The 72089-nt window shown below is 44.8% G+C and overlaps 1 protein-coding gene and 1 pseudogene across 2 annotated transcripts; one reads left to right on the forward strand and one right to left on the reverse strand.

Annotated features, from left to right (window-relative positions):
• The first annotated feature begins 4392 nt into the window (after window positions 1-4392).
• LOC147880404 (putative protein phosphatase 2C 4) lies at window positions 4393-56333 on the forward strand. Of its 2 annotated transcripts, XM_087370774.1 has the most exons (4): window positions 4393-6901; window positions 14884-14997; window positions 29946-30210; window positions 55845-56333. In XM_087370774.1, exons 1-4 carry the CDS (start codon window positions 4742-4744, stop codon window positions 55961-55963), a joined length of 2658 nt encoding a protein of 885 aa, XP_087226900.1. In that variant the 5' UTR covers window positions 4393-4741; the 3' UTR covers window positions 55964-56333. The 2 variants fall into 2 exon arrangements, with proteins under 2 accessions (XP_087226900.1, XP_087226901.1); XM_087370775.1 differs by lacking the exon at window positions 29946-30210.
• Window positions 48660-49374, reverse strand: LOC147880405 (secreted RxLR effector protein 161 pseudogene; annotated as a pseudogene).
• Window positions 56334-72089: the final 15756 nt, after the last annotated feature.

Here is a 72089-nt window from a genome sequence, read left to right on the forward strand (position 1 = left end):
GGGAAGGAAAATGGGGGGAAGTGGTCTATTTTCAGAAGTCTTTGGGATACAAGTGTAATTGAAGATGTAAAACTCAAATGGTTACTGAGAGAGGAAGTGTTGCTCTAGTGAGCAATGAAGTGAGTCAGCAAAGAGCCATAATGACTTAAATGTACTATGTGCAACCGTCTAGAGTTGCAGGGGAAACATGATTGTGAACCCCGTTTCATAGTGAAATGAAAATAATTTTGGTAATAGAAACAAAAGAGAAAACTGCTATGAGACATTACAAAAACTGAGAGGACCACAATTTGCAAAAGACTTATAGAATGCATGACTGTACATACAAGTTCTACTTTGAAAAGTCATCATAAGCATCACTTTTATTGAAGAGGGGAGTCTCCATACCTACCACCATCCAACAAGAAAAATTATAAGAACTATATTTTAACTTAGTTGGGAAAAAAGGTGTCATAAACACCCCTCCCTTGTTATCAGGATCACAATAAAAATAGTTGCTCATGCTATAGACTTATAAAGCTAATATTTGATATTATGCTTTAAGTGTAAAAATAATTGGGGTGAGTTTAAGGAAAAGTAAATAAATCATTGTGTAAGGCGAAAAAACTTAGTGTATTTAGGTATGTGAACATAAAGGAGCAAGAGGAGGGGAGAAATTAAGGATAAGAGCAATAAATGTAATTTTAGGATTCAGAGGATAAGGGAAGGAGAATTTATAAGAAAGAGAAGCTTAAAGGAATTTCAAACGTACTTAAAGAAAATTTTTAAAGAATTTTAAAAAAGAAAGAAATTTAAAGAAATAATTTTAAAGGACTTTCAAAGAATGGATATTTAGAAAAATTAGAAGAATCAGGAAAATAGAAAGGATACGAAGGAACTAGGAGAAATACGAAGTAATAGGCAGAAATAGAGAACAATTAGGGGAAAATAGAAAAAAGGGGGTAAATTGGGAGAATAGCAAAAAAAAAAGGAAAAATCTAGAAGAAATTAAAGAAAAAAGGGGGAAAATAAGAAGAAATAGGGAGAAATAGGGAACAATTAGGGGAAAATAGAAAATTAGAACTAAGGGGAAGTTGAGAGAGAGAGAGAGAGAGAGAGAGAGAGAGAGAGAGAAAGAGAGAGAGAGGAAACATAGAGAATTTTTATAAACGAAATTAGAAAAAATAGGGAGAAAAAATAATTGAGAAAATGTATTTAAAAATAGGGAAATTGTAAGAAGATTTTAGAATAAACTAGAAAAATATGAGGAGAAATAATTTTTTCTTTTAAAAACAGGTTTTAGATTAGGAAAAAAATGAGGGGGGCGGGGAGGTTGAGGAAGGGTGTGATGGAAACTAGAAGAAAGAGAGGGGAAGGGTAGAGTGTGTGGGAGGAAGTTTCATTTGAAGAGAGAGAGAGAGGGGAGAGGTAGTTGAAAAAGTTTTACCAAAGGGGTAACAAGGGAAAGAATGTAAGTTGTATGGAAAAAAGGAAGAAAAGGATAGTGTGTGTGTGTGTGTGTGTATGACTCAAATAGAATGAGAGCCCACACTCCACATTTAGTGGGATGACATGGCATTGGATGTTTATGAGGGATGTACATCTTAGGACATGAAGAAACTCTCAATCCCAACAACAACCATGCCAATTCCATGAGTCTCCTTGGCATCATGACCCATTGTAGTAAATGGGGGAAGAAGAAGATGGGGAAGGTGGGAGTATTGCACAAAGGACATAGCATGGTGGTAGAGGGAAGTGATAGATTATGAGAAACAGTTGAAGAGCTAGGGGGCATTTATTAACATGGAATCAATATAAGAGAGGCTCATGGGAGAGGAAGTGTCCCTTCGCTTCTCACATGGTTTCCCTTCATAGCCAATGTCAACATCAATAAAGAGGCCTCCCACATGCACAAGGTGGAGGAGGGCATCTTGGGTGAGAGCATAACGGCTAAGTACCATCAATTAGGTGAGACAATTTTTAGCCTCCATTTTCATGTAAATCAAAGCCAATATCGTATGCCAGGATTAGATGATTCATATACATAGAACCTTCCCCAAATAGAAAAATCCTTAAGTGACACTTATGAGGACAAGTTAAAGGCTGGTATAAAGATCCTTTCCATCTCAACCTACTTTCTTGATTCTATAATATTATCCCTTGGACTATGCACAACCACCCTATTCAATGCACACATGAGGCCATCCACATGGAGGGGTTGGCTCGAGAGAAACTTGCCACCTCAACCATGGGCCCTATGCCCTCTTATTCTATATTATTCATAACACATCATATACCGCACTTTTAATGTGATCACAATAACGTTGGTCATATTATGCACATTGCACATGCATAGTAACAATAACAGTGATCATTTTTTACTGACCACATTGCACATGCAAGTGTGCATGTAATTGTTTCATTGTTGCAAGCATGCATGCGTGTGTATGTGGCTAGATATGTGTGTGCATGCATGTTGCTATGTGCACATGTGTCTGCATGCACACATATGTGTACACATTCATGCATGCACATATATACACACACGTGGGCATGCATGCCTACATGTTGTGAATGCATGTGCATATGAGTCCATGCAAATGTGTGCATGTGCATGCATGCATGTGTGCATTCGTGCATGTGTGTGTGTGTGTGTGTGTGTGTGTGTGTGTGAGTGACAAAGGTTACACTACTCGAAAGGGAGGAGGAAGAAGAAGGATGTGCAACAAAAATATAGAAGAGAGGGGGAACAAGGAAGTGAAGGAGGTGGAGGTAGGGGGGGGAGAAAGGGGGACGAAAGACAATAGGAAGTAGGAAGAAGGAGGGAGTAGGAGCCTCAAGGAGAAGAAAGTAGGAAAGGAATAGACTGAAGAAGGACGGGGAAGAGAAGGGGAATGAGGGAGATCATGCGTTTTTTTGTTTTTGGGAGGCAACTTGCCTTTCACCCCTCTTATGTCTTGTGCCACTAATTGCCCCACAACTAGTTGAATGCCAAATTTTCCTTAAGTAGGCGGACATATTCGTATGGCAAATCAGAATGTCTAACAAACACATATTAGACTTGCTAATACCCCTTTAAGGAACTAACCTTTTGACTCTCAAGGAGAATTTAAAAATGGGTTGAACACCATGAGGATGCCCCTAACTTGATGCCCACAACTCAACGTCTCTATGTTGACATTTAATGGAAGGGAGGAAGAAGGCCACCACTTTTTGAATTGGTGATACGTAGCCTTTAAAATGGTTGTTCATTTCAATTCATAGTACTACTTCTACAAAAAGCCTTTAGAACTTGCAAAAATGTTGTGCTAATGGCACATGTGGTAGCTTGGTACCAATCAAAACTACGTCTAGAGAGGGTGCAATTAGAATCTTGTCACTATTGTTGCTTCTTGGCTATTGAGTACCATGCATTTGGTTGAAGATGTTGTGTAAGGGCACTAGGTTTAGCAACTCATTCTTTGAGTTGCTAACCCTAATGCCCTTACACAACATAATAACAAATGTGTGTGGGCCGAGGGCAGGATGCCCACTATTGTGGCCAATTTTTGTATGGGTTTTTAAAGGGACTAACCCCCCCTTTTTTCTTGGTATTGGCTTGTTTTTTTAAAAATAAAATAAAGGGCACTAGGGTTTGCTTGTTTTTTTATAAATAAAATAAAGGGCACTAGGTTTTGATTGTGGGAAGTTGTTTCTCTTAAAAACAAACTCAAAACTGAAGATTATATGAGAGCAATTCCAAAACATGTTGAAACATTTAAGCCAATGATTTTGATTGAACAATGCCCTAGCTTGGGAAGCCTTTTAAAAAATAGGATCTATCTAGTCATCAGTGTTGTGTGTGCACTTGCGTTGCCTGTCTTTATAGTCGCCACATACGGCCTATAAAAAGATCACATCTTGTTGCCATGTCTATTTACTGTGTGCGTACCACACCACAAAGGGTCAAAAACTTACATCTGTAGTGTGTTGGAGGGTCGAGTCGCATAGACGACAAATTCGAATGCTTCTACGTGGCTATTCTGTGAATTGGGAAGAAAAAATGTGTGAAGTTCGTTTTACCCGACAAGTGCATTTGCTCGTCGTTTGTCCTATGTCCTAATGTTGCCACCTTTGTTGTGGAGAAAGTTTGGGGGGAAGACACGTGGCAGTAGAGAATGACGTGGTGCGGATAGAAGGGACAGCCAACAAACGACGACTGGAGGGCCACGTCGGACGAATACAGGAACGTCTGCTGACGGGGAAGACCGAAAATGCGAGGCGGTTGCAACACGTGGCAGGGAAGTAGGTGGACGCCCCTGTAAAGGTTGTCCAGGTGGCATCGTCTTTTAAAGCTCGCAAGCTCCGGCAGAGCGTCCGCCATAGCCAAAAGCTCGCAAGCTCAGGCAGAGCGTCCGCCATAGCCAAATTTGATACGATTCCGTTTCGATTTCTGCGATTGTTATTCTTCTCGGGAATCCCTGCGATCATCCTCAAAATCATCGCTCGGAACTCCTCGAATCTGCTTCATTCAGTGCTCTCCAGAATCAGAGCAAACAGCAGAAAGAGTGCTCCGAATCCTTTCAGCCGCGCAGAATTCTTCATCGCTCATCGGCCGACACAATATTTGACGTCGGTCTTCGCCGCCTCGCATCGATGCTCGTTATCTCCGCCATGTCGTTTTGTTTTCATGGAACATGAACAGTTTCCGGCCCGGCTCTATAAGCTGCAAGCGCCACCGAACGGTAGTTTGCGAGAAGGCGAGGAAATCCAGTAACATGCAATGGGAAACAGCGCATCCCGCTCAGGAAGTTGCTTCGTTCCGGCCACCTTCGCCTTCGCAGAGCCTCAATTGGATGAAGGCTTGGGCCATTCCTTCTACTACTGTCGACCTGCCTTGGATTCACCATCTCCATCCGACCGGTATCTTGCGACGCACCTTCCTCTTGATTCAGAGGCTTCCAATGGTTTCCTCCGATTGAACCATCAGATTGCCGAGGACTCTCAAAAACGAAGCGATCTTTTGGAAATTTCTTTCAAATCCATCTCCGGTGCATCCGTCAGTGCCAACGCATCTACTTGCCGCAAATTCGCCTCTCGTCAGCCGTGCAACTTCTTTGCAAATGTTGGGAACTATCGTTCGACTGCGTTTGAGAGTACACCTGCCTTCATATGGATTCCACTGCAACCGGTTCCGATGGAGCATTCTCTGTCCGGACTCATGGATGGATCACAATGTGAGAAGGCGTCTCGTACTTTAGACAGGCGGTTTCTGTCAGAGAGAGGACTCACGACAGAGCACCCTGTCCTTACCGAGAAGCGGATACGGAGAAGAGGTTTTTTGTCCAGACCCTTGAGAAGGAACCTGGAGCCTACAGACCGGAGTCTAGTCTCTGCCCCGCTAGCACGTTCATACGCTGCTTATCTGAGGGGAAGAAAAAAGTCTTTGGCTCAACCGACCAGACCTTTTCGCAACGCAGAGAAGAAAGTTTTATCGAGAAGTCTGTCTAGAACATCTTCTACGGTTGTGAGATCTCTCTCTGCTCCTGTTCAACTTTTGTGGGGGCATGCTAAAGAAACCATCGGTCACTGCGACCGCCCTTTTGATTCTGGCCGTACATCATCAGACTTGGACTCACGGGTGAGTCATAATTTGCAATGGGCACAAGGTAAAGCGGGGGAGGATCGGGTGCATGTGGTTTTGTCCGAGGAACATGGCTGGCTTTTTGTTGGGATATATGATGGGTTCTATGGTACTGATGCACCAGATTTTCTGGTGAGCAACCTTTACCGAGAAATACTCAAAGAATTGGGGGGTCTTCTTTGGAATAGAAAAGAGAGGCTGACCGGATTCGAGCAAGGAGTTCAAAGCCAAGGAGATGACGTCCTCCGAGGAGAGGCTCATCGAGAAGCAGCTGTCTTGAGCCTTGGCAGTCACGAAGAGGCAGGTTTTCAAGGTCAGCGGATTGCTTCAAACTTAGACAAGGATTGCAGTAATTTTGAGGAAACTACTGCATGTACACTGGCCGAGGAATGTATTAGACCTAACAATAGGAGCGAGAATGCTGATCACGATCCAGGTTCTTGTCCAATGGGGACTGTTAAAGATTGGGCAACACAGACTGGCGCTCAAGGTTTCATCTGTGAGATGATGCCTCGAGGGTTACCAATTTGTGACTTGAAGACAGGTTGTCAACCAGAGAAGCAGAGTGCGATGAGTAGTTATAAAAGAGACATGACACTTAGATCTACGAAGACAGTAGGGACTGCAGGGCTCAATGTACATTGTGAAGGGAACAATTTGCAACAGAATGCCAAGAATTCCCTGCTAGAAAAGCACAGGAAATTTGAGTCTGGCAGTTCATTACTTGCATCAAAGCTGAAAAGAGCACTTAAAGGGAAGGAACATCACAGGAGACTGCTTTCATGGAGTTCAGAGAGTGAGCAAGCTCAAGAAGGACCAAAATTATCTGAGGATAAGAGCAGGCAAGGTGCAAACGAACTGTACAAAAATGGCATTGCTGATCACACTGCTGTCCTCAAAGCTCTAGCATGTGCACTGGCATCTACAGAAAGAGCATATTTGCAGACGACAGAAAACTTAAAAGATACACCTGAGGTGATGATGAGGGGTTCTTGTGTCTTGGTTATGCTCATGAAAGGTGAAGATGTATATGTGATGAATGTAGGTGACAGCAGAGCCATATTAGCTAAAGTGAAGAGTGACTCTCAGTCTATTTCAGCTATTCCTAAAGGCCCTGCACTGCCTCAAGCGGATGGCTTGGAGGGAATTGGAGCACGAGATTCTCAGCCGCAGCAGCAAGATCTTGAGGGCATAATGGAGGAAAACTTTCACACGTGTTCTAGTGCTGGACCACCTGCAGCAAGTCTTTTACTAAGTGCATTGCAACTCTCATTTGATCACACCACGAGTGTTGAAGAGGTGAGAAATTTAGTTGCTTCTTTACCCTATCATAGATCAGATTGGCCTCTAAAGGCAGGCACGTTGTCATCTGTTCCTTTAGAAATCTGCCACTCCTGTTGATATCATCGAGCGATTCTTGTCTCTCGTTTTTAACTCGACAATCCAGATGCAAAATATCCAGTTAGTGCTCTGGAGATAAGAAAAGCTTGCCATTCCAGCAATTAAATAGAGTGGTAAAGACATTTGGAAACTTGAGTCTCAGAAATGGGGCATTGGAAGTAAAGAGCCATCAATGTTGAAGTCTCAAGTTGCTTGAGTGCTGCTTTCTTCTCCTATATGGGAGTGTAACTTTTACATCTCTGTTGCAGCTTGCTTTTTCCAGAATGTCAGTTGGAAACCTCTGCTTTAGAACATAGTTACAAGGGAACAAGAAAAACGGAACAGGAATGTTCCAGGAATGTAACTATAGTCATAATTACAAGGGAGCAGGAATGTCCAGGAACGTCCGATGCCACATCAAGAACATTTCGGGTTGGGGGAAAGTGGATTCACAACGGAATGCAATGTCATGTGACATGTCATCAAATTGCATGGAAATATACCAGACGCTTTTTATAGCTCCTAGGGAAAATTTATTGAGGGGAACTGAGAGGAGGGGCTCTATGTTGTATGTAGCATAGGTCACTAGCTGCCTCATTCTTGCCGCTTATTGGTGTTTATAAAATTACAAAAAAAGCTCCTAGTCCCATCGTGCACACAGGCGTGCATTTGGGCCAGAAGGCATCACTGTTTGGCCCAAATGTGCGCCCATGCGCATATATGGGCCAAGAGGCTCTTTTCTTTTTGGTTCGCTCTTATGCCGTTACTTCTTCCCTTTAATTGGTGTTTGCTAAACTCTTATGCCATGACTTCTTGCCCCTAACTAGTCACTCTTAAATGATTCATAGTGATATGTTTTTTTTCTTTAATGAACACCAATACACCCCACTAGATACACATATATAGCAAAAAAGAACAAGTACTATATAAACAAAGAAAGCAACCACTTCAACTGGTGTTGTATTTTTAAATATATCTTTGTTCTCCAATTCCTCTCCGATAAAATGTCTACCCACTGGATGACCACCAACCAAGATAAGCGAGTTCTGGAGACGAGGCCTCTAGAAAGCTCCTCTCTCCCTCGGGGAAGAAGGCTGTTCAAAGTTCAAAGTTGATATCATCTACCATATGCTAATCTAATGAATGGGAAGCAAATGCAGGTCGTAGATCCAAAGGACAAAAGCTAGTGAGGTCCCAGAACAAACCACATGGAATGAAAGCAGTAATGCTGACAGAAAAACTGCCTCAAGGGTTGAAGCCTCGAGTCAAACACAAAACTACAATTTAAGACACTAAGACCCTGAGATAAGTTCTTGATCTTAAATTTTCAGGGCTTGAAAGAGTCAATGTGTTTCACATGCCACCCTAGCTCTAGTATCCTTAAGATTGTCCCTGCCATAGAACATGAAATTCTGCAACTTTTTGAAGATTTGTCTGACATTGGATGGCACAGTACATCATGGCAAGAAGAACTTCGCCAAGAGCCAGAGCTCTACATGCAAGGGAAAGCAGAGGTGTACTTCAAAGCACTAGCTTCTCCTTGACATTCTTAGGAATTGGGGGAAATATTGTGTGGAGGAAATAACTAGGACAACCTCAAGTACATGTGAGTATAGCCTCGGGGGACCCAAGGAAGACCAAGGTCTGCTCCCCAATCTGGAGTGTCCTCCTCTTGACTGGTAGAGAAATGTGTACGCTCTTGCTACCAATGAGACCTACCAGAAGCTGCACAATAAAGATCAATTGTAAGCTGGACCTTTTTGACGGAGCAAAAATTCCCACTTGTATGTAATCATTTACATAGTTCTTGGGTTAAGGAGTTCCTCAGCCTGCATGATGGGATAAGGAAATAATTAGAAGTGCTGGCTTCTAACGTGCAAAAAATAACCCAGAGTCTCTTTTTTGAAAGGGTGTGGGAAGCTAAAGGGCAACTTTGTCTAGCTGATGTGGAAATCTTGAATTGGAAATTCTGAACGATTTACTCATGTGTGCACCAACTGAAACCCTACCAGTCGAGCTAGAATACAAGTGATGCTTGGAGTAGAGGATAGTATAAGGTGAGGGTAATCTCATGGTTGGAGTTGGCAGCTGAAGAGGGTTTTTGGGAAGAAGAGGGTCCCTAAGGGAGTTGGGGGAGAAGGGAAAAAATGCCTGGGGATCCAAGGTGGGAGGTCCTGGAGGGGTTGTTTGGGAGGGGTATGAGCATGCCAAAGACACACAATAACTCTTAGCAGTTTGGACTGCCAGCCAAGTCCTAATGGGACCTATTTGAAGCAGCGTGATGGCCCCTCTCATGGCCATGAGAGATGTTTGGGTACTGCCCTCATTGCCTGTAATCCTTTTGTACACTCTATCAAAAACTTAGTTGCTTCAGTCGCTAAGATGGAGTCTTTTTGCAACCAGTGTTCAAGATCCCGTAGCTTTATGTTCGGGCGTCCAATTTAGAATGGATGTCAGTTAAGGTGAGGTATCTGCGGTCCTCAAGGTTATGATTCACTAAAATCTTAGGACCGTACATGAGGGTTCCCTCTAGGACATAGACCCTCGTTTTTATGATTTGCTACAAAATCTTCATTTTCTGTCTTTTAAAGTTGTGTGATTCTTTGACCATTCTTGTCCATCTTTTCTAGAAGAAGGTATGTCCATCTTTGACAGGACACTGCTCATGAGGGACAATTTTATGAGAACTTTTGCTCCTACGTGCAGGTAATGACCCCCACCTTTTAGCCTTACCCTGGTACAAACTTCACAGTAGTGCATGTAATACTGTATGGAATTGATGGAGAGAAGGTTTAAGAATATGTACTACCCAACGCCTACCTTGATAACCATAATGGCCTCTCCATCTATCGCACATCATGAGCTGATGCATTGGCATGACAAACTTGTGCCTCTTTGTGTGCTTGGGCTGTCCCAAGATAATGGGACAACTATTCAATGAATGGGCACACCCCCTTGTGAAAGGACACACGCCTTCATCCAAGGGACACATCTCACCGTGAAGGCATGCACCCCTTCGCAGACACACCTCTTGTGAAAGGACACATGCCTTCATCCAAGGGACACATCTCACAGTGAAGGCATGCACCCCTTCGCAGAAGAAACATGCCTCTTTGTGAAGAGATACAAGAGTGCCACACAATGTGCAACCTTCACTGAAACACACCCTTGCCCAAAAGGACACATGCTGTCACAACGGGATGTATCTCTTTGCCAACGGGCACACCTTTCCATGACATGCTCAAAAGAGGTGCCAAATGGACACATCTTTTCTATGTAAACTCTTTACATTTTATATTGAGAAATGCAATCCCTAGATGGATGAAGTAAGTTTGGCTCCCACTCCTTCAAATCTCATACCTATGGAAATGTCTTTGGACAGCTTGGGAAGACCAGAAAGGAGGCATCAAATGGTAGGGCTTTCGACAGGGCAACTGTATGGTAATTGCTTAGTGCTCTATTTGGCTTTTGGCCGTGTTGCTGTCTTCCCGATGCATGCATGGAAGATTTCTAGGAAAGGGTTTGCATGCTGGAGCACTTCTTGGAACGGAAAGGAACAGAGATGGAAAAACTTTAACACTCTTTAGGCTTGATAGATTTCATAAGGAGATCCTGCAACAATGGATGGAGTTGTGCGACAAGGATGCTATGGCGCAGTGTAGTAGGAGGGCAGAATTTCATCAATGGAGTATGGATTGGCACCTTTGGCTTGCTTCCGATTCCTCGTGTGACTAGAGGGTCTAGCAAGCTTATTGCCATGCTTAATGCTCACTGGAAATCTTATGATTGATAATGCTAAATGGAAGGAGAGATTTTTCTGGATATCCGGGGTAAGTTAATTGTGCTGCTGTGGCTCATTCTACACAAAGCGGTATGGGTTGAAGCTATAGAAAAAGAATTGGGAATTTCATATGGGGTTTGTATGAGATGTAAACATACAAATGAAGATCTCCTCCAGCCGTATATTAATTGTCCCAATTGTAGAGGGGTCTGGAGGGTATAACTGGGCTATGCTGGCTGCCTTCTATGCTCAATAGGAATGCTAAGATATTACTAGCTTCACTAACTAGCATCTTGGAAACTATTCCAGATTTATGAGAAACTAAGTGTGGACTATGATTCAAAGAGAAACTGCAGTAGGTTTGGGAGAATGACGGTTGGCTGAGGCCAATCAGATGTTCATGTTGGTTTATAATGAGCTTAGAGGATCTGCAAGTGTGAGTGGTGAGGCTCAAGAGAAAGTAGAGCGGCTAAAGGCAACCATAGATGAGATAGCCATTGATAACCCGGCCAAGGGCTGTTAAGAAAGTATATGTTCTAAGGATTGGTGGTAGTATCCCCTACTATTATGCTTTTTGAGAAGCAACGGCTGCACAGTTTTGTAACATTTTAAACTTTGTAAATAAAGCAAGTTTTTTAAAAAAAGAGATGCTAGATGCATCCTTTTGGATACATTACAAATTATGCTGTTGCCTTTTCCCAAGGGACACCCACCCTTTGAGGTCCCTAGCAAGTACCCATCCTGCTCCCCTGCCAAAAGTACCTCCCCTTCTTGGGTGTCCTGCATTAGAGCCACTGTTTCTATAGTTTGCCGCCATTCCCTATATTGTAGCCTCCTTGTACACGAGATCCAGCCTTCTTCAACATACTTTCAAAGAGACATAAACAGTTGGAATTACAACATAGCTGAAACAACACGTGTTCAAGGCAGAAAATGGTCCATACAACATGTTACACAATATGGGCATAATAGCATTCTAAAGATCCCCCCCCCCCAACACACACACATCACCAAAAAAAAACAAAAAAAAACGTGAACTTCTATTAAGCATGGCCAAAATACATGGAAAAAGGAATTAAAAACTCTCTGAAGTCAAATAGAAAAGTGAGCCTATCATAACCAATCGGAAGTGCCATGAGGGATCCTTTGGCAGTGTAAGAGAAAAATAAACCATTTTCCCAATCTCTCATTAAGGCTGCTCTCCTGGCCTCAGCTGCAGGTGATGAGCCTTCAACTTTGCTCCAACTGGCCATTAGGGTGTGGATAATATCCTTCTAGATCACTGATAGTGATTGAGAAGTAAAAGTATGGATCCCATTAAGGTCCTTCGTGCATCTATCTCTAAATCTCCTAAGTGGTGAGACTGGCAATAATCTCCCAAGCCGATTCTATGGAGGAGACATGGTGTCTGTGTAAGGAAAACTGCACTGCAGCTAGGGTGATAATCTGAGGGACTCAAGTGCCTCTCCTCCTCCTGCCAAGCAAGAATGCAATGGCCTGCCAGAGTCTCCAGATCCTTTGGGTCTTTCTACATCCCCAAATACAACACTGAACGGACCCGAAGGCTGTAAGGCTTCTCAGGCATGTGGGGTTTGCTCTGAAGGTCTATCTTCAGGAATTGACTAGAGTCTGCCATGCTGCCAGAAAAACATAAAAATCTGTCTCTTTCGGTTTAGAGTCCACTCCAAAAGAAGGTTTGCATAGGCAAATTGATGCCAAAGGACTTCCAATGTGCTCTCCAGGTGCGAATATTGGGGGTTCAAAGGAATCTGTTGGAGTGGCCATCCACCATAGAGCTAGATGCACCAAGGATGAACCATGAGAATCAATGGGTGCGGGTCTATCCATCATCGGCCATCACTAAAACCAACCACGATGATCATATGAGGGAAACTTGAGGGTATCTTCAATGAATCCGGAGTGCAATATTTGCATCTGCTTCCTCATTACGCATCTTGGTCGGGACTATATAAGGTGGGTGAGTGATCCCCAACTGTATAAATTGGGCAAGTGATCCCCAACTTGTGAAGTGATCACCTCTACTAATCCGTTCAAGCAAAAAAGCAATGCCATGCCAGATCCTCTAGGCCTTTTTGCAACTCCAAGGGCAGTGCTGCTCGTGGACACCAGATTTCCTCTCCAAAGGCGCCTCTCTAGAGGTTCAGAGCGATACCTTTATGCTGGAAGAGCCAGATAAATTGGAACCTATCTCTTCCTATGGGACGTCTCCAAAAATAATTTTGAAGTGGAGGGATGACGTCAACTCATTACTATCCATTAAAGCGTTGTGTCAGCCCATCTCCACTCACCTGCGTCCCATGTAAGTGTCGAAGGGCACAGCCACCATACAATCAGGATTACCATCATATACTTTCAATCAGAGAAAGATGAGGATCAATAAAGAAGCTGCTATCAATATATCCAGAAACTCTGATAGTGTAGAATGGCTTGGGTGGGTTCTTGAACTGGTAATCTAACAAGGTCTCTAACCTCCTGAACTGCATAAACAACTGTGTCACCCCCAATCCCAAAGTATGCAAATTTCCTGTAGAGGAACACCCATGGGTGAGAGACACAATTGAGTCTACCTCCCTGACCCTATCTGTGCGGTGCTGTGCAAATAATCCCAAGGGATAGCTATTTCAATCTGCACAGCGCCCCTGCAAGCACCTCTAAGATCCTGTGTAATAATGTACCTCTCCAGAGAAGGAAGCTGTATGAATGCTCTCTAGGCACCGACTGTCGATGCTGGTCCTCTCTTCCATGTTAAAGAACGTGTACCCTTACACCTTGGTACCTAGCCAAACCTCCCGCTCAGTCGAAGAATGGAGAACCAATGGAAGAATCTTAAACCGATTTGAAGACAGACTTACATTCAACTTCAAAGAATATGTGTGCACAAGAATCAACTCACAAACACTCACATCTTGCGTAGTAGATAGTAGTAGAACAACCAAAATAACTCTCGCTATATATATAATTATAAATAAATAAATATTATATATATATATATATATATATATATATATGTTTTTCAAGAAGAATAACTCCCACTATATTGCGTAGAACCTGCACCAAACAAACACTCACATGTGTCATAGTAGATAGTAATATAACAAGAATTTTGAAGTGGAGGGTTGACGTCAAACCAGTACTATCCTCCAACTTGCGGCATCAGTCCATATCCACAAACATACTCAACAAACTATCTGGATCTTGACAGATGCCTCTTGCCTGGCCACCTCATTCTGCAAGCAAGTGCCTGTTACATATTCGCCTTTGGCACAATGAGCTGACAACCCCTAGCATGTATAATATATCATCCTACATGCCAGACGCATGGCCTACCAGCACTGTAGGTGGACGGGTCTCTATGCCACACCCATTAATTAACATTACAAGGTACCATTTGACCCATAGGGGCCTCAACCCATCAACCACAAGGGATAAAGGTTATCACTCTCCTCCAACACTCCCGATGGTTTAGAGAAAATTGTTGTAGAGTGCCAATCAACCACCAGAGGGAACCTGGGCCACCACATGTCTCCATCATGGGCACGTTTCTCTAAATAGATGAAGCTGCTTAGAGTCCTTTGTCATCATCCATGCAAACAGCTCCTTAGAGTCCTCTGTCATCATCCATGCAAACAGCTGCTGCAGGTTATAACTTCCGCCTCCGCCAGGGAAACTTTTTGTCTACACTGAGCATGCACAGTTGGATCTGTGCCTGCTATGTGTTTTCATCGCAGGTGCCGATTTGCTTTGAAAGCATTGATTGTTAAAGGCCTCCATCACAACTGAATCCTTTATTATGTCATATTGCAATATACCTGATCCTATAGGGTCCCTAAGACATTGACAAGGAGAAGTGGAGGTCAAGCTTTAGAAAATACATTTTCTGTGTGTTTTTTTTAAATGAATTGGCCCTTGACTCTTGTTGTATATTATACTGGATATGCATAATGACCATCAAAATACTATAAGATTTCTTGAGTTTTCAAAGTTCTTTTTTCCTCGAGAAAAAAACAGAGTATTTGTCTTTTGTAATTATTTCTTCTCCTTTGCTCTTTGCAAGCATTGGCATTGTCAGCAGATATACTGACACAAAGGTCCCACTCAGGAGGTTCGTAGGATCAGAGCAGAGCACCCTGATGACAAAAAGCTTATCGTTAATGGACGTGTCAAAGGCAAATTGAAAGTCACACGAGCATTTGGTGCTGGGTTTCTGAAAAAGGTGAAGCTTCAATTTTAGTTGTGATCAGATCACATTATTCACACGGTGCAGTGCATAAAAACATTTGTTGAAGGAATATCATTTGTTTCTGATTTATTGCTTTTGCATAGAAGATATAATCAAGGCTCCAACTTTAAAAGCCTGGAAACTTTATGATGACATGGCACTGCACTGTGTGGTTAGATACTTTAATCACACACAGTGCAGTGCATAATAACATTTGTTTGAAGAAGGTATATAATTTGTTTGTGATTCATTGCTTTTTCTTAGAAAACATAATCAAGGATCCAAATTTAAAGGCATGGAAAATTTTCTAGCTTCTAGCTATAAATTTTATGACCAATCAGGTTCAAGTGAGCCACCTGTCTTGCTCTGTATTGACACATTTACTTTGAGTCTTATTCTTTAAGGAATCCACTATCCCATTGGCTTCAAAACTGTCATATTACAGAGACTTTCTCTTTCGAAATCACCTCTCTCTCTCTCTCTCTCTCTCTCTCACACACACACACACACACACATTTTTGTGAAGACTCTCTCTCTCTCTCTCTCTCTCTCTCTCTCTCACGCGCGCACACACACACACACACACACACACACACACACACACACACATGAACATCCACACACAACTAAGAAAAAAAGAAGAGGGGATATATGTGTATGCATGCACAAACACACATACATGAGTACGAACTTACACACATCTCTATTTATGTTTTCGAATGAGAAGAATATTCCATCTCATCCTATAGAAGTACAAACTTGGCAGAACAATTTCAATGTTTTCTTAGACAACAGGCTAGAACACAAAGGGGCAGCTCACTTACACATGTATGTGTTGTTATCAGTCAAAATTAACTGATAATATTGTAATTATCATGAATGTGGGCAATATGATATGGTTTGTATGATTTAGAATAAGAGGCATATAGGCCATGGTTGAGATGGCAAGTGTTAAGCCAGGCAATCTCCAATTCTAGAGGACAGGATAATCAAAGGTCAAACTGGCGCAAAGGTCCGATCACTTACAGGTAAAAACACCACAGGTGACTCTCCGTCAGGACCCAAATCAACAATCAAAACCCGGACAAAATTCCACAACCAAAGCCCTGCCAAAGAGCCCCGGATTGGAGGCCACAAAAGGCCCCTTTCTGGCCGACCAAATCTGGCCGACCAGATTGACCTGGTCGGTCAATATCTGACCAGGTCGGTCAGATCTGGGCCAACCAGCTGGCCGACCAGCTGGTTGACTGACTGGCCCCTCCCTATTTAAAAGGGGGGGGGCCTAGGTACTCCTCACTTCTTCAAGCTCCAGAGGTCCCTGCACACCCTGAGCCTCTTCTGCCCCCTGGCTGCCTCCTCTGCTGCCTCCACTTCTGCCTCCTGGCTGCCTCCTCTGCTGCCTCCACTTCTGCCTCCTGACTGCCTCCTCCGCTGACTCCAAATCTGTCTCCTTTTCTGCTCCAGATCTGCCCCAATTTCTACTTCAGATCTGCCCTAACTTCTGCTCCAGATCTGCCCCAATTTCTGCTTCAGATCTTCCCTAACTTCTGCTCCAGATCTGTCCCCAACTTCTGCTCCAGATTTGCCTCCAACTTCTGCTCAAGATAATGTTCTTTCTATTCCAAATCTGCAGCAACTCTTGCATCAGCTTGCTGTCTCAGATTTGGTTCAGTTCCAACTTGTGGAGCTAGTGCAGAAGTCCACTACAGTTGTCTTCGCTGGAGGACTGATGTTTGCTTCTTCCAGAGCTTCTCACTCATATCTTCTCCTATACTGAGTTCCGTTTGTGATATATCTATTTCTTCTTCAGCTATCATTAGTCTTCAGTATTGTTTTATTTGTCTCCAAGTACTTTCTTTATATGGTATCAGAGCCAGGTGTGCCAATCGACACTTGAGCCTTGATCTGGAAAGCTTGGAAGATAAATCATCACCTGAAGATGTCTTCTCCCTCTTCCCCGAAGCGATCTCAGCCTGAATCGACCTCTATTCAACCACCACCTTCGTCATATGTCGAGAGAGAGTCTGCAAGGATTGAAGGTGATGAATACCTCTCCAAACTCTTTAAAGAATTTGCTGAATTCCAGAAATGGAAGGAACTTGAAGCAGGTACCCGCACACCTCGTGCCTCTACCTCTCCACGGTTCTCTCTGATACGTCAACAAGGACCTCTATTTAACTCAGAAGAAGCTGAGCAACATCTCAAGTTCGGTGCCGACGAAGAACAAGTATACCCTGACGAAAGAGGACAGGCCGGCATGAGAACATTGGGTTATTCGACAGTGCCTATCCCACAAGAATCAGTGCAAGGTATGTTGCCCTATTCCCTTGGTGCAACTCCATCTATTATGCAAGGCATAGGAACGAGTAATCACGAGGACACAGATCCATACATGCATGTGAACACGCGCAGACGAGAAAGGAGAAATGCGTCTGACAATGAGTTTGCTTTCGGTTCACATTCTTCCTTCCCTCCCATCCCTCTCATATCTTCCGCTGCCATCTTTCCTCCAGTGGCTTCTCATCCTCCTCCTTCTCCCATGCCACTGGACTCCTATAGTTTATTTCCCTCTATCTCTCCCGCTGCCTCTTTTTCCTCTCTCATGTCATATCCCGCCTCTCATGTTCATCCCTCCCCCTCAGGACCTTCTCCAAATTCTTTTATTCCTCCGGTGGTGCCGCCTCTCCCTTCTTCTCACTCCGCTCTTGTTCTAAATTCTCTTATGCCTCCACCGGTTGCTTCTCCCTATCATTCTCTTTCTTCCTCTCATCCTGTCTCTGCAACAGCCAAACATGCTTTCACTGATATGACTCGCTTTAACGGGTCTAATTATACCACATGGTCAAATCTCATGCGCCATGTGCTTGATTCTCAAGACCTATGGGAACTCGTTCAAGGTACTGAATCGCCATCTGATCCTCATGTTTATCCTCATCAGGTAGTTCGCTCGTGGCGACATCGTAATGCCACTGCCATTGTCGAAATCATGCAAGGTCTTTTACCTGAATTTCACTCTCAATTACAGCATTTTGATCTTGCCTTTGAGCGATGGGCTCATCTCACTGACCGCTATGCAGCTCGAGATCGTACTCGTCGCATCAATCTTGATCATGATCTCCAACAATTCCAGATCCTTGCTGACGATGATCTCAAGGTTAAACTAGTTGATTACCGGCGGTTAGTTGCTGAATTTGCCACAACTGGTCCTCCCAAATCCGAGGATGACCAAGTTACTTTCTTCTTAAACAAACTTCCGCCCAAGTATTTCAGTTTTATGCAACAAATCATTTCTCAACCATCTCTTCCTACTTTTTATGAGTTCGAATGTCAACTTTTGCGTTATGCTCGCCTTTACTCTCAAGTCCACAAAAAACATAACGTTCCTGCTTCAGAGGGGGCTCTTCTCTCCGGGATTCAAAAAGCTCAACCCAGCTCCGGGAAGCCCTCTCCTACTCCTAACTCCAATAACTCCTCTAGTAGTAAACCCGCCTGTGACACCCTTCCCAAAAAGAATAGGTTTTGTCAGCATTGCCAGAGAGTTGGGCATATTGATGATGAATGTCGCTCCAAAGCCAAAGGCATTCTTCCTCAGTACCACAACTCCTCAGCCACCCCGTTGGACTCCACAGCCCCCTACCACGACTCCTCAGCCACCTCGTTGGTGCCCTAGGAGTGGTCCTCCTCCTCCGAACACTGGTCTTTGGAGACCACAGGGCCATGTCACTAATCATTTCACCCCATCTCCTCCTTTTCTTACTCCTGAAGGTTTATCTGACTGGTCCACTGGAGATTCTCTAGACTTCACTTCTCAAGCCTTGATCCATATCACTGAGATTGACTCCTCCCCTTCCTTATCTGGGTCAGCTTTTCATACTCTTCCATATGGCTCTAAATCATCTTGGATTGTGGATAGTGGAGCCACTCATCATATGACTCCTCATCATGATCTCTTTATTTCCCGACAACCGGCAACAGGGGGAGTCCGTTGTGGCAATAACTCTGTTGCTACTATTCATGGTGTTGGTTCAATCACATTTGATACTGACAAAGGCCCCAACCTTGCTCAATTGGATCAAGTGTTTTATGTCCCCCAATTAGGGGTCAATCTTCTTTCCGTCCACCAACTTTGCCTTCTTAGTCGCACAGTGCTATTTACAAAGATGCATGTCGACATCATAGATGAGACCTCATGACTCCTTTTAGCTAGAGGTGACGCCCAACCTCATGGTTTGTACTTCATAACTCAATTTCTTGAGACTTCCTCCCCTACCGGCTCCGAGTTTCATCGGCTTAATGGTATTGCTACCCTGAAAGATCCAACTGACACAGAACGATTATGGCATTATCGTCTCGGACATTTGTCCTATGACTCTTTATATGAAATGTCTCGGGATCATCTAGTTGATGGCCTACCTAAATTATCGCGAGCCAAAGATATTTGTCATCCATGCCAATTAGGCGAACAAAGTCGAACTCCTTTTGCTTCTCATTCCACTTCTCGAGCTAGTGAGATATTGCGTCTAATCCACCTCGATATTAGTGGCAAATCTCCTGTTCCTTCACTGAATGGCTCACAATATTTCTTCTTAATTGTGGATGATTACTCTCGATATCAATGGGTGTTCTTCATGAAAGAGAAATCTGACACTTTTTCTTTCTTTGCTACTTGGGCTCGCTTGGTTATGAACCAAATGGGAAAGTCTATTGGGATTGCTCGTAGTGATAATGGTGGTGAATTTATTTCCCATGAATTCACTCAATTCCTTCACGAGCATGGTATCCAACGCCATCTTACATCTCCAAATTCGCCTTCCCAAAATGCTCGTGTCGAACGGAGACAACGCACAGTCATGAACATGGCCCGTTCCATGCTTTTTGCAGCCGAGTTGCCTGAATGTCTCTGGCCAGAAGCTGTGAATACTTCTATCTGCATCCTTAATCGTTGCCCTACTCAGCCCATCCCGAACATGACACCTTTTCAGGCCTTCTATGGCTTACCGACCTTCTATTTCTCATATTCGCATCTTTGGATGCCGCGCGTACACTCATACTCCCAATGATACTCGCGGTAAACTAGAACCTCATGCTGAACTTCTACTTCTAGTTGGCTACTCAGCAGAAGCCAAAGCTTATCGCTTATTTGATCCTCGCACAAACAAAGTTTTGGTTCGCCGAGATGTGGTCTTCGATGTTCTAAAAAATTCCTCTATTCTCTCTGCTGATGACGTATCTACTCCTGTTCCCTCCGACAATTCTCCACCTGAAATTTCTTCCTCTCCTCTCGAAACTTCTCTCTCGCCACCCATTGCTTCTCCTCACGACCTGCTACCACGCTGGTATCGCCAAACTATGAAGGATTCCGGGATTATTCCCTTAGAACTTCCTCCTTCCGGTCCTCGACACTCTACTCGAACAACTTCTTCCACTACCACCGCCTCCATTTTTACCACGGCCTATATCATACATTCTGAACCTGCCACTTGGCAGGAAGCAGTTCAAAATCCTGCGTGGCATCGTGCCATGGAACAGGAGCTTGAGAGCATTGATTGCAATCAGACCTGGATTTTGGTCAATCGACCCACTCACAAAAAGGTCATCGGAACCAAGTGGATCTTCCGAACAAAACTCAAAGCCGATGGAACACTGGACAAGTACAAAGCTCGCTTAGTAGTGCAAGGATTTCGCCAAAAACATGGTATCGATTATGAGGAAACCTTTGTCCCTACTGATCGATTAACTTCCTTTCGCCTTCTTCTCGCCCTAGCTGCTCATCACCGCTGGTCTATCTATCAGATGGATGTCAAGAGTGCCTTTCTCAATGGCTACCTTGATGGGGAAGTCTATGTGACTCCCCCACCTGGTTTTTCTCCTCCTGGCCATGAAAATAAGGTATTCCGTCTCCGCAAAGCTCTTTATGGGCTTAAACAAGCACCTCGATCGTGGTTCCATAGGATAGACACCTTCCTCAAAACTAATGGCTTTCATTCCACTCCTTTTGATCCAAATTTATATATCCATCAATCGTCAGAGGGGGTCTGCTTTATATTACTCTACGAGATGATCTTTTGCTTTTAGGCTCTACTCCCACTACACTTCAATTCATTAAAACTCAACTCAGCACCACTTTTGAAATGACCGATCTCGGTCTTCTCTCCTATTTCTTAGGCATGGAAGTTGTTCAACATTCTGATGGCATTTTTGTTTCTCAACAGAAATATGCTCTTCAACTCCTCCTTGATCAGATCATTCCCCATGAGCCTAAGCTCGCTGCCACTCCCTTCGATCCCACAGTCAAGCTCTCAAAAGACTTGGAGTCTCCTCCCTTTGATGAACATCTCTATCGTCAAGTTGTTGGCAAACTCCTCTGGCTCCTTCACACTCGTCCGGATCTTGCTTACTCAGTTTCCATTCTCAGTCAGTACTTTAATGAACCCAAGCTCACTCATTGGCATGCATGTATTCGTATCTTGCGGTTCATACGTGGTACTTACTCTTATGGTTTTACATTTCAGACCAGGACTAACACTACAGGGATACACTGATTCCGACTGGGCTGGCGACCCGGACAATTGTCGTTCTCATGGCGGCTATATTTTCTCGTTTGGCTCGGCACCCGTTTCTTGGTCTAGCCGTAAACAAGAAACTGTTGCTGGCTCTTCTACTGAGGCTGAATACCGGGCCTTGTATGATTGTACCACAGAGGCCATATATCTCCGACAGTTTCTGGCAGAGCTACACTTTCCTTGTACTGAACCAACGATCCTCTACGTCGACAACAAAAGTGCCATCACTCTCGCCGGCAATCCCATTTTTTCCAACCGCACCAAACATGTTGGTGTCCACTTTCATTTTACTCGCGAGCAAGTGGAATTAGGCACTATTCGATTGATCTATGTTCCAGCTGCCGATAATCATGCTAATATTCTTACCAAGCCGGTTAATCGCCCTACTCTTGAGCATCTCAGCCCACGGTTGGAGATTGGTATACCGTCTCCTTCTTCTTAGTAGTTTTTTGTATACTTAAGGAAGTGAACAAATCCCTTGCGAGGGCACTCCTTCAAGTACTTCTTTTTTGTACCATCATCTGGGCATTTAGTGAAGATGAAAACCTACTTTGTAGGCATCTTCATCTAAATGAAAACCCCTTTATTAAAAAAAAAAAAGGGCTGATGAAGAAGATAGATCACTCATGGAACACCTCTTTGCTTCTCCCGTCTACATTGGACATTGAGAGGGGGTGTTAAGCCAGGCAATCTCCAATTCTAGAGGACAGGATAATCAAAGGTCAAACTGGCGCAAAGGTCCGATCACTTACAGGTAAAAACACCACAGGTGACTCTCCGTCAGGACCCAAATCAACAATCAAAACCCAGACAAAATTCCACAACCAAAGCCCTACCAAAGAGCCCTGGATCGGAGGCCACAAAAGGCCCCTTTTTGGCCGACCAAATCTGGCCGACCAGATTGACCTGGTCGGTCAATATCGGACCAGGTTAGTCAGATCTGGGCCAACCAGCTGGCCGACCAGTTGGTTGACCAACTGGCCCCTCCCTATTTAAAAGGGGGGGGCCTAGGTACTCCTCACTTCTTCAAGCTCCAAAGGTCCCTGCACACCCTGAGCCTCTTCTGCCCCTTGGCTGCCTCCTCTGCTGCCTCCACTTCTGCCTCCTGGCTGCCTCCTCTGCTGCCTCCACTTCTGCCTCCTGGCTGCCTCCTCTACTGCCTCCACTTCTACCTCCTGACTGCCTCCTTCGCTGAGTTCCACTTTCAATCTGAGTGTAGGCTCAGCAACTCTTGCATCAGTTTGATGTCTCAGATTTGGTTCAGTTCCAACTTGTGGAGCTAGTGCAGAAGTCCACTACAGTTGTCTTCCCTGGAGGATTGATGTTTGCTTCTTCCAGAGCTTCTCACTCATATCTTCTCGTGTACTGAGTTCCGTTTGTGATATATCTATTTCTTCTTCAGCTATCATTAGTCTTCAGTATTGTTTTATTTGTCTCCAAGTACTTTCTTTATAGCAAGCTGTCTCTAGGGGCCACCCTTCCATGTGTAAGGATTAAGTAGGTGGTTGTACATAGTTTAAGCATATAGGATTTTATAAGAGGAAAGTAGGATGAGGTAGCAAGCATCTTTGTGTCAATCCTTTATTTGTCCTCCTAGGTGGCATTTGCACATCATAATATAAGGGAAGGGTCCATTAATGTGAGTCACTCAATCCTGACATGGGAGATTGGGTCTTGATTCTTGTGAAAATGGAGGCCAAGGGTGTCACACCCAATTGAGAGTATTTTGGCTCTTATGTTTACATGGAAGCTACCCCATCCACGTGGTATGGCAATTTATTGATAGAGAATTGGCTACAAAATGGGGGCCTTCCCTTGATGGCTGGGACTCTCCCTCACCTATACCAAGGTTATGTACATTTTGCTTCTCATTTGCTATAATGCTTGGTCCGTCCTTCTCATGTGCTGGTTTCTTTGTTCCCTATCTTGCCTATCTCTCAAGCTTTGTCCTCTCCCTCTATGCTTATGAATATGATCTTGAAAGATCCTCTCTAGCCTTGACATATACATGCTTCCCTTCCCTCCTTTTTCTTTCTTAGCTTTCCATGTATTCTTTCCCCTCTTAACCCCCCCCTCTACTCCCCCCCCCCCTTTCTCATGTACATACTTCGACTCTCAAGACCCTTATGAGAGTCTTTCCCCGCTAGCAGTTGTCGCACAACGAGCCACCACGAAGGATACCGACAGTTCTATTTGCAAGGTATGATGTGGCATGAGAATTTTGGTGCAGCTGTTGGGATTGAAGCTCCATGGAACGGTATCACACACATTTCTTGGGATGAAAAGTTGCTATTGAATTTCTCGTTTATTTATCTCTGCTTTTCCTGATTGGAATTTTAGAGTTAATGAAGAAAAAGGAAAATGAAAAAAGCCTTGGATTCTTGTGTATTTGTTTTGAAGGAGACTAAATCTCCCAGTCTTTGATTCAATCAACCTTTTTTAAATTAATTTATCAAATCTCCTCTCCCTAGGCTCTCTTCTTATTTTCTTCTTTCTTTTCATTTTGGCATTTCTTTTGACTCTTAGGATTTTCTTCCCTTCCACTCTTCCTTTGGCGCTGGCTCACACACTCCCTTTGCTCTTACAATGACTCCCACTGCTTTCCCGTGACTCATTTGGATGCCTTTGCCTCTCAAACTATGCAGTCTTCCTTTCCTTACCGTCACAGATTTCCTACCTTCCAAAGCCTTGATGATATCCATAAGATGGCACATTTCATCGTACTTTTACTTGTAGTGGCAGTACCGAGGTTTGTACTTGTGCATTTGAAAGGATACCAAAAGTTTGGCTTTAAATCTTCATGTGACTTCTCCATGTTGGTGTGTTTGCTTTGTGCAACCGTGAGCTTCACGAAATGTATCTCACGGAGCTGGGAGATCTCATGCACATGTATGCTATCCCTGGCTACAATATGATCTTTTAATTCAGCCAAGTGTTGTTCAGCCTTGGCATGCTCTGGCAACACAGAGGTGTGTTGTTCCTGCATCAGTGTCAGTGCTTGCTACAGCCTAGCCTCTTGTTCCTCATGACGGCACTGCATTCTCTCCTTTCCATGACCTAGGCCTTCTTTTGAGTGTCCATTTCCTGCTGCATTTCAGCCTGCACAGCTTTCTTCAGGTTACATTCTTTAGGTCATCCCTGGTACCCTACATCTTCTGGCCACACTATACAAGAGGTCTTCAAGTCATGCTTGTAAAAGGTGAATGATCTTCCAGATCCCTTATACCTCCAACAAGCATGTGCTCCTTGAGACAGCTTTCAGGTTTCAGGTTCTTATGCTATAGATATAGGGCTCTTTGAGCTGTTGTATATATATAAAACTTTACTTTTAATTTAAGTTGGCTGTAAAAAATTCCAACGCAATTGTAAAGCCAAGTACCATTTCATTTTTGTTATTGTAGAAGCGAGAGGCACCCACAGTCATACTTATGACTCACCTGGCACACAGAAACTCCAACAGCCCTCCTATTCATTGGGACTGAGGGAGATGCTATAGGGGAGTAGAAGGGCATTCATCGCACGGCAGCAGTCTCCATTCCTTTGTAGCATGAAGTAAGAAGTGCGTCTCCTTGACCTAGGCCTCCATAATACTTCTGAAAGAGAATGAGCCCCCACTTCAAATACAAGCAAGCCAAGGAGATTTAGAAAATTTAGTAGTTGCTCACTGCAACTCTTGTGGAGCATTTTGGCCAAAAGGAATACCCCGCATGTGTGACTGCAGGTGGCCTAGTTAAGGTAGGAGGTAGGAAAGATGGCACATCGAGATTTGGATCGAACAGCCGTTCTCCTGGAGATGCTTAAGGGACTCGGGCTTGACAATGAGTTTTTGCCAATGGAATGTTACGTATGGCAACATGATCAACTAAGTTGAAGGAAAAGGCACCGACCATCATGGAGCAGGTGAAGGTTATTGCTACGAAGGTTGACAGAATATATGAAGATCAAGCATTCAATTACTCCTTGGTAGGCACAGTGTGTACACTGCATGTGCACACAGTTGATACCTCACACAATGCTGGATCTGCCATGGCACCACCTCTTTTCCTCCAATCTATTCTATTTCACATTTTGTTTCTCTTCTCCTTGCAATTGACACTTCAATTCTGGATCTTGCAAAGGCAATCAATGAGCTGCGACTTGAGTTGATAGACCTAAAGACCAAGGCTACAAGAACACCACATAATAAGTCAAGGAAGCTCGTCACAGTTGCAACCAGAAAGGGTACTACCACTCAAAGTGTCCTAACACCCTACTGATGCATCTCTTAAAGACTTCTATCCTAGAGATAGAAGAGTCTTATGATAAGATGGTGTATGTTAGAGGCCATCATCTTGGTAGGATAGAAGAAGCGAGGAGAAGTTAATATATTTTTCCATGCCAAGCTTGGGTAATGTTGTAAACGCTCTCATTCCTTTAGGTTCCCTTTTTTCTTCTTTGAAAGGTATTGATGGAAAAGTGCCTGATGACTGCATGAACTATTTGATAGAGTAAGTGCTAGCAATCTTGAGATGTAGATAGTTGGCGTCTATCCAAGTGGTAACCTTGAGACTAATAGAGATGCCTATCATTCTCTAGTTAATGCCTTTGAGTCTCATGGATCCAAAAGAAACGGTTTGTGAAGGTGTAGGTCACTTGGCTAAAGTATTGGAGTTTTTATTGAAGAAGCCAATATAGGACATTGACGATGAAGGGTACAAGGTATAGTGAGAACTCCAGATGATAAGGTCTCTAACATCGATCCAGATGATATAGTATTCATGGAGCTTGATGTGGAAGCCATTGGAGAAACTTTTCTTTTTTCTCAATTTCAAAGATGATGGCATATGCATAGAGCTTGAGACTAAGGAGCTGAATGAGGCATAAACTAGTACAGAGATCTTTCTCTCAGCTCTTTCACCTCTTCATTTCATTTATGGTGTCATTGTGCTTTATGGGTAGGATGATCTAGAGTAGTGGTTGCAACTTGCAAGGATAGATCAGGATAATGTTTTGAACAGCCCAATTGATCCTCTTCCACATATGTTGGACGAGGTATTGAATTACATTCCCTTTGAAACAAGAGGGAGTGACCAACTATGGATATTAGTGATGTTGCATTCTTTTCGAGTCATGAATATGAAATGTTGAAATCAACATTTGGCAGTTAATCCAAAATATATGGGTACGGAATTAGCAACTTTTATTGTGTTTGACCAAGGCAAGGCTTTCCAATCTAGGAGGAGGCTAGATAGCTGCATTGTTGGTAGTCCTTTTCAATAATAGATATCGACATCAAATTCTTTCATAAGCTCCGACTACTGGACTTTCCTATCCCTCAAATCAAAGTTACGAAAATATTTCAAAGAAGAATTATCCCCGTAGACCCCAAAAGTATATACATATAGATAATTTATGCACTTTTCAAATGTCACTAATAGCTTGTAGCTCTTTTAGATGTTTGGCCACTTATATTGTAGGCCGACTGGCTTTTTACTCTCAAAAGCTACCACTCTACCGTTCTCAAACCAGCACGTGCCAACAGCGCAGTCACTGGCATTTGATTCAACCACAAATGGGTTACTAGGATCCACAATTTGCAGCATGGGAGCTGATGTCACTCATGTTTTGATTTCTTGAAATATTGCACACAATGGGCCTGTACTTATTGTACTTCCCTTTCACCACCCCTTTAGACAAAGTCCGCGGTGAGGGTAATGCTATCTTAGCACAATAAAGGTCTGGAAGAAGTTCACAAATCCAAGAAAGGATTTGACCTCGTAATCATTCTCACAATGGGCGACTCACATATCTTTTTGACTTTCTCATAGTCAATACAGACACCATTCACCGAGACGATGTGTCCAAGATATGTGAGTTCTTGTTTCAATTCTCAAAGAGTTGCTCTTTCAGAGCCAATATTCATAGATGACGTCCATGCTATGAAAGAGTCTTGCTATAAAAGACCACGCTCTGGAACTTTTATGGATAAAAAGACCATAAAAAGTTTTCAAGATATGGACAAAGCAAATCATTTATCTTTCGAAAGTTGTTGGTACATTAGTGAGTCCAAATGGAAGCAGCGAGAACTCATAATAAACGAATCACTTTCAAATTATGGTCTTATAGACATCTCTCTCAAATATGTATATCTTTTGATAGCCTGTTCTAAAATCGATCTTCGTAAAATACTTGGCTCCATAAAGTAGATGGACGATGAGATCGTCGTCCTCAGCAAAGGATGCTTGTTCTTGATTGTGAGTCCGTTCAGACCCTTATAGTCTATGCACAAGTGTAACTCATAGTAAGCTTCCTGGTCCCCAATGTATGGTAAATGTTGCCATAAATCAAGAACCACATCGTACAACATGGGAGGCCAATAGAGTTTTGGGAATTCCATACCAATCATACAAACAAGATTTTCATTCACAATAAGAAATTTGAGGTAGCACTTGCAGATTCGGCCCCTGAAAGGCCACAATACTCTGGGGGCAGCCTGGTTTTGATCAACTCTACCCATTTTCTTGTGCCACCAGCCCATTGCCATTCCCAGATTTGGAAGCCTCGAAAACATTCATCATGCCGCACGGATGATAAAAACAAAAGTTGGCCATTGCATTTGCTGACAGTTTCAAAATCGGAAGGCCAGTCCCATTTAGGGACCTTAACCATACTGCACACATCCAGCTTTGTGTAGTAGGCAAGCACCGCCGCTCCCTCCCTTGCAAACATAAATAAATATGCATCCACAACCTCCTCACAGTGACTTTCAATGGCTCGATACCAGTCCTCAACTCCACAACTCTGTCTTGGAATCATAGACGATGATGTCAGGATGGCACCCATCACCCCAGGCACGCCATATCACCCGTTAGAAACCCGCTATAGGGTCAGCTACCATCATCATATTGCCCTTCTTATGGGCATTCATTGGGGGATTGAACACGAGGGCTCTGGGGCCGACATGGGCACAAGACACGAGCCTGCTAGCACTGCATAGACATCTCCAAAGAATGTACTGGTGGCCGCAGGTAATATTGTTGCAGGGTTGTGGAGATGGAAAGCGGAACCACCTCTTCCAAACGCAATGTATTCGTGTCTATTACCCATGCACCCGCCCTTGCATGACGAGCTATGGCAATCCCCTTCGGAACGATGCTCTAATTTCCAACCATGTATGCAGAAAGGCTTGAGAGCGAGGTAAGGAAAGCCATGACTTGCATACTGCTTGCAGCTCCAGAAGCTTGAGGGCTGGCAGGTGAGCCACGACTTTTCACAATAGCTCCTCAGGCAAGCCACTCCAAGACGACGTGTGCTGCTACTGCTGCTCCTCTTGCACATCCTTGGCATGAGGTGGCTTCTTCAAGGCGGCTGCTGCTACTTCCCAAGTACTCCCCTTCCATCTGATCATTCCCTGCTGTGAAGACCTTCCTTCCGCATCCTCCGCTTCAATGGCCCCTTTTTCCCTTGTTGCTCCCAGCTTTGCTCTTCCTTCCGCATCCTTCGCAGCCCCCTCTTTTGGGGGTTTCGCCTTCTTGGAGTCTTCACCTTAAAAGAAAAATTCAGAAATTTGATTTCCAAAAATTAATTCCTTTTACTGCGGGGTGTACATGTGTGCATGACGTTTTACGATTAGTCCAATTTCGATTTTCTATTTTCTTCCCTGAAATCTCTCTCTCTCTCTCTCTCTCTCTCTCTCTCTCTCTCTCTCTCTCAGCTTTCCACCCTCTTTTCCATGCTATGCATCCAATTCGTCTTCTTTTTCGATCTCGGGCAGGCCCTATGAATGATTTTCGTCATTCATCTTGTTCCCGTGTTGCTCTCATCTCCTCCGCATCTGTCGTTGCTTTCCTCTGCATACGATCATGCACAATTGAGTCAATGTACAAAAAGCGCACTTTTGTGGGGGTCAAGCATGCAAACAGATATGGCCAAGATCGAGGGGGAAGATGCGTCCCTGATAAGAAAGCTTCCTGCTTGTGATGAGATTGGAGGGGAAAGATGCGTCCCTGATTAGAAAGCTTCCTGCTTGATGATGATACTGATGATAAATATATGGAATGGAAGGAAAGTTTCCTGGTTGACGGGCAAGTTCGTACAAATAGCTCGAGCCACGTGTGACCCTTGGTTCCTATTGGATGTGCCTTCCACAAGAGTGCACCCTCCATAGGGTCCATTATTGGATATCCTATTTTGTAAAGATGTTCTAATTCTCGTGAAAAGTCAAGCTGACTTTCCGTAGTGTATGTTAATATTGATGAATGAATTAATATCATGCTTGCATTCTTTTGGGGAGGGATGTTGGAAGTACCTAATCTTGGTAAATGTTGATTAGAACCTTTTGTGCTTGTTTTTCTTGCTAAAATGCTGGTCTGAAATTTGGTACATGTTTTTTCAATGCAGCCTACATGGAACAATTCTCTTCTTGGAGTGTTCCGTGTTGACTATGTTGGCACAGCTCCATATGTCACATGCATACCTGCCCTTTGTCATCATATGCTTGGGCCAAATGACCGCTTTTTGGTGCTGTCTTCGGATGGTCTGTACCAGTATTTCAGCAATGAAGAAGTTGTTTTTCATGTGGAGTGGTTCATGGATAGATTTCCTGATGGGGATCCAGCTCAGCATCTCATTGAAGAGCTGATTTTTCGGGCTGCAAGGAAAGCTGGTATGTATAAATTGTTAAGTGAGCATGATTAAAGATCTCATCATGATTAATTTCAATAATCTCGGCTTAATTCTGTTTGGGACACACAAAAAAAGTCACTCCACATTTTGGTAGCTTCCTTGTTTGATTTCACAGGGCTGGAATGTATACATTGGACTCTTTTGTATCAAGTCACAGCAAAGATTGATTGGTGTACTGTGGGCCACCCTGCTTGAATAAATTTGTAGACTCCAGAGGATATCCTAAAGTATTTGGAATTTATTAAGATGCTGAAATAAAGCCACCTGTCTATTGTGGTCTAGTTCAAGAGCATCAGAAAGATCCTTTAAATAGGAAAAAAAACTCATGTGACCACAAAGAAAGCTCCTGTTACTCAGCCAGCTGGATACAGTTTATAAGTTTATCTTGTGTGCATAGCATTTTGGGCATGCAGGATAGACCTTCCAACTGGTCAAGCATGTGCTCCTATACAATGAGGTCCTGCCAGGTAATATGAATCTAAGATGGGAATATTTGATTCTCTATCCTAAAGAAAAGGATTGCAGGCTTGTTCATTTTTACTCCCATTTGCCCACCTAGACAAAGTGACCTGGTCTATGGCATAGAAAGATCCTACCTTCCTCATTTTTGAACATCATAATGTGCATGTAGGCGTGAGAAGACTTGAAGTCATATTCTAACCTCAGAATTTCAGGATATAAGTTTTAAGAGTCTGTATTCAGGGCTTGACACACTTTCAAACTGAGGTCTGGCTTAATATTTGGTATTCTAGTCAAGTGTTGGATACTTTTCAAGAGGCATTTCAAATTGATTTCTAGTTGCCACCATGTGATCTGGTTCATCACGTACTGCATCAACAATATTGTGTTTATTTCTTACGCTATCAGTATTCCCTTACCTTCCAGTTAAGTATATACATGATCATAAAATATCCCTGGTATATCAAAGTTTTTACAAGACTCTATTTTGCTATGATTGGAATGTGAATCTTGCAACAATCAGAATCCTTGTCAATGAGGGCGTGAGTTTTGTACTTGCATGTGGGCCCACCCTGGGAATCTAGTTGGCAAGGTCACATGATGTGGGTGTGCAAGAGTCCCCTAGGGATTGGTGCCTTGGGGGTGAGCTAGTGCCTTGGCTCAATTCGAGGGATTAAAAGGCCAATTAAGGGGCCTATGGGGGGCCAATAGGCCCAAAGTTGGGCCTTGGTACCCTCATTGGGGGAAATAGCCTTGTAGGGGACCAAAAGCCCCAAATTGCCCCCTTTCTCCCCATTTGGAATGGAAGCTGGAGAAGCTTAGAGGAAGAAGCAGATTTTTGGCAGATTGACATCGAGTTTGCTGCTGCTGGTACGGAGAGTAGTACGGACGTGATACGGAGGGCATGGTCTCATAGTACGGATCCCGTACGATGAATAAATGCTGGTCTGGTATGGCTGATGGTACGGAGGATATGTACGGGTGGTACAGAGTACAAGTACAACGACTCTGTATAGGTTGTGTATACGGTCTGTTACAGTGGGCTGAGTATACAGATAAATCACAGCAGCTGGAGGAGAATTGCTAGCGCTTGTGTGTACGGACTGCTATACGTATGGACTATCGTACGCCTGTTGTACAGGCTGCGATGGTACGGACTGCTACACGTGTGGGTTGGCACACATATGGCTGTGTGTACAGCCTTTGTATGGCCTATGTACGGCTGCAAGTATCTGTATGTACGAATGACATACAGCGTGTACGGACATATCATTGCTTGTCACAGTCAACCTATATGTTTTTTGTACAGGATGTTGACAAGCTGAGATTGTCCTCTCTACAACTGATCATTGGTCCTGAACTTATGCTCAAGAGGGCACTAGTAGTATAAAAGAGGATTGTGTGTCCCACTGTGGGATTGCTAGAAAGATTTCAAGGCTTACTACAAGCCATGCAGGACAGTGTTGGATGTTCATTAATTGGCATTTCAGTTGTGAGCTATTTTGGAGAAGCCTAGTTGGCAGGGTTGATCACCGTGAATGCTTGCATGTAAGTTCTTGCTTCTGAGCATTGTGGGCAAATCAGTCATGCTTTTACCCATTTTTTGGGTATTCCAGTGAGTCAGTGGACACTTGTGGTGGTTGTTTGGGGAGTGTGTGGTCCTGCAAGGGCTGCTAGTAACAGCTCCTGGGTTTGATGCAGGCGTTTGCATTGAAAATGGATGCCTACGGTCACATGGGTGTGAGAGCAGATCCCTGCAGGGCTAATACTTGGAATTCTGATGCCTACTGAGAGTGGGAAGAGCACTGAATGCAAGTGGGTTCGAATTCATTGTGTATCCTATTTGCTGGCTTCGGTAGGTAACAAGTTACGTGTAGGAATGGTTTCTTTAGGAGATGGGTCACATGTTGAGTATAGCCTCATTGCTGAGTAGGCAGGGGTCAGGAATCCATGCTTGGAATGGGAAGTATCCCTAGAACCCTGAGAGGGATGGTACAGGTGTGACTGCCATAGTGTTTGATTGTTGTGTTGTGAAGCCAATTCTCTTATGGGAATCAAGTTGATATCTAAGGATATATGCATAGTTGGGTCCGTATGTGTATGGTTGGGTGAACCATACGTGTATGAAATAAATATTCCATGCGCGTATGGTACGGCCGATCATATTGCAACTATGGATGTATGTCAATAGGGTGAGAGACTAGACAGTGGAGAAAGCTCTTGTATGCTTTCCTTTTCTGCTTTGAGCAGATAGATGGCTAATTGGGCACTAGTGACAGCTTTGGGGAATTGTGTGGCCAAGTGTGGTTACTAGTGATAGTTCTAGGCTGTGTGCAAGCTTCTTGGAATGGGGATGAAGACCTACTGCCAAGAGTGGTGGATGCCCAATGGGATGTGGAATGCCCCAGATGTAAGAAAGATTGTAACCTTTATATAGCCTGGGATTCTTGACCTCTCACTTAAATAAAGAAATACCAAAAGGGGCGCCAAGGTTTGGGGCCAATCCGTGTCTTTGTCTTGGTGCAAGGGCCCTCCCAGTCTGCTGGTAATACTTTTGCTGAATTGTTAATGTAACAGTGTTGCCTAGTTACTTGTTAGTTTTACTGCCCTTTAATTTATTGAAGGCCGATTTCAATCCTCGTAATTGAATATCAGAAGTGAGCTCAGGCGCAAAGAGACTAGTGTGATAGTACAGAACAAGATTTCTTTGGAAAATAAGTATGCAATTTTGTTGTTCCATACAAGACGCCTCTCTTAGACTTGAAAGGTATGTGTGTACATGTATAGCTAAAAATAGAAGCATCCTTTTGATGAAAGAGTGTCTCTATGGAAGAGTGGTAGCTCTTGTGAAGATTGTGCCCTATGAAAAGTCTCACATCAAATGGGCATACCCTTCCATAGTGTCTATCCATAGATCCATCCTTAAGTCTAAGGTTAAGAAATTATTAAGCCACAAATCCTGACATGGAAAGTCCCTTGTTCATTGTTCACTCTAACTTTGGTTCAATGAAGGATAGCTGCTTCCATGTTCTTTTCCTTCTCATACCTACCCAATCGTTGCAAAGGATTTTGAACAAACGTTGTGTGTGTGTGTGTGTACAGAGGATTTCACTCAAAAAAATTGTTTGTGTGTAGAGGTGATGCATGTTCCTCTCAGAGAGTGCAGTCCATTCGCATGGCATATGTGGAGTTTTCACTTGCCAATTTTTCCTTGGTCTTGTTTTGGACATTGAGAAATTTATGTTTAAGGTTATGGAATGCCTTTGGCACTTTAAAACTGACCACATCTTCTCAAATACAACTATAATTGTCGGCCCAAGATGCATGGGGTTTGAACATCTTAAACATTCATACTCATGTGTTAGCTTATAAGGCCACACTTTTGCTCACCTTTTTGAAGCAAAGTCAGCCATGGGCAGTTATGTTTTCTTGTCTGATTGGTTCTCTCAGGACAGATGCCTTTGGCCATTGGAGTCATGCTATATCAAATGTTATTTTTGGGCATTTCCAAGGTTGTGTTCCTGGGTGTCCCACTTCTACTTGTTTGCTTCAAGATTGGCAGTAGCTCTTGGCTCGTCTGCATTGGTCAGGTCGTCCTTTGGATCCTGGGAATTCCCTCCATTTGCAAATTATCCATTGGAGCCATGCCTTTTTTCCTCCTTTAGCACGTCTTCAGCCTAGAAATGCATATTTCCTTCATCATTTGGGCATTTCTACTGTTGACAATGTGGTGGATGACTAGGGTTCCACACGTTCTTACATTTTTGTTTGGGTATGCATCACAGGTTTATTTGGCGCATGCGCACTACTATGGTGCAACCTTAAGCTTATCGTATATTACTTCCACAACCATGGATTCAGCACATGGGAATCAATTATGGCATTTTCATAGGTCTCTTACTTGGTGGAGGTTTGTTTGACGCGTCTGGAGTTGTAAACTTCATCTCAGGAAAAGGGTTTTCTTGTGGTGTTGTTTGGTCAGCACATTACTGGTGGATTCTTTGTTGGCTGCTAGACATATAGTCTCTTCGGTCTGCCCTACATGTTCGCATCCTAGGGAGACTATCATGCATCTTCTCTGAACCGACAATATGGCTCAAGATCTTCTTCCTAGATTGGGGGCTTATCTTCGTGCTGGTTTACCCAAGCTTTCTTTTGGCAGGAAGTTTTGGTTATTTGACAGATATGCCTCTACACACCAGCCTATGTTGAATTCCTTTGTTGGTGTCACTATTGGGCTTTGTGGTGTTTATATCATGCCCATAACATTTGACTATACGGGCACTCTTCACTGTGGATGTTTATCATTTCTTCCGTTCCTCCCTGAATAGATCTCTCCAAGATGTGCATTCTCTTGGAGAGCTTTTTTTGGCCCAACTGGAAGTGCTTTATCATTATTTTTAGTTTTGAGTAGTAGCTGCTCCATTCTGGGAAGCTATAAATGTATATATTTTTATAATGAGATAATATTTTTCACAAAGAAAAAGTGTGTGTTGGGGTGAATCCAAGAACATGCGCAAAGCCATCCTTTGAAAACACAACACTGTGCAGTTTCAATCTCATGACAGTCACTCACAAGATTGAAGACCATAAACTCCATCATGCATAGGAGGAACTAGCGACTATGACATCCCCACTGCCATCATTAGCGCCCGATGATGATATTATAAGCATATGCTCACACACATATATATCCGCACACCCACACATACTTGAGCATCCATTTATGCAAAGGGTGTCGTACTGAATTTTTGTCAGCACTCCAGGTGAAGGGTAGACTTAGCCATGAAAAAGGCTAGCACTAAAGGAAAATGCCAATCAAAAGGCAATCCACTTTTATTTTAGTCTCTCCCAAAGGAGCATTTATAAGCAAGAAATGCTTAGACAATATAGTTGACAAGGCAATAATTTCTCACAATATTAGCAAGACACAATGTGGATGAAAACTTCACAAGGTGAATTTGCATGTGTGCTAATCCCCCTGCTAATATGGTGGGAACATACATCAAGATGAATCCAGGAACACGTCAAAACTCATCCGGTGAAAAGAGAATACATAGTGCAGCTTCAATTGCATTACAATCACTCATAAGGTTGAAAACAATAAACTCCGTCACATATAGCTTAGCTACTATGACATCCCCATAGATGTCATCAGTACCCAACCTTGTGTGTAGACCACATTATACACGTATGCTCTCACACATACACATCCGCACACCCGGATATACTTGAGCATTTATTCATGCAAAGGGCTTCGTACTAAATTTATGCAGCACAAAGGCTAGCACTAAAGAAGAAGGCCAATAAAAAAGTAGTCTCCTTTCTCTTCATTCAAGCTACAACAGCTTGTGAAGAGTATACAATTTCATATTAGTCTCTTCCAAATGAGCATTTCTAAGTATAAATTCATCTTCTAGAGGCAATAAATTATTTTTTTTTGCGCAAAAAGTAGTGCTAGTTATATTACTTGAAAGCGAGAGTACAAGAAGGCCTGAAGGCCAGCGGGCTGTAATCACAAAACGGATTCAGCCCGAGAAGTCAAAATGCTAAATACAAGCCTCCTAGGGCATAATCATCGGAGAGTGGACAAACAGCCATGGTGGAGGGGCGTAATGCCACTGAAGACTCTGAGTGGAGTGCTGGAAGAATAACTCCCGGTGGTCCCAGTCGCGAAGGAAACGTCGTCTCTTTTCCTTCCCTGCCCGGGTCTCTCCCTGAATCTGATCCCACTGACCCTTGAGTGTGTGAATGATCGTGCTCCAGATATTTGCGAGGGTCTGGGTAGTAGAAGAAGTCTGAGCTCCTACAGTCTGCGCGCATCTGGAAGTCCAGATATGCCAGCCTGTGATGCTCCCTATGATCTCCCAAACTGGGTGCCGAGGCATCGCTCCTGCATCTATCTCTGTCAAATGCCATGGGAAGCTGTCCATGTATGCCCAAGTGGCCTGCGTGATGAAAAAGATGGGATCCTGTCTAGAGAACTCATAGGCCAAGTGATGTCCCTGCTCAGTGCTGCACCAACAAACGGCACCCCAAGTGATCGGTCCTAGCTCGGGTGTAGCCCTAGCTAAGATCCCCATGATTCCCTTCCAAACCGTCAGCGCGTGCGAGCAGCTCCAAAGGCAATGCTTCAGGGACTCCTCCTCCTGAAGACACATCTAGCAATGCCCCTTCTGCCCCATCTGTCTCAGTCAGCTACCAACTGGAAGCCCCTTGTGTGCCACCATCCAAAGGAAGTAGGAGATCTTCCTCGGACGCCAACTAGCCCAAAGAGTCTTCCAGAAGGTGCGAAGAAAGACCAAGGATATCCCTTGCGCATACCACCTATGTGCCTGTGTGGGTAGCCCACGCTGGAGAGCCCCAAGAGCACGTCGACCCGTGCGTGCACTGTAAGAAAAGAAGGGGGTAGGGTTCTCTGAGGTCTCCGACGGTGGCCAACGCCACTCCCCTGGGTCCCACTCCACCTTTGACAAGGAACGGCCCTCCCATATCCAGAGTCTCCAATCCTGGTCTTGCATAATCAGGGGGTCTATATGCCCAGTCTTCCCTTGCAACCCTACAATGCGAAGGCACTGCCAGGGAAGCTGGGGGTCGATCACGGCCTCTCTGCTCTGTAGGCAACTGTCATCAGTGATGGAGAAGAAGTGTACCGAAGAGTCCGAGAAGAGGCCTGCCACCACCAAAGGAATGCCTCGTGGAGTGAACTGTCCTAGCCACCTCTCATCTCCCGGGAAGAGCTGTCCGGTGCCTACGGGAATCCTCCAACCTGCAGGGATGGCAGCATCAATCTCCGCTCGTCGAGCCTGGATCCCACGTGCTGTACCTACTGCTGCTGCCAGCTCGCCTGGGCTCATCCGACTGTAGACGTCCCTCCAAACCCGGAACAAGCGCGCGGGCCCATGCGCCCAGAGCGCCCAAGGAATATGGGATCTCTCTCCAAGCTGACGACCTGTGTCATCTGTCACCTGGCTACTCCAGATCAAGGGCTGTCTGTCTGTCTCCTCTCGGCAGCTAGGGGGAACCTGGGAAAGGCTGTGTCGCAACTTCCTCCAGACCGAAATGAGGCTACGGAGGAAGGGGGAACGGGACTGAAGTGAAGATCCATCGGATAGAAGGCTGCCAAACACCCCCTCTCTGGGGAGTACACCCACTGAGACCATGCTGTAGCAAGAGCTTCCACGTCTGTCCTCCTGGGGTCAGACCGCGGATGACTAGCTTGCCAAGAAGTGCCTGACTTTGCAGCTCTGGATCTATGATGCCGAGGCCGACCTCTGCCTGGGGGAGAATGACCGTCTGCCAGGCGACCCTAGCTCTGGTGGTGCCGGAACCGTCTGAACCAGACCATAGGAAGTTCCGCACCAGTCTCCTCAGCTGGGCTACACAAGACCTCGAAAAACACCAACAAGAGGCCACATACCAAGCAGTGGCAAGAAGGACCTGGTTGACCACAAGGGCCTTGCCTGCCAAGGAAAGCCGAGCCGTGCTCCAGAAAGCAAGCTTCCGTCGTATGGAGGCTAGGACCGGCAAGAACTACTAAGCCGGTGTGATATCCAGGCCTACCTGGAATCCCAGGTAACATGTCGTCTTTCCTCTAGGGATCCAGCGAAACCCCAGGAAAATATCCCACTGTGAGCTGGCTCCCGGATCTGTAAGAAAACCAACTGACTTCTGCCAGTTGATTTTCGCCCCAGCCGCAAGGCAAAAAATCTCTAGGGATAGTCTCACTCGCTCCAGTGACTCGACATCATCCTGCACATATAGGGCTGTGTTGTCTGCATACTCGGAGTCCAGCAGCTCGGTATCCTCTCGAATAGGGAGACGCATCCCGCGAAGACCAGTGGTACGAGCTCGAAGGAAGTGTGTCATGGCCTCCGCAAAAAATAGGAAGAGGTAAGGCGCTAATGGACAGCCCTGACGCACCGAGCGCTCGAGTGTGAATCTCTCCCCCATCCTGCCGCTAATGATAACCCGACTGGAGGCCGATCTGTAAAGGCTAGCAATACCTCTGATCACTCATCCGGGAAACCGAACCGAGCGAGTGTACCTTCCAAGAAGGACCAGTCTACCCTGTCGTACGCCTTCTCAAAGTCGAGGAGGAGTATGGCAAGGTGCTGGCCACTGTCCTGGGCCCATTCCGTCGCCTCTGAGAAAGTGAAGATGTTGTCCAAGATGCTGCGATCTTGGACAAAACCAGTCTGGGTGTCATGAATCAAGTCGTGTAGCAGGGGGCGGATGCGACTGCTGATCATCTTGGCGAGGATTTTGTAGGCGGTCGGGAGGAGGGTGATTGGGCGCCACTGTCTGATCTCCTGGCGGTCCCCTCCTTTGGGGATGAGGCAAATCAGGTCTGTCGCAAGGCTCTCTGGCATCCGCCCAGTGGAGAAGATGTGCTGGAAGGCTGCGAGCAAGGGTCGGTGGATCTGCTCCCAAAAGGTGGTGAAGAAACCTCTAGAGAGGCCATCCTCACCTGGGCATTTCTGCCCATCAATAGCACTCACCGCATCCTGCATCTCTGCAACAGTGAAAGGTGCGAGAAGGGTGTCGCTCATGCTGGGCTGCACGAGTCTCGGTGTAGATCTCCACACCTCCTCCTTGCAAATGCGGCCACGAGGGTCTGGGGGCTCCTGCTGGAATAATGATCTGTAGAAGTCTGTCGCCAAGTCCCGGACCTCATCTGGATCTGTCCTGACACTACCATCCTGCGTCCTAAGAGAACGGAGCTGCTCCCCTATTGACCTCTATCCATGAGTCCTGAAGAACTCTCTGCACATCTTGTCGCCTTTCCTAGCCCAGAAGGACTTGGAAGCATGAAATGAAAACTCTGAGCGACGCTGGGTAATCTCCTCTAGCATGGCTCGGGCCCGAACCTCCTGCTGTCTGAGCTCCTCAGAGCCTGGAGAAGACTGCTGCATCCTCTGAATCGAGGCGAGATCACGTCTGAGACCCCTCTCCCGTGCCCAACACCGCTGTCTGACCTGAATCGCCTCCTGCTGGCAAATGCGGCTAGACTCAGCAAGCGCCTGAGCTACTTGTGCTGCCATATCCCTGGTGGGGTCCCACTCCTGCTCCCAAAGGTCCACTATCCCGCTGTGAACCGTTGCTCTGGTGTAGATGGAATCTGGGATCCGGTATGAACGTGGAGGTGAGGACTGAGAGGCCGAGTCCAGGACTAGGATGACTGGGGCATGGTCTGAAAGTGTCGTCCCTGGAACCACTCCTAACTCTCCTCCTTTGCCAAGCGCCCAATCACTAACATAGAAACGGTCCAGCCGCTCCAGGAGTCTGCATCCCTCCCTCTTGTAGCCCCAAGAGAAGTCCAGACTCCCAGGCCATTTGCGAAAGGATGGCTCCCTCCAGCTGTCCCGACCTTCCACTGCAAAGAGGAAGGAGTCCCAATCTGTCTGCTCTGCCTGAGCTATACCGAGGAACTCTGGGCCCCTTCCCTGCTGATCCTCTAAGGTCTCAAGGCTGTTGAGGTCCCCTCCTACAATCCAAGAGTCCATCTTTGGCAAGAGGTCTATCAAGGATCTCCAAAAAACGGATCTAGGTCTGAGATCAGTCGGGGCGTAGATATTGAGGATACCGATGCGGGATCCCTCAATATGCAGGCCCACCCAAAGCGCACGTCCTGGGATCAAAGTGCCAAAACCAAACACATGCTGAACTAGAGAAGCGTCGATGGAGGTGCAGACACCCCCGCTTCTCCCCTGCTCGTCAATCGAAGGTTCCCAGTAGGTGTGGGAGCGTCCTGTGAGGACCTTCCCACAAATATTGGTCTGTGACGCCGAAAGCTTGTGTTCCTGTAGTAGGAGCACATCTACCTTTCCCACCAAAGCTGGCTGGAGCTCCTGTCTGAGCACCATCTTCCTGGGGCCACGGGTGCCTGATGAGTGGAACCCGTTAACGTTCCAAGAGATAATGCGTAAACTCATGAGGAGGGAAGGTGGGCCACAAACAGCTGTCTGCTTGCGGTCGAAGTCGAAGTGATCGGAGGATGTCCTGTGTGGAGACGAAGGCGCTTCTGTGAAGGTTTCGAAGGAGAGGTCGGATCATCGGACCCATCCTCTAAAACCTTCAGCAGAGGGGAAAGGCCCTTCGTCCCGTGGTGGTAAGCTCTTTCTAACCAACTTGACGCCTCTGCCAAGGAAATGCCGTAGAAGCCCGCAACCTCTGAAGTCCTCCAGGGGCGAAGCCCTTCCGCGTAGGCCCACTCCAACGGTGGCCTAATAATGACCAGGAGTCGAAAACGTTTGGCGCTGTGGCGCCAACGCAGACGAACATCACCCTCCTGCCACTGCTGCTGAAGAAGCTCCGCTGCTCTGCTACCAATCCAGTCCTGCACCTGTTCCTGGGTCTGGTCACATATCGTCTCCCAAACATTTTCATTCGTCCATTGCTCACTCCCTTCACTGGAGATAGTGAAGGAATAGCTAGGACCATCGTGCGGAGCCAAAATGGACACCTTACCCTCCGCCCCCTTGCGGAGGAAGAAGATGATGATGTCTAGGCATGCGGGAAAGGAGCCAATACTCGCTGCATCCAAGTAATCCCAAGGACCTGCTCGGTAAAACTCCAGTGGAAGAGCTCTAGGAGCAGCCCTTGGGCTTGGAGACAAAGATGAGGAGTCTGAACCGGAGGGAGGGGTGCTGGCCACCTGTGGGGAAGGGCCTATCCCCGCCGTCGGGCCCGGAGGGATGGACGAGGGTGAGGTATGTGCTGGCTTCGGGGCTGCAGGTGGTGCAGGTGGAGGAGGGGGGATTCCTTCTGTATCATGCTCGAGGAAGAGAGTGGCGCGGAAACCACTGGTGCAGGGGGGGAACCTGGAGGAGGTGGGGTTTGGAGAATCGAGGAGGAGGGGGGAGGGGGGGGAGGGCGGGATGACGGCTGAGGGGGAGGCTGGCTGACCTTCTCCTTTCCCTTCTCCTTCCCCTTACCGGGCTGCTGATGAGTAGGGATCATCTGAGGGGGCTCTTGCTGTGGCTGGGAAGGTTTTTTGGGGCCTGCTTTGTTGCCCTTCCGTTTTCGTTTGACTTCCGTCCAGCCTTGCCCTTCGGGAGGGGATGTCGCTGACTGGAGCAGAGTATCCTGAGCTGCCTGAGCGGGGGTCTTCTGAGGTTCTGTACCCATGAAGCGAGGACATGAGCGAGCCTGGTGCCCGAAGCCGTGGCATCTCAGACACTGGTTTGGGCGACCAGTGACCAGAACGCGCTGCGTCACCACACCTGTGTCTGTCTCTATCTCGAACTTCGAGGGGATGCTCTGTGGATCAAGGACTGCCACTTTGACACGTGGCACCCCTTGGGCTGCCGCCGCATCAATGTAGGTGTCCTGCATAGGCCAACCAAAGTGCGCCCCCAGGTCCTTGATGATCGAGCGAAGCTCGGTTGCGAGACCTGGGAAGATAAGGGTAACTGGGCGTCGAAGCCCGCTACACTGAAGCCCCTGTACCAAGGGACCATGAGAATGATCTTCCCACCCACAGAAGTAGGGGATCGTCTGACCATGTCGCTCGCAGCCTGTGCTGAGGAGAGCTTAAGCCAGAAAATGCCACATCCCATGAGTGCAACCTCCTCAATGTGACTGTCCTCGAGGTAGAGGGTGGACTGCAACCAGTCCCTGATGTCTGCTCATGAAGGGGAGTAGCCAATGACTCTCCCATAAACTGATGTCTGGGAGAAGTCCGTGACGGCCTGCTTCACCAAGGAGACCTGGTGCTCTATCAATGTGACGCGATAGGCTGATGGAGGGGGGGGTCCGTCTGGGCCACCGGTTCTGGGCACGTAGCCGCCATATCGCTTGACTAACTGCGAACTCCCAAGGTGGGGAAGGAAAAGGAAAAGGAAGGGGGGAGGAATGGGAAGCGGGGTGGGGTGGGTGAGCGGAGCTGAGTGGCGAGGAATGACGGGGCGGGGTGAAGGAGCGTGGCGAGGAGAGGGGGGAGCGACGAGTGGAGGAGCGATGAGGAGAGGGGGAGGGGGAGCGTGGCGGAGAGGGGGCGGCTGGCTGCGCGGCAGCAGCTAGCGGAGGGAGAGGGAGGGGCCGCGCAGAAAGCGAGGGGGGGGTAGACGGGGCACGACGGGGAGGGAGGGAGCTCGTAGGAGCATTGATTTTTGATTGCAACGAGGATGCAATCCTTTAGAGGCAATAAATTATGCTCAACAATCTCATTTTTTAAAGAAGATTCCTAATGGTAACACACACACACACATTTTTTCTTTTTTTTAGTGAAAATTTTGAGTGCTTTATATTACAAGATAGCTATCCATAAAAAAAAAGCTGAAAGATTACATCAAGCGAAAATGTCCATGTAGGACAAATATACATCTTGATCTATGCAGTGAGTTTGCAGACAATCAAAAAGCGATTGCTGCAAAGAATGATTGAAGAAAACAAAAGGAGAAAAAACTGGATCTCCAAGGACTCTGTGGTTTTTAGCTTTCCAGAGGGTCGAGAGTGCCCAATAGCGAATCCAGGTAAAGAAAACTCAAAAGCCGGCCGTCTAGGATAGATCCAAAACAACCAGAAAAGCTTGCCAAAAGAAGCATGAGAAAATCGCATTCTCAATCTGTGCCAAAGGGTGCCCAAGAAGCTCTGTGTCTCGGGACAATGCCAAAAGATATGAGATACGGATCCCCTTGGCGCTAAACACCGATGACAAATAGCTAGAGCAATACGTCTGCATGATAAAAGCTGTCCAGATGGAACAACCCCCAATAGAACACGCCATAGAAAGACCTGCTGGCGTAGTGGAACCTTGGAGTGCTAAATCTGTTTTAATCTCTTTCTCCACCATTTGACAGGATGTGTAAAGCCCAAATCTGATTGGCCCTACCCCACACACACACACACACATAGAGTGTGATTGTGAGCACTTTGCTACGCGCTTTTTCCATAGTTTCCAAGAAAAAGCCTCTATTAAGGATGAAGAAAGCCACAAGAGAAAAGTGCTCAAGTCAACAATACACCATACATAGCATGAGGAAAAACCAGAGAGGGCCAAGACCTACTAAAGCAAAAGCTTGGTAAAAATCCAAGGCTGAGGTTGAAAGCCACCTCAAACATGGAGTGACCTTTGAGAAGAAGGGAAGCCTCTCGGCTCCTTGACGAAAAAGGCCCTCATAACAGAAGCAACCCTGCAAGACCCCTACATACTTAAATGGCCATCAAAGTGTGTATGGTGTCTATCCAAATAAGGAGCATCTTGACCCTAAAAAGAACCCAGTCTCTTGGGTCTATTTCAACCCGTTATCTAAGCCACATGATCCATAAAACACATCGGGAAACCTTGGAATGACTCCATGGTGTCTCCAAAGACAAGCTCAAAATGAGCTCGTCTCAGATTGAAACCTCTAGCCCACCATGGTACAAGAGTACTCCCATTTGTAGCGGGTCCTCCCTAATAATTCTTCATCACTAGCAACAACCTATAAGTAATAACTCCGCAGAGCCATTCACACCAACTAGTTCCACCAATGAATAGAAGGCTCTAAGTGCCTCCCTCAAGAAAGCTACTCCTATATCTATCTGGAAGGTGTCCTTAGTCTTCAATTTGTTGCTTGTTGTCCAACAAGCTAAGTGTTGGAATATGAATCCAAAGTGAGTCAAAAATGTGTGTTCTAGGTCATCTAGGCGGTGTTTTATAGTCTAGTGAGTCCTAGATGTGCCACGTGTCATATTGGGAGATAGCCCATAGACATTGTGACTTTCTAGAGTCTAGTGTCACACTAAATAGTGTTGTACTTGTCTATTTTCTATTACAACAATCAACATCAAGCTATCAATACATTGTGAGTATTTTGGTTATTGCCTTGCACTTGTACTTTCTTTCCTTTCCATTCTGCCTTCCATTATGCTTTCCATATTTCCATTCCGTTCCTAGCTAGCTTCCATGTCTCTTCATATGGTATCAGAGCCTTCCTTCCTAGCCCTTCCCTTCCTCCTTGCTTCTCCATGAGGTAGAGGGTGGCCGGAAAGAGAAGCTGCCCTCTCTTCTCTTGGAGGAGCTCTCCTTCCCTACTCCTTTCCATTGAAAGCTATAGCTGCCCATGCAACTCTCTTGCTGCCCACGTAGCTATCCTCTTTGCCCGTCATCTAGCTGCGCACACTGCTGCTCCTACTGCTCACGCTTCTCCTGTTGCCCACAAAGTTGTATCTTCTCGCCATTCGAGCTACCACATTTCACACCTCATCCGCCTTCTATAACGGTGTGTAGACTCCACACTAATTTGCAGCAAGAAGATAAAGAAAAATGATCTTGATGTGAGGTACGGTTACTTCTTGGCTTCTCTAATTACTTCTCTGATTGCCCGTGGTGCTAGGCTTGCATATTGAGTGACTCTACTAGTCCTTGTGGCACCTCCAACCTCTACATCGACTTTTTGGTGACTCTCCATCTTTTATTTTGAGAGTCATGCCATGACCGCTCCATGTAGCTACCCCATGGACTTCACCGATACATATTTTGAGGCATCCATGCCTAGTGCTTCATCGACATCATCATCGACTCGCAGGGATGTGCACACATGTGCAATGGCTACTTGGAGGACATCTCTTACTCCTAAGAGATCTATTTTTATTATTCCGACAGCTTGATGTATTTTGGGATCCTCTACCCTGGGTAGTCTCCCTAAAATGATATGTAACTAAGTGTTTGGTTGTCATTGAGTCTAAAGGTCCTCTGCCTTGGATAGTCCTCCTAAAAAGATGTATTGGTTTTCCTATTTTGGTGTGTGGCTTCCTGACATGTCTTGTTATGAAGCCAAGGGGGGATGTACTGTGGGAGCCATGTATTGGCATTGATAGGTCTATTTGTTTATCAGGCCTGGCTTGAGAGTTCCAGGATGTTGGTGCATTGGTCTCCTAGACCTCTGAGTTGATCATGCATCCATGCATGATGAGCCTCTGAGCCATGCTAGATGAGCTTTCTATGTTATGCTCACTAGCCTTTGAGCCATGCTCACTTGCCTCTGAGATTGTATGGGAGCCATGTCTAGTTCTGGATCGGCATGCACAGTTTTGATGATTGTCATTGTCATGTTCTGTTATTGGTTCCATTCCAGTAGTCTCTCACCTTGCCTCATGGGGGGGTGTTGGAATATGAAGCCAAAGTGAGTCAAAAATGTGTGTTCTAGGTGGTGTTTTAGAGTCTAGTGAGTCCTAGATGTGCCATGTGTCATATTGGGAGATATCCCATAGACATTGTAACTTTCTAGAGTCTAGTGTCACACTATATAGTGTTGTACTTGTCTATTGTCTATTACAATAGTCAACATCAAGCTATCAATACATTGTGAGTATTTTGGTTATTGCCTTGCACTTGTACTTTCTTTCCTTTCCATTCTGCCTTTCATTATGCTTTCCATATTTCCATTCCGTTCCTAGCTAGCTTCCATGTCTCTTCACTAAGTACCTCAACGAACTACCCCTATCAACATGTCTATGAGTTCTGAAGCCAATACTTTGATTAGTAGTAGTCACCAACCCAAATTCCATCTCAAAGTGGTCTTTATCTTTCTCATCTTCCATGACGTATACCTTGTATTACATTAGCTGACTCTTTTGCAAGCTCATCTCCCTTGGTTGTTTCCTCTTGATGCTTCTTTTGATCAGCCTTTCTCTTTCAACAATCTATTGCCAGGTGTCTAGGCATATTACAACAAAACCACTTTCTTTCTTTTTCTTCTTATCTCCGTCCTAGGAAGTGCCCTTGCTTTTCTTACCGGGCTTCCCTTTCTCTGCCTTTCAATCTACCTTTGGACACCTTCTCATTGCCATCATCCCCATGCGGCCTTTGCCTTACTTCCTTTTGGATAAACAAGGGACCAAGGTCCTCAAAGGTCGATGGTTTGAGTATCTCTCCAGTTGTCAAGGTCGTCACTAGCCCATTGAAGCTCCTTGGCAATTTTTTGAGCATGAGAGTGGCCAACAGATTGCTGTCTACCTTCTACCCTATAGCAGCCAGGTGACCTTTTCACACTTGGAGTTTGACTAGATGATCACTCACCTGGTCACCTTCTTCCATCTTCAGCATGAACAACTGATTTTGGAGCACTACAATGTGACTGGTATTCACCATCTCTACAAGTTCTTTAGAATGATCCATGCCTCAGGTAAAGTGTCCACCAGTTGAATGTGTAGAAGCATTGAATTTGCAGTCATCCCAATGATCATTGATAATGCATCAAAATATTTATGCATCTATTTATTGATGTCATTTGGATCTGCTGCACAGATCACCCTCCCTAATGTATCCTTTAGATCCTCTAGGTTTAATTCTCATCCTTCAGTGTGCAACCATGTGGCTCCGAATCTTGATCTTCCAAAGTTCCATCAGCATCCACATTACAAAAGCACCTGCATGGCTTGATCACCAAGGAATACACCTCCTGGCTTCATATCTCACCCTCCTATGAAATCCTAGTCTCTCAAATCTCTCTTCCAACCACCAATTCATGGCTCTCCAGTTATGCAACCATGCTCTAATGATGTAATCAAACTTCAAACTTTTGTGTGTCCACAAGAGAGAAATCAGAAACACCAATCTAGGGAATAGATGACAGTAGAACAATCCAAAACATCTCAAAGTATATTTCACAAAACTATGTGCGTATTAGGCATATGCTGTCCTTCCACATAAATATGTCCAAGCTGCATTTGAGGGGTCTAGACTCTATGTAGTGCCTGATTGAGATCGAGGCCACTCCTCTCATAGGGATTGTGCTGAAATAGAGCTGAGAATTAAATGCTAGAGGGACAAGCTCTCCCAAAAGCATGCCTTGACCAATCCCACCAAGTTTGGTCAATGCATGCTTGTCCATGCCAATTCATGAGAATCGCATGACGTAACCATCATTGGGTTTACTGAATAGCCTCTTGGACCCTAAAGAGTGTGCAAAAGGTGTGACCAAGGGATAGTCTGTCTCTTCCATTGGCGTAGGTAAATGGAGTTCGCCTTGCATAGGAATTGCCTGGGGGCTGGTCAACATAAGAGCATCATCCTTGCTATTAGAGACCTCCTAGCCTCGTTCCTGGATCCCCTAAAAGTGGGGTCATTGTGCCTCTTATGATTCACTGAATAGCTGCATAGGAGAAAGCATGGGCTGCTTGCCTATCTCCTGCATTGCAGTGTGCACATCTCCTCACGAATATATTGGCTGATTTGATGGCTCATCTGCTTCAATTCCTCGGCTTGATCCTGATCGTGCTCTTAAGAATCACGGACAAATCATATATGAATTTTACCCTTGTGCCATCAGTGTGTGCATTGCAAAACTAGGAGGTATTTTCATAGTATCAATGGCTGCTCTTGACGTGCTAGTTTATTGTTGTTGCTGTCCATATTTATTTCCATGATTTAAGCTGCTATCGTCATTTGAACATCTATCCCCACAAAAACCTTTAGTATATGCAGCTGTAATCGCCTGACATCAGATTTTTGTCCTGCATCCAAAGGCACCATCAATGGCTTTGAAGCATGGTTTGGCTGCATAATATGGCTGGACTGCTTTACAAGCATTGGCAGAAATGCATTCTCCTTAATTATTTGGTATATATTTTCATGGCCTGCTTAGTGTTTGTCATAGTTGCTCTGCTAACCTAACACGAGATGAGTTAATTGTACCCCGACCTAACTATAACTAACCCATGCTATGTTGGTGCAGAGACGAGACACACGAGGAGAGAGCAAGCACAAAAAGCTCGAATGAATGATTGATTCAGAAGATGCGACTAAAGTCACATCATATACATGGATAAGGTTGTGCTTGCTAAGCACACCCTGCAGGTCACATGGAAGTGTGCCTGCCAAGCTCAGGGGGAAAACCTCCACTAGTTGGAGTAAAAAGTGCCCCGGGCCTACACCTAAGGTGTCACCCTACACTCCCAACACATAGGTGCTAACAAACCCCCCTGGAGTGAAGTGGTGACAGTGTACAAGGCAAATGTGATATCAATCACCAAAAGGAAGTATCAATCACCAAAAGGAAGTAAGTTCAGAAGCTTGCGAAAGCCTTCTCACTTCTCACGAGACAATGCTTTGGTGAATATATCTGCCACATTGTCATGTGTAGGCACATAGATCATGCTGATTTCTGAGGCAGACAATCTCTCTCTGACATAATGATAATGAACCTCAATATGCTTTGTGCGAGCATGGAAGAGGGGATTCTTCGCAACTGCCAAAGCACTCTGACTGTCTATAAAAATAGAGGTAGCAGACTCCTGTCTCATACCCAAATTAGCAAATAATCGCCTGAGCCAAACACACTCAACGGTGGTTGTGAAAGCTGCCCTGTACTCAGCTTCACAACTGGAAGTGGCCACGGAGGGTTGCTTCTTACTCAACCAAGAGATGCATGACTGCCCAAAGTAGAAGCAAAAACCTGAAGTGGACACTCTTGTGTCAAAGCATCCTGCCCAATCGGAGTCACAGAAAGCATGCAGCTGTGGATCAGCCCCCTTGGGAAAGAATAAACCAAGGTGCATAGTTACCGTGCAAATAGCGGAACACCCGCTTAACAGCCTGCCAATGCTTGGTTCCTGGGCAATGCATGAATTTGCTCAATAAGGAGACCCCAAACTGAATATCTGGCTGTGTATTGCATAAATAAATCAAACAGCCCACAGCCTGCTGGTACAATGTCTGATCAAAGGCATCCCCAGAATCTTCAATGCTGAATTTCATTGGCAACTGGCTTGCAATCTTGGAAAGAGAACCGCTGAAGCAACTTCTGGATGTACTTAGTTTGTATCAGAACAATACCATCATCCCGCTGTATAAACTGAATGCCCAAATAAAAATGCAAAGGGCCCAGATCACTCATCTCAAATGAGGAATGTAATTCAGCCTTGAAGGCTGCAATATTTTGCTCATTGGGGCCTGTGAGCAGCATGTCATCAACATATAAAACAATGACCAAAAAAACATCCTGAGTCCTTTTAACATAGAGGGTACTCTCAGTTGGACTGTTGCTGAATCCCTGGGCAACCAAATATGTGTGTATCTTTTCATACCAAGCTCTAGGTGCCTGCTTAAGGCCATATAGAGCTTTGCGAAGCCTGCACACCAAGTGTTCCTGTCCATCCTGCACAAATCCATGAGGCTGTGTAACATAAACCTCCTCATGCAAGTCTCCATGTAGGAACGCTGTTTTGATGTCCAACTGATGTACTTGCCATCCATGATGGGCTGCCATGGCGATCATGCATCTGATAGTGGTCATGCGAGAGGTAGAGGCAAAGGTTTCATCAAAATCAATACCCTTTTGCTGAGCATACCCTTTCGCAACGAGTCTTGCTTTGAAGCGGTCTACTGAACCATCAGCCTTCCGCTTAATCTTGTAGACCCACTTAGTACCAATGGCCTTTTTGCCTGGAGGCAATTCAGTTAAGTGCCATGTTTCATTTTGCATGATGGAATCATATTCTGAATGCATGGATGCCATCCAATTACTGTCCTTTGCAGCATCCTCAAATGTCATAGGTTCTTCATCACTGCATGTGCTCTGAAAGGCATAATCAGTAAACAACCCAGATGCATGATGAGATTTTGCACGAGTCCTCGCAGGTAAAGGAGTATGTAACCTGCTGTCCCGTAATGTTTCAATCAGCCACCTGGGCACCCGTTTGGATGACTGAATGGCTGTCCTTTCCTCATCAACTGCCTGGTCAATATTTGCCTCATCTATAGGCATATGTGGTTCAGCCACAATAGGCTGATTAGTTGCTGTACCGGCCTGCGTAACAGCATGGGGAATCAAACTGAAATGTTCTGAAAATGAGGGACCTTCAGTTGTTATGGGCAGCATTTGTTCAAACACATCCCTGGAGTAGACATCAGGTTGTTTTTGACAGGACAGCAATGGCTGAGTGGAATCCTCAGCAAAAATGACATCCCTGCTTGTAATAATCCTCCTGCTGGATGGATGATACAGCCGATACCCTTTGCTTTCAACACTGTACCCCACGAAAATGCATTTGAGAGCCTTATCATCAAGTTTAGTACGATGTTGCTGTGGCACGTGTGCATAGGCCAAGCAACCAAATACTCTGAGATGAGCAACAGAAGGCTTCTTACCATGCCATGCCTCATACGGAGTGAGATTATGCAAGGCCTTTGTGGGACATCTGTTAAGTACATAATTTGCACACATGAGAGCTTCCATCCAGAACCTGTTGGGCAAACCTTTGCCTTTGAGCATACATCTACCCATCTCCATTTCCGACCTGTTTTTCCTTTCAGCGAGCCCATTTTGCTCTGGGGTGTATGGAGTGGTACACTAATGGATGATGCCTCTCTTTGCAAGATATGCATGAAATTCCTTGGACATGTATTCTCCCCCTCTATCAGTGCGAAGTGTCCCCACTTTTTCTGAGGCATAATTCTCAACCTGAGTAATAAAATGTCTGAATTTTGTAAACACCTCTGACTTCTCCTTCAATGGGTAGAGCCACGTGAAACGAGAGAAATCATCAATGAAAGTGACAAAATACAGATATCCCCCAATAGATGGAGTCCTCATAGGACCACAAACATCACTGTGTATAAGCTGTAATCTACGGACAGCTCTGACAGTCCCATCTTTGGGAATCAGTGTGCGATGCATCTTCCCCAAGATACATCCCTCGCATACATGGCGAGTCGGAGTATGTATGTGTGGCATCTCGGACACCATTTCATGGCTGTGTAAACGCAGCAAACTTCTGAAATTGAGATGGCCAAATCGAGCATGCCATAATTCAGCATTTGCCAATTGTGATGGGGTGGTGGTGAATAAAGCATCATGCAAAGCACTCTCATAGTGATCAAGTCTGTAAAAACCGTGGCATAAAGTTCCAGAAGCCACAATTGTATCACCATCACTAATGTCATGTATGGTGCATCTGTCATCCAAAAACTTCACCATTAAGCCACCACGGGCAATGGCTGAAACTGAAAGCAAATTCTTTTTGATGCCAGGCACCCATAACACATCAGAGAGTGTAAATGCACCACCATTTGCTGCGGTAAGTACAATCTTTCCCACTCCTTGCACAGGATGGGAGGAGTTGTTGGCACATGTCACCGTGCCTCCATGAGAACCAGCTGCATAAGATGTAAACAAATCCTTCTGTGAGGTAATGTGCTTGCTAGCACCACTGTCAAAATACCATACATTGGCATCACTCACAGATAGGCATGCATCATGAATAGACGGATTGTAACTGCATAACACTGCAAAAGCCCATTCCTCATCATGGGAGGATGTATAAGTGTAATTTGCAGCCTCTTTGTTATCCGACTTGGGGACATTATCCGTCACTGCCATGCTGGCCCCTTTGCTCTTTTCCTTCTTAAGCCTCTTGCGACATTCGTTAATGTAGTGTCCTGGCTTCCTGCAATAGTTGCACTTCCCCTTTTTCTTGGGTTTATCACCCTCTTTTTCATACTTGCTAGATGGCTGGCCTGCATCTTTCTTGGGCTTGCTGCCCCCCTGAAACGCAGCCTTACCTTTGCCTTTCTGGCTGGCAATAAAAGCCTGATCAGCCACACGCATCACGGTCCTATTATATCTGGACTGCTCCTCTTGCAAGAGTACAGAAACAAGCTCATCGAAGGTAATTGAATTGGGATTACCCTTCATCATAAGCCGCATAGTAGTGGACACATTCTGATACGTGTCGGGGATGGCCTGCAACACTGTAGAAACCAACGAGGCATCCGAAATAATCTCATCCACAGATGCTAATTGCTCCCGTAAATCCTTTACCTTCGTGAGATAATCATCCATGGAATCACCATCAAGCATAGGAAGAGTCTCCAATTTCCTCTTCAAGTATGCCACATGGGCTTCATTCCTGACTTGGTACAACTTTGCCAAATTTTCCCAAGCTGCCCTTGCTGTTTTGCATGACCGGATGTGAGGAATAATGCTTCTTTTCACAGAGAATGCAATCAAGGCATGTGCATTGGCATCTCGGCCATCCCATCGACTCTGCTCTGGAGTAGGTGATTGTGATATCTCTGTAATCCGAGATGACTCACCCTCTAAACTAGGTGAAGGAGCATTTGTTGGTGCATGTGGACGCAACTGAGTGCCATCCACAATGCCCCAAAAACCTTTGGCCACAAGCACATGTCGCATCATGTACGACCAGAGAGGATAGTTGGTCCCATCCAATTTATCTTCTGCAGAGAGCAATCCAAAAACATCCCTTTCTGCCATTGCAATTGCACAGAATTTTCCCAAATTTCTTCAAGAAATTGTACTGCAAAACTGAAAGCCCCAAATTTCGAGCTTGAAATTGCAACCAGAAAGGGGCAATAGCACAGAAAGCCCCAAAATTTGCAATTTCAACAGAAAGCCCCAAATGTTTGGACTAAATCTGCAGATCTGTCTGCAAGATTGCAAGCAAAACCAAAAAGCCCCAAATTTCTGAAGTAGATTATGCAATTTGATTGCAATGTCTGCAACAAACAAAATGCCCCAAATGTACTCCCAAAAACTGAGCCAAACAATGGCTGTCTGCAAAATGTGCCTGCCAAAGATCACCTGCAGATGAAGGAAACCTTGTACGGATCTGCAGGTACAGATGTGCAAGTACGGGATTTTGCAGTTGGACTGTACGGTCGTGGACTGTACGGTCGTACGGAAATACTTGTGCAGTACGGTCACTCAACACAGCGCAGGTACGGATGCTGGTATGGATGCTGGTACATATGTTGGTACGGGCAGCGCAGGTAAGACTGATACAGCGTTGGGCGATGATGCAGGTACAGTTGTAGCGGGTACGGTTGCAACAGGTACAGCAGGTACACGATGGTACGGACGGGGCAGGCACGTACGTGCCTTCAGGCTGTACGGCGACGACTACTTGCGACGGCGCAGGTAAGGCTGCAGGTGCGACTGTACGGCGTTGCTGTACGGTCAGGTGCAGGTACCACACGTACGGCATGTACGGAATGGTGATGACGCAACAGGTACATCAAGTGCAAGCAGGTACAGAACGTACGGCGTCAACGCAGCTACGCAGGTTCTGGAGCAGCAGGTACGTACAGACCTGTACGGAACGTACGGCGCTGTACGGACAGCTTTGGATGACTTCGAGTTGTACGTACGGGATGTAGAAGCAGGAGCAGGAGCAGGGCTGGGTGCAAGAGCTCAACGAGGCTCTGATACCATTTGTTGGTGCAGAGACGAGACACACGAGGAGAGAGCAAGCACAAAAAGCTCGAATGAATGATTGATTCAGAAGATGTGACTAAAGTCACGTCATATACATGGATAAGGTTGTGCTTGCTAAGCACACCCTGCAGGTCACATGGAAGTGTGCCTGCCAAGCTCGGGGGAAAAAACCTCCACTAGTTGGAGTAAAAAGTGCCCCGGGCCTACACCTAAGGTGTCACCCTACACTCCCAACACATAGGTGCTAACATGCTAGCCTAACCCAATCAAAACAACCTAATTTATAACCAGACCTAAAGGTGACGCGGAGCGCCGCTATGCAGTGGCAGTGGTGGTGGCAAAGCAGCAATGATACTGCTTTTCGTAGCTTGCACGCTCCGTCACTGTGGAGCTTTTCATAGCTGCTCAAACTTTTCCTTCAGGAAACCAGCTCACGCGTCTCATCTGCTCACTGAGGAACTTTTCCTTCAGGAAACCAGCTCATGGGTATCATCTACTCAAACTTAGGCAACTAATTGGACTCCCTGCTGCTTCCTTCGCTGTGCAGCACTCTTGGGTGGTAGCGTCAAGTGGTGAGAGGTAATGATGCAAGTCGTAGTGGCCTGAAATCACCACCATCAAAGGTTTGTAGAGACTGTTGTAACATTGATCAACAGATTATCATTCGTGATTGCAGAACCCACGAACCCAGTGGCATTGATGACCTTGCGAATCGCACTGTTATCACCATCAAATGATCCACTCTATTGGAGATACTATGCAATTCACAGAGCAATTTTTACTCGTCACAGCAAATCGAAAGTTGTTCAAACAATGGTTGTCAGATGTGCTCATTTTTCAGCGTTGGAGTAAGTACGTTCCCATAACAATTGTCTTGAAGTGCAATAGGATACAGGTCAATGTAGGGCAGTGAGGATATTCTGAGAGGTGGATCGGGAAACACATCAATGGCAATGAAGTCAAGCAGCGAGGGCTTCCCTCCTTAATGGTGATTCATCCACTTGAAGCTGGAGTGGCAGAGTCTCGGGTAGTGATTGGAGAGAGTCAGAAAAGCACTCAGATACCAATGGAGAAAAGGGGCCGAGGCAGATTGGAGAAGAGGACAGAATTAGCAGAAACGAGAGAGACGAAGGGGAAGACTGGGAAGTGGAGAGGAGTAGAAGAGAGGGAAAGAGAGAGGAAAGCAAGTGGGATATATATATATATATATATATAGAGAGAGAGAGAGAGAGAGTCATTGGAGGTGAAGGAAGCAGGAGAGCTCAATATAGATTAGGAACGAGACACATCAAATGATACATTGCACAAGGGGACGATACTTATATAGTACCTCCTTATCCCTTTTGACCTCTATCTTGCGAACACCCCCCCCCCCCCCGTACTAATTATCCTAATTCCCACAACTTGACCACCTTTGGGCCTTCATTACATTAACACACAGTTTGGGAGCACATGCCTAGCTTGGTTACAGCAAAGATGACATTTTTGGATGCTCCTTCACACATAGGAGCTCAAGGCAACACTTGGTTCCTGAAAGGAAAGTGCCTAGGTGATGCTGGCATCACTCCTACATTTTTCATTACTCATTGGGGTACCATATGCACTACTATCACTTCAGCCTTTCAGGAGATTTGGCACAGTAGCTTTATGCCCTTCTGTCTGAGAGAGACTCATTTATCTCATTCCCAAAGAGGAAGACAAAATCCTCACCTCCCAATGGAGGCCTATCACACTCCTATTCACTACCTACAAAATTCTAGTCAAGGCAGTAAGCGTAAAACACTTGGATCTGCCCAATAAAAATAAGATTAACACACATAGGGAATTTCTCATTAAGTGTCACTTGTAACTTTATCGAATTCAGCGTCTCTTTTATTCCATATTGATTCCAGGTTAAATTATTTTGTATCGTCAACTCATTGTCACATTTCTGAGAATTGCTGCAACGATGTCAAAGACAGGAATCTGACGGTTTCTTTAAAATTTGAAGGAATGGATTTTCATGAGCTGCTGGATATCCCCCAAGGTGATCATCGTCGAAGGTATCATGATGATGTTTCAGTGATGGTCGTTTCTTTAGAAGGAAGGATATGGCGTTCTTTTGGTTGATCTGCTGAGAACTATGTACGTCCAACACACGGTGCCTGCAAGGATTTGTGACTGGAAACTTGATACGAAACAAGGGAGATATGACTTGTGAGCCTCTTTATTTCAAATTTCTGTGTACTGATCCAATTGTTCAGGTACATGAGTACCCTTTGGGGCGCTCAGAATACATGCTTGAAAGCTCAATCCAGGCTTTCAAGGTTCAAATATAAAGGCCAAAGGCTGCGCCGGCAATGGTTGTTGGCAGTCAAGTACAGATTTGAATGGCATAAATGTTTGTATATGATGGAGCAGATCACGAACCACAAGTTTTCGCATTGGTTCTTGCAATATGTAAAAGAGAGGTGTCATTGGTATGCGGGAAATTTTATAGAAAGCGATTTATCATTTTACCTGTATCAGGGATCTACAAAATTACGTTAAGTAACGAGATCATACAATTTTGAATTTTATTTTTTCACTGAAAAAGATACCTTTTAGTGAAAGGGATTCAAGGTGCTAATACATCACGTATAGCTTGAAAACTCAAGGGATCTAAGCCCCATGTGAAACAGTAAACAACCATGATTGTGCCTGAAAGTGCCACAGTAAGCGCAAACGAGACTCAAAGAAAAGGATTATTCCTCTACTCCCTAAGAAAGAACCTCCTGGTCACTGCGGATCTACAAATCCCTTGCATCATCAGATGGCCCTCAATGTACAATGTCTGTCCATATATACGGGCCAACGTGTGAGCTGGGTGTACTAGTGTACCACCTACTGCCTCCATACATCTGATCCTCCAAATATACTAGGCAATCGTACTAGCGAAAATATACTAAAAATCAATCATGCGATGGTCTGTAGGGAGAAGCAGGTACAATGTGTAAGTGGTAAAACTGGACAAGATAATGCTGAACGCTGATAGAAAAGGAAGCATCCTGAGTCTCATAGAAGATCTGAGGTCCAGGCCGGTGAACCCCAGGTAATACACAAATGCGAAGAGGAGAAGAACCCCAAAAGTTTCACAATTCCTGCCCAAATAATCCTAGCCTGTCTGCACTGCTAAAGGTGATGCTGGATAGACTGAATAGCATGCTCCAAAGGTCTCCCTCCAATTGTTTACAGCAATCCCTTCATGAATACAGAGCCAAAAGAAAATATTGCTCTTTCTATTTGTAAGGGATTGCCATAGCCTCCTCTGAAAGCATCTCTACATATACAGGGCGATATGAAACTGCTCCCAAGTAGCTCTGGAGGGTCTCCAATTCTTGGCTCGAATTTAAAATTCTGTGGCATTACTAACAAGTAAACTGAAAGAAATGAATAGTTTTGAATGATTTCTTTAAACCATCCATTCCCTCTTGCTAGGATCCCCTTGCGAGTACTTTATGGGGACCCCATCGTAAAACCACATCTCCAATTGTCACTTATAAAATCTCAGGATGAGGGTCAACACATCACCTTGAAGTAAAGCAACATTGCTCAACATACCACTCTCACAGGCTCAAGCTGTGCATCTTGGATACCAACATCATTTGTTTTGCTCTCTCCCAATCTGCCTCCAGATGGAATTGGAAAAAACAAGGATATCTCCTTCCCCTTGCCATGAAATACCTATCACTTGGAGGGACCCCCTATGCCAAAGAAAACTCCCATCCCATATGATGGATCTATGCTATCCACCATCTATCGTGATCCACTCAAAACGGATAGCCACATCAACATGTATAGTCCTCTTACTGCCTCCTTTGAGGTGTCATACTAAATGGGCTCTCTAGTCCTTAGAAAGGCCTTTAAAGGCCTTCCAAGATCCCACCGATAAGGTAGGTTCTGTCTCCCACCTGGACCATTGCATATGCCCCAAGGCTCCAAGAGGCAAATCAGCATCATCCAAATGGATTCAGCATCATTCCAGGCTGTCTAAAAAACTCCAACATAGAGGGAAGAATCCGGATCAAGCAGCCTCTAAAGCTCATCCATGCCTCACAATGGCTTCCATAAGCATTGATGAAGGCATCCTAATACTTGCAGAAGTAGTTCCACGTAGTGCTCTTTTGCCGGTCACCACCAGAGGTGGGAGTGCAGTAGTTAATGCACTGCAAGAACTCTTTCCACAGCGCTTGCCCCAACGTAAGCCCTTTGGCTGCCAATGTGCAAATCAAGGTGTAGCATTGAATATCTAATTCAATAATATTTAGTCCTGATGATGATGTTGTATCCTCAAGGGGCCAATGAGACATGAGCGATAGGACCTAGCAAGAACATAACAAAGCCTCCTTAGTGATTAGAGGGTTCAATCTTATGCATTTTGTCATGATTTCTTGGCTATGCTCAAATAAGACACATTAAAAGGTACCTAGAAGATGAGGATTTCTATGGCTGATCTCAAGAATCTAGGATAGAGTGGTACATTGTGTAACCAATGCTACAAATTGCACTCTAATGTTGGTATAGTCCTCATCTTCAATGTCATGACCTTCGCATAATGTGCATACTCGATCTTTTCTTTCTAGACCACTCCATGCTCCAGTTCCAATGGCCCAATCATGTGAGCAAGTGCGAAGACATCTACTAGCTTGCCTTTCCTTGGGTGGCATGGGAATGACAATATATGATTGGGTGTGCTTTGATGTTGCTTTATGTGCTCTCAACACATTGGATTGATGCGAGTGCGATAATACTTTCGTTTTTCATTCTTTGCATACTCTTCCCATTTTAGCTTAAGCTCATCCACAAGATATGAATCAATATCGACAACTAGCATATCCTCAAATGGAAAATCTAGTAGTTTCTCCACCTTCCATGTCTTCAACCATTTTCAAATGGCCCAACTAGAAGAGAGAATCTTGCTTTTGTTTGTCTTTTGTACTTGCAACTTGCATTCCAAGCATACTGTGGTAGACCATGCATTTCCATTCTCTCAACCTTGATCACATATTTGTACACCTTCATTGGAAAACATGAAGGTTTAATGGGTATTAAGTAAGTGAACCTTGATTGTTAAGTAATGATTAAAGAGCCTTGACTCTCTACGCCAGTTCCTTAAGCATATGCCTTCATGAACTCCTCCTTAGATAGATGTTTCATTTAATACCCTTTTTGCAAGTCTTTCCCTTCCAATCCAACTTGTGCCCCACGGAAGGTAGATAGAAGTTTGTATTGTATGCTAATGATCTTCTACTTCAATTAATGCATCATGCATGTATATGGACATAACACATACATATATGGTGTCCATTGAATTTTTTTTCCTTCAAAATTTCATAGTAAATTAGCTCAACTGTGAGTTTATGAACAAATCAAGTTATAATATGTTGATAATATAGTAAGACTTTCAAGTAGAACAGTAACATAATTATGTTGAATTCTATGCAAAAATTTGGAAAAAAATGTGCCAAAGCTCCAAAATCCCCTCTAGAGTAACCGAGGCCCATGAAGGATCACAATGGGTTACTTCTTAATGGAGAAAATTGTTCGATTTCCCATTAATTTCACATTGAGGAACAACAATGAAACTACATTTATATTTTCCACCATGCATATGCAAACAATTGTAAGAATAGCACATGGAATGTATTTCTAACAAGGTCAAATCCTAAAAGTGGGGGATAGGGAGGGAAGGCAATGAAGAGAGAGATGAACTTGGTGCTTGTGAATCACCATATTGATGATGAAATGCCCAATGCCTAAAAGAGCTTGCCAGACAGGTCTTGGTGAGCTATAACAACCATAGGACTTGGTTATCTTCAACAACCATAGGAAATTGATTTCAGGTAGGGGATGAATGGGGTAGGGGACTAAGCTTGCCAAATTGATTTTGGCAAAGCTTGAATAATGGATTCAAGGCAAGAGGTAATGAACATGCAGGGCATCAAGGGAGAAGAGGGAGGCGGAGTGGGGGGAAGAATCTTTGCAAACTAGGTTTGGCAAATTGGCAACGGGGAGGAAGTATTAATATGCAAGACAAGGGGGGGCCTAAGCGTGCCAAATTGATTTTGGCAAGCTTCAACGAATGGATTTGGGGAAAAGGGTGATGGAGACAAGAACAGTCAATGTACGTGGAGCACACTAGGATGATGCTAACTAATATTACCTAACCCTTGAAGAAGAAGAAGAGAAACTAACCTGAAACCAAAAAAAAAGAAGCCAACCGATAGTCTTAATGAATTTGGTTTCTATTTCACAATGTTTGAAAGGGCTAAAAAATGTAGTCGAAATATTGATCATCGCATGATTAATTTCATGGGATACCACTTGAGCAAGAATGAAATGTACTAGTAATGCGCTTTCTCACAATTTATCTTTCAAACATGCAATAAGAAATAAGCAATCCAAATAAATTATGCTTCAACACTTTATCTAGGAAAAGCTCTAGAAATGTAATAACTAAGAAACTGAATGAGAAAGCTTAGAAAGGATAGTGTCTACCCTAGATCATTGTTCCCACTAAGATGGGAAAGCCAAGACTGCTGCTATAAGGATAACATCGCCACTAACAATGCAGCGACTCACTGAGTCAATGCTTCAAGGCTAATGTAGCGGTGCAACTTTAGGGGCTAGAAAGACACGGCGATTGATTCTAACTGGACAACTAGGCTGAGGGGATGACACATGCACATGAAGTCTGGGAGGGTGATAGATATTGAACCCAAGCCAAAGGATAGCGCTTCAAACAACGTCCTAACCAGTCCATCTAATGCCACACTGTCAGTTCCATCCGGGATCTTGACCTTAAGTTCATATTCGGTACATGGTCATGCATACGAAGTCCTCAATTTTGGAGGATGCCATGAGCTTCAACACAAATGGGAGAAAACCTGAACTCAAATCCTGGGGCCACCATGGCTCCTAATTCCAGCTCTATAAGGCGCCAATACCCCACCTCTTCCACTACAACCTCACATTTGAGGGAGTCATTCTCCAATTTCATGGGACGGTTTGGCTCTGACCCTGACCTAGTCAATCCCTTTGCTAGGCAAACTAGAGTGGCTGAAGAGTAGCAAGACCCCCCACCAACATCCGTATCAAGTAATACTCAAAGAAATCATGTACTTGTCTTAGTTAAGGAACCTAGAAGGACATGTGTTTAGTTCTATGAGGGTGGACCATCCTTTACGAGGACGCCCGAGCTCTAGGTGCCTAAGTTCGTGCCACCAAGTCCCAATGGGCAGAGGAATGATCAAATGGACTTCAAGGAAAACACCTTACCACATCCAACGGCCCCTCATCCTAATCTGTACACAACTTGGAGATGAGTTCCAAGTGGTACTCCCTTCCCCATGGTCCCATCTTATAGGCATGTACCTAACATAAACTTACCTATGCTAAGGCCCATAGTGGTGAGGCCAATAGAACCGATCCCACCACACATGTCGGCTCTAAGTCCCATGAGACTAGGACTAGGGAGCAGACCACCATGCTCTTAGACAACAATATGAAGGATAAAGCACAACCGAAAAAATCACATGTTGCTCCTTTTGCAGTGTCTCGTGCTGGCAAGACAATTAACACTCTCAAGGCCATGGATGTCACCCAAGTGGCTAAGGGCGCGAACATGGAGGAGGTAGCCACAGATCTGCTAAATTGAGTGGCTTGATAGCTCAAGGGTGGGTTGGGCATAGAAGGCCCCAGCAATCCGCACTTGTTTCCAAGGTGAGACAATGTGTGGTGCAATGGGAAACCACCCTACAAATGAGTGCCCTCGCTTACGAGCAAGGCCGACGCTTTACTATGCCCATTGTTCTAGATGGGAAAACCATGAGACTTCACAATGTAGATACCCCAAGTCAATGCCCCCACCCATGTACCAGCAAAGGTAACCATTGTCTCTACCTGCACTACCAAATCTATACAATCAAGGCCAGCTAGCCATACAAGGAGTTTCCCTAGCCAACCAAGGGCCACTACGGGCTCAAAACCTGCCATTGCCATTGCCGATTCTAGGTACACAACCCCCGCCACCACGGATTACTCCCATAAACCAAGTTATCATTGAAGAGCCACCGAGTGAGTGGGAGGACCCTAACTATGTCCTACTAGCACCCAATCCTTCTTCCTATGAAAATCCTACATATCAAATGAGCTAGATAAGTTATTATGTCATGTAGGATGAGCATAATATTTTGGTGTATCAGAATGAGCTAGGGACATGAACACCATGAATTATAGATCGGCTATCCAATGCTACACTTGCCAAGGTCCGCACTGGTGGGGCAAGTGAGTGTCCATACAAGGCAATTTCTAATCAAACCGTAGCTTGTTTTTAAATGTCAGGGACCTCACTTTCTTAAAGACTACCCATACAAGACTACCCATACACTAGCACGTGTGACAACAATCTAAAAACCCAAACACCCTCTTATGCTCTGGTTCTTGAGTGGAACATCTTTGTGGGCTGGAAGAAGCTTGTCTTGCTGTGTGTGTATCTGGAACCATGTTAGGTTGTTGAATGCTACTTTGCTACACTGTAGGAGCTATATTTTGATGTCGGATGGTTTCAGTTAGAAGACTGTCGGACTGTGTGCCGAGTTTTTTGAAATCGATCTTAGCCTTACCCTTGTTTTGGAGCTATGATGTTCTTGCATCTATTGTTGCATTACTCTCAGGTACTTGCTGTAGAGCCTTATTTTGGACTTGTGCTTGATTCAACCAGTTTATTGGCTTTGCTGTCTCTCTTGGTACGTCTCCAAGGCCGAGCATTGGCTTTGTACCTCTAGATCTTGTGACTGCTAGTGCCTGCATGTTCCTTTGATTTCTTTGATTTTTTTTATTGTAATCCTTATTGATAGGAGCCAAGTACACCATATGAACACCTGGTGGTGGCTGTTGCTGCTGTTGATTTTGGTTACCTCTTGCATTATAATTGATTATTGGTATTCCTCTTTCTCCTCTGTGTTTGCACCAAAGCTCACATTGAGGTCCTCTTCTGAGGCCTTCCATGCCATAGTTTTGTCCTTATTAATTTCCCCAATTTTGTTGATTGGGTCTTCTCGATGTTGCATTGTTGAATCTTTGTTGTCCTTGTGTGCGTAGTGCAACCGGATTAGCTGCCACGAGTGGGGCTTGATTGTTTGAATTTTGAGCATGATGAGGAACTCTCCCCCTATAATTTGGATTATACCAACATCTCTCTTTCTCATGATTGTCCTTCCCACAAAATGCACAAGCAAAGGTGGGCGTGTTTTTAAAGTTTCCAATAGCTCTTTAATCATTTGCTCTATCTTAGAGAGCTTGTTTGTCTTCTTCTTGGCTTTTGATTTCTCTCTCTTTTTGGTGTATTTTTTCTTTTTCTTTGAGTGCTCTTCTTCTTCATTCTCTTCATTTGATGTATCATCTTCTTTATCATCAATATCCTCGTCTTCTGCATCAGTGTCTCCTCCCACTGACATCAGGTCTTTGAAACTGTAAAGGTCTCCTTCTTCCAGTAGGTTTTGCAAAATTGGGTCCTCAAGGAACATTTTTTGCATCAGATCTAGAGTCTCCGACTTATCGAAGCTAAGACGTTCCTCTTCTTCCACCCTTTCTGGCACTTTGAGTGTCTTTGCTCCTCGGTGGCCAGTCAGGTGGGTTGGATGGATGGTATCTAACCCTTTGCTCACCTTGAGTCTATGCTCGAACTTTTCCTGGTAGTCTCATACCAAGTTTTGAGACTCTATTACAGATTGCTTCTCTAGGACTGGGTCAGGATAGGTTTTCTTATAGGAGTGCGGGGGTGCTAGGCCTTGGGTATGCACTGGCTTGTTTACACCTAAGCTCGGAGGTACCTCTGGGTCACCCTGGGTGAAAGCACGTTCGGAGGCAGAGGAGGTGGCTGTCTCCTTATCGAAACCATCTTGGATGAGCACCTGGTCAGGACCCATCACCTACCCTTATGTCCTTGGACCGGGTCTGTGGATGTTGAGGGACCATAGAGCCTTGCAGTAGGGGCCCTTTACCCTTCTTGGACTGCTTCCTCATTGCCTTACCTATTTCTTTGGCTTTCATCCTTGTGATGACTTTTAAGGGTACTGCGACCACTTGGCCTTGTTCGATACTGAGCAAGTTAAGGATGGTGCTCTTAAGCAGGTGGTTTGGGGTTGTTGGTCTTCTCAAGGGATAGTCCTTGAACAAATGCTTGATTCTACACCCAATACACAAAGGTGTAGGACTGGTCATGGAAGGAGTAGGGGGTGAGATCTGTCCTTTAAGAAATACGGCCCCTGACACTTGAAGCATGACACCGGAGGGTTCCAAGTTCCTTTGTAGGGGAATTCACTTGCCCTATGTGGGCCCTAGTAGGTAGAGCATTCGATCAAGGCCCTTCGAATGACAGAGTTTAGGTCTCTAGCCTTTGAGTTCAAGGGAGCGGGGGTCTGGAACACGGGGACTTGCTGATCCTCTTGCAGGAGGTAGTGACTTAGGGTGCCACTTCCTTCCTCATAGGGGTAGTAGTCGAGGGGTCCATGGTCTGGATCTGGCATAAATAGTTCAGTTGTTGCTTTACCATTTAAGGTGTATATATGTAAACTAAATGTAATAGGGGTATATATAATATATATAATATATGAATTTTGAATCAAAATTTTGCATTTGAAACAAGCGAGGTTGTTGTTTGGGATTTACTAAAGGTTATATTTTGTGGGGGTTGCAATTAATCCTAAACTAACAAAAATGCATTTCCTTGCCGATGCCTACCTCCTCTAGCCTTAACTATCGTACAACTAACCTATCATATTCATCAATGTAATGTGTGGGGAATCTATCGGTACACGGGTCTTCAAAGATGGCAAAGATCTCACTGGATTACATCATTGAGCATGTCAAGATGGCTTGATTTGATAGATTAGAATATGTGAACAATTACAAGTTGGATAGCAGGAGAGCAAACTAGTTAAAAAACCCAACAAGTCTCAAGGGAACTAACAGCAGAGGAATAGAGATGGAAAGCCACAGAGACAATGACATTTTTTATGCCACTTGTCCTGAGCTTGATGAAGCCCTTTTGCAAGGGGTCCCTCGACAACCCAAGATTGTTGTAGATGAGATTGATTGCTTGGAGGAGGAACATAGAGTTTCCAAGAGTGTCATTCACAAGATGGTCATATTGCAAAAGGAACTATGGGAAGGCCTTCAATACAAAGAACCCACAATTTGCAAAGTATGTTGCTGAAGGCTCTCACTGTGCGAAGTGTCGAGTCCTTGTCCTAGAATCCTTGCAAAAATATAAAGTCCTTCAAAGATCTCGGACTTGATCTCTTGGAATCTTGGATATTTATTACCCAAGACTTTTTTAGGGGCTGACCGCCCCTCTAATACAGTCGTCTTTTCAATAGAACTTGAGTTTAGTAGTAAGTTGTCTTCTTTGAAAAAAATAATTAGTAAAGTATCTTTGTATTTATCCATCCTTAGATACGATGGTGGACTCTTTTTAAAATGTAGAAGAGTAAAACTTGGTTGTATAGACTACCTAGGTATATAGCTTTAGGGGTCAACTATACATTTGGATTTTCTATATAACTTTAGTTTTAAAGTAATAATTCGCCATTCATCTATCCTTGGATATGATGGCTTCACTGAGCTGGACTATAATTTGAAAATGTTGCATTTAATTGGATTTGAAGGTTCTATTTTCTTATGACTACTTCATTGAGTTGGACTTTATAATTTGAAAATGTTTCCTTGAGCTGGACTTTATAATTTGATGGACATTTTTTAATGATACAGTACGATTCTATAGCTTGCAATTCATTTAGATTTGTGGTCACCAGCTCGGTGGCTGAATTTTGATAATAGATAAAGAGAACCATACTAAAGGGGATCGTTTTAGTATAGCACTTTGCAACAATATGATCTGTTTTAGGATAGCAAGGTAGTAGTGTAGGATAAGTGTTTTCCAGAGTCGTGGTTGGTTGCACACTAGGATATTAATTGCCACCAACACGATGGTTTGCTTCTATTATTACAAGATGAATGGCATGCAATTCATTCATTTAGGATTTGTGGTCACAGCTCTGTGGTTGAAATTTGACAATAGTTAAAGAGAACCAACCTAAAGGGGGTGCCATAAACAAATGCATTTTCTAATATTTCACCAGCTTGGTGGTTCAAATATGATAATAGTTACAGAGAACCAGCCTATTTGTGGGAGCTATTTTCCTTGTGTGCAACCAAGGAAAATGCAATTGGATCCCATGACATGTCATGAGATGACTAAAAACAAGCACGGTGGTTGTTAGCATTTACTAAAAACAAGTGTGGGGTTCATCTATCGTTTGGGATTTACAAAAACAAGCGCGGTGGTTTTTTGGGACACACGATGAGGATCCAGGTGGCCTACATACTGCACATTCATTGAGAAGACATGGGTCCTCTTAACCACACGTAATTTCATTGTACGAGTCAATGTCCACACCAAAAAGAATTTTCCAAGGGGAGTTGACAAAGTTTATATTTTCTTGAACACATTCACTAATGATTTCTAGCAAAGAAGAATATTATTGTCAAGGAATACGCTCAATTAAACATTTTATAATGCTTGTTTTGTGGGGTGCCACTACAAGAAACCAACTTTTTGATGCAAGGTCAAATGCATTAGGATTCTCAAGAAGTTATTTTTCAAATGAGACATCCATTTTCTACACAAGAAACAAGAAATGAATATAGAGATGATTTTTCAATTGTCCAATAACAATGATTTCTTCTAAAACTTTTTTGTTCATCAGTGGTGGTGGTGAATCCACACAAATGGCTTAGTACAATCAAGAGCTTCCTTCGAAACCTATCACATGGCCAGAACTATTCATAGTGAAAGTGTCACTACACTTAACGCAATGAAGCTTTGAGCAAATGCAAAGAATACTTTCACTATGAAGTTCTAAGAAGGGGGCCTCTAAAGGTAGAATAGTGTCTACATGCACAAAGAACACTTTCACTATGAAGTTCTAAGAAATGGACCCGTGAAGCAAGGTGTTTGAATAATTTGTTGCACGCACTTGCAAGTGTAGCAATAGGGCTGTTGATGATCTTGGTTCATGCAAGTGCTAGCACAAACAGCACATGAGTACTCTACAAGATGTGAGTTTAGATTCGTGAATTGTAGAATTCCATTAACTTGCACAACAATTTAAATGTCATTGTGTAAAGAATAAGAAATAATAGCAAACCATAGAAGGGTAAGTTTAGGAGTTACCATGTAGCCATATCCAAGATTTCCAACTTGGGTAACAAATACTTGGGTGAGCTCCTCTTTCTTCGAGCCGTCTAGGATGTTTGCCAAGATTGTGAAGTAAAAAATGCACAATGTATTTCTTACTGACATGTAGGATACATTATTTAGTTGCATCACAATGCCTTTTTCATTGTGCTCTTCGATGAGGTGTGCGAAGAGACCCTTGCGCTCGTTCACAAAGGTGAGCTAACATGTTAAAACTTGAATACATTATTGAGGGCACATCAAAGTTTCAAATTGTAATGAATTGCATTAAATGATTGTATGTACTACAAAACAATCCTCATTTCTTGGTCTGTTTGCAATGATTAATTGATCTACTACTCCTCCATCCTTGTCAACTTTGATGGATAACAACTGATATAGTGCCCATTTCCATATTGAGGTGCTTCAAGGACCTACAATTCTTTGTCATGAAAGGGACATATTTTGCGAGCTTGTGATCATTCAATAAAGTGATAGTTCCTTCAAATGGTTCACCTTTGAGTACGGTTGTTGTAGCATATCAAGATGGATGGAGTATGAAGAAGTACCTCCTTCACCGAGGCTATTCTTTATCACACTGAAGGGAGCTCTATCCTATAGAATCAATCTACTTCCAACTTGTCCTTGTATTGATCTAAATAAGAATGAGGTACAACAAATGTGATAGTGTCGTATTTGTGTCTATCAATGAAATCATATCTGAGCACAACAGCATACTCAGGGACTTTAGCTTTGTAGGTTCCATATTTGGCCAAGAGTTTTTCCTCGAATGCAAATCTATGGCTAATGCAGTCAATCAGTTGCCATATATATAGCACCGGTAGTAAAGTTAAATCTTTTAGGTTGTGCTTACTTGCAATGACTATGGCCTGATTGTTTCCCTCATTATTTGGCTCAGGTAATTTATTTGGGCAGTCATCATGCGATGAGTTGACTTCATCTTCACAAGGCTTGGTAGGCATCACCAACAATTTGCTTGCTACAAATAGTTGGGTGACATATGTAAGTAATTGAATATTGTTTTGAAGTTACAATTTCAATAATTAATAGCACAAAATATGTCTTTTGTTCAAAAACATGAGTCCTATTTACATAATCCAAGGGTTTTAACTAATTCAACATGTTGGATGGAGTTTATGTTCTTTGTAAAGTAAACGACAAAGCATTCCATTTCATCAATCAAGCTTTGCAAGGCCATGTAAGCTTTACATACAACATAGGAACATCTAATGTCAGCTAGTGGTTCACTTAACTACTTTGGAAAACTTCCCTTTTTACGACTAAGCTTTCTAATGATGTAAACGAATGCAAGTAACATGAATATTAAAGCAACTTACTCAAAGGAAGATATGATTATTGAATTTATCAAATTAACATTTAAAACAATCACAAAGAATTTGCTAAGACTATTGAATTGTAAAGTAATTGGTTAATAGAAGTCATTGTAAAACATGATAAATCATTATAATAACGAATGCTCAAGACAAAAAAATAGAAAGGCTTATGGAAACCCTTCTATTTCATCATAATTATAAAGAATGAATGAAATTACCACAAATCATGAACCCTTACAAAATTTTAACATGGAAAAGGCAAACACGAATTGATGTAAACCTGCTAACTAAACCAAATTGAGCTAGTGTCAAAGTTACTGCCCAAAAAAAAAAGCGAAAACCATCACGAAATATAGGAGCCCAATCTGACAAGCACAATCTGCATGCACAAAAACTGGAAAAGATGATTGAGGACCATGTGAACGAAAGAAATTGCACAAAAAATAAGGACCATTAGTTTGAACATACCAAAAAGAAATTGTACAAAAAATAAGCATCCAAAGATGGTGCGGCACAGGAATTTGTCAACAATAATTAAACCTACTTAGAGTTCCTTCGACAGCCCAATCCTAATTTGCCATGTGGAACCAAAAAAAAAACAAAAAAAACATTCATTTCACCTTTTAGCATCGCCAACCTTTCCTATACCCTTCCAGAGGCAGGCCAAAAATGATTTCGGAGTGTACACAGTCAAAAATTAATGAAATCATCCATGTCAAGAGCTGCTGCTCCTCCCCGTTCCCCTGCTGCTCCCCCTCCCTCAGCCCATCCCTCCCTCTCTCCCCTCAGCCTGTCCGCCCCCTCCCTGTTGCTCCCCCCCTCCCCCTTCCTGCTGCTCTGCCCCCTCCCCCTGCCTGTCCCTCCTTCCCTCCCCCTGCCCTTCCGCCCCCTCTCCCTGCTTCCACCCCCTCCCCCCTGCTGTTCCGCCCCCTCTCCCTGCTTCCGCCCCCTCCCCCCTGCTGTTCCGCCCCTTCCCCCTGTTCCACCCCCTCCCTTGCTTGCCCTTCGCCTCCCCCCTACTGTTCCACCCCCTCCCTGCCTGCTCTCCCGCCCCCTCTCTTCCTCTCAGTCCTCTCCCTACCACTCAGCCTACTCCCCCCGCCTCGTCCCTGCTTCTCCGCCCCCTCCCCCCCCCCCCCCTCCTGCCCTTCCATTCTCTCCTTCCTCTCCCTCTCCCTCTCCTTCTTCTCCTCTCCCTCTTAGCCCTCCCCTCCAACGCCCCCTCCCTCCCTCTCAGCTTGCCCCTATCCCCTCTCAACCCCTCTCATCCTTCCCTCCCCTTCCCCCCTACTTCCTCCTTGCCTCCTTTCCCCTCCTTCTGCCCCCTTTTCTCCCGCAGCTTTTTTGGAACGGAAGGAGCCTTTAATTTGTTAGAGTCGGCCTCCTCACCTTGATTGGCGATGGATACCCCATCAGCCAATCCTCCTCCACCTCCACCGGCCGTGAAAACTATCACTTTCTCTAAAGACGAGTTGCAGCAGCTCAAGAAGGATGTAGAGATTGAATGCTCTACCACGTTGCTAGCACGCATCTTCGGGTCTCACCCCTCCAGATGCCAAGCCAGAGACTGGATGCTTGTGGCTCTCCCCCCAGACCTCACTCCTCGATTGTTAGATGTTCGCCTTCTGGGATGAGGTTTTTTCCAAGTTGTTTTTGACACTCCAGAGATTGCGAGCACTGTGCTCAAGGCCGAGTTTTTACACCTAGGACACAGGAAGATCTTCTTTGAAGCCTTTCACATTGGTTTCGACCTAGTAGAGGCAGATAAGAAAATCTTCTCGCTCTTCATCAGGTTCCCCGGGCTTCCCCAGGTTTACCATCGACTTCTTTCTGTTATTGGGGAGCATTTTGCGCAGTTGCTGAGATCCCACCCCTCCCTGGGTTGCCATTGACTGCAGCAGAGGCAACCAAGGCTGATGGGGTTCCTAGAGTTAGGGTCCTTTGTAAGGATCCTAACCTCAAGATGGACCACGTCATGATCCAGCGCCCGGATGGTTCCTTTTTTCGCCAGAGAGTGGAGATTTCAGGCAGGCAGGACCAGTGTAGGATTTGCAGGACCTCGGGACACTTTGCCAGGGATTGCCCCAGGAAGAAGAAAAGGCCCAAGAAGCCCTCTGGTACAGCTACTGCCTCAGGGCATCGACAAGGGGGACAGGGGGGGGATTAGACCCTGCACTTGCCCCTCGACCTCGATAGAGGGGTGGTACAGGTCTAGCTCCTGCTCCTCATCCTTCGCGTGGCGGTCCTCCTCAGTCAGGTGGTGGTACAGGTCCAGTACCTATTCCTCAGCCTCGAAAGGGGAGTGGTACAGGTCCACCTGCTCCTCGACCCCCACCTCCCTCAAGCACATGCAACGCTCTACAGTGGGTTCCAGTACGTGTGCAGGTCCCTCCTTCAGTTCACGAGGGTACCTTAGTAGACTCTGCTTCACCTCGAGCTGTCCCTCCTGTCTCACCTTGCACAGTCCGAGACGCTGAAGCTTCGACCTCCTCCCCAGTTGCAACTTCTTCCTTAGATCTAATAGTGCCAGATGCTCCTCTTGAGGACGGAGAGATCTCCGCAGCTGGGCAGACACAGGATAGAGAGCATTCCTCACTCCCTCCCTTGGATAGGGGGAAGGGGATAGCTTACACTGTTGATCCTCTTCCCTCACAAGGGATCCTTCGTACTCCGGTGTCTCGCTTGCTCCACAGGAACTCGTTTTCAGCCTTGGCAGAGAGTTTAGATTTCCCAAAGGAGGAGTTTGTGCCCGCTACTTTTGGGGAGCCAGTGGTAGGGTTTCCTATTGACAGGGCTTCTTCTTCAGGTGCCAGGATTCTTTCCCCTATTGATTTTCCACCACTGGGTTCCTTCCCTCCCTCCTTGAGTAGGAGGTCTTCCCCTGTTGAGGGGTTTGTTTCCGCCACTAGGTCGGGTAAGGTGTTCCACTCTACATCCTCCCGTCGATGAGGATTATCAGTTGGAACATACAGGGCCTAGGTGGCATCCCACATCGCCGCTGTAGACAGCGTAGACAGCTTCATCCAGGTGTTACTGGGGGTTCCATTGATATATTATTTATTCAAGAGCACAAGCTGGATTATAGAGATTGTGCCAAGTCAGGCAAGTTGCTTTCTGGCCATACTTTTTGGTCGCCTGCCTTGGGCACTAGGGGAGGCACTTCTATTTCAGTTTCGCAGTCGGTTCTCCCCTTAGTTGTTGGGCACGGAGTCATTATCCCCTCTAGAGCTCAGTGGATTATTCTTTTGATTGGAGGGCATAAGGTTGGCTTCCTTAACCTATATGCCTCCAACATTAGAGGGGAACGTGTCCTTATGTGGAAGACTTTGCTCTCCTGGGCCCCCATTGTGGATTTGTAGTAGAGAGTATGATCTGCATTGGACTTCATTATCCCAGATCAGCAAAATACTTGTCAATTCTGCTGTACCAACTTCTGGGTGCTTGTTTTAAGCCATAGAGACTTTTCTTGAGATGGCAAACCTTGTTCTCCTTTCCTGGTTCAATATAACCGGCTGGTTGTTGCATGTAGACTTCCTCGTCTAGATAACCATTGAGAAATGCATTCTTGACATCGAGCTGATACACATTCCATTTGCTGAGTGTCGCTAGTGATATCAAGAAC

The sequence above is a fragment of the Dipteris shenzhenensis genome, chromosome 32 (assembly GCF_047967505.1).
Source record: "Dipteris shenzhenensis isolate YYH24624 ecotype China chromosome 32, Dip_SZ_1.0, whole genome shotgun sequence".
Taxonomy (NCBI): domain Eukaryota; kingdom Viridiplantae; phylum Streptophyta; class Polypodiopsida; order Gleicheniales; family Dipteridaceae; genus Dipteris; species Dipteris shenzhenensis.

Bases quoted from the DNA above. Each gene is read 5' to 3' on its own strand.
- LOC147880404 (XM_087370774.1), top strand. From the start codon at position 4,742: ATGGGAAACAGCGCATCCCGCTCAGGAAGTTGCTTCGTTCCGGCCACC. The intron at 6,902-14,883 runs GTGAGAAATTTA...GGTCCCACTCAG, and splicing joins ACACCACGAGTGTTGAAGAG to GAGGTTCGTAGGATCAGAGC. The intron at 14,998-29,945 runs GTGAAGCTTCAA...TTTTCAATGCAG, and splicing joins GTGCTGGGTTTCTGAAAAAG to CCTACATGGAACAATTCTCT.